Source organism: Lathyrus oleraceus, chromosome 3 (genome assembly GCF_024323335.1).
Source record: "Lathyrus oleraceus cultivar Zhongwan6 chromosome 3, CAAS_Psat_ZW6_1.0, whole genome shotgun sequence".
In the NCBI taxonomy this organism is placed as follows: domain Eukaryota; kingdom Viridiplantae; phylum Streptophyta; class Magnoliopsida; order Fabales; family Fabaceae; genus Lathyrus; species Lathyrus oleraceus.
The window spans coordinates 81,117,921-81,190,009 of NC_066581.1; the positions used below are offsets into that span (position 1 = coordinate 81,117,921).

The window sequence follows — 72,089 nt, forward strand, 5'->3', positions numbered from 1 at the left end:
GATGGTGCTAGCCTGAGAGATATCTGGGTTTCTTATTTCTTGAGTTGTTATTACTTCGGATCTTTATCCGTGTGGTAGATCTCTCGATCCCTTTTACATCTTTTCCCGTATTTTACCTCTTTCTTAGCTGGAAGACCTCAATAGGAGGCAATGTTTTTGTGTGTTTACTTTTGTGCCTAAAGACCTCCAAGAAGAGGCACCAGTGCTAAAGACCTCCATGAAGAGGCAATTGACGGATAAAAGGGATTAGTAGTCAATCCCCCGTTATTCAGTGTGTCGTTCTTTAAGATCACACTACGTGTCGATGCTTCAGAACAAAAGCCCAAGATCTTTTGTTCGGTCAGTCAGTGGAGAGGGTTCCACCTTTCTGAATCCCCACTTTTTGTCGTGAGCTCACCCTGTCCAAGGTTAAGAGCTATGAGGTCTTATCCTCATTACCCGCTCGATCTGCTCACCTAACGTTCAATGTCAGTGGTTAAGAGCCCATTTGATTACCTTTCCATGGCTTGTTTGTCGAGGTTGATATGACCCCTCTTGACTAAAGCCCTACCCACGTATGTTTGAACCCCCTTGTTGGCGTGTTTATTTTATGCATGTTTGTTTTGTATGGTGTGATCGTCTCCCCATAGGATTGTTAGGCTTCGTATAGTCTCTCGTTTACATGTCAATTAAGGTAGCACGGTTCCTTCGTCTAGGACTTCCTTTTTGAATGAGCATTCCCAAAATAAACAAACTCATTGATTTTTCTTCTCCTAAGAACACGTTAACTCCTTCTACTACAGGTGAGTAAGTCTCCAAAGGTCGAGCATCCGGTAGATTGTGTAGTAACGTCATTCATCACAAAAAACAAACACATAGGTTAGCCGAGCTACGGTGCTCTGATTCTCAATCCTTCTTGAGATACGTATGCAGCAGGGTAGGGCATGTGCGAGCAATAACTCTTTCTTTTCCCTACTTTGATTTTCTATCTTTCGCATCGCATATAGGACTTTTTATACACACACTTTAGACATAAATAGCAATCGTGGATCCTGTGGAGTACCACAGACGTGAAGGGGTGCGATAACCTTCCCTTCACGTAACCGGCCCCCTTACTCAGTTTTCTTTGGTTCGAGACTTTGTTTTATCCGTTCCCTCTTGGTTATGCAGTACTACCTTTCCCTCCTCTTGGGATAAAAGTACATAGCTGGCCACTCTATTCTTTTTTCCGCCACTCTCTTCGCGTTTGTACTTGGATTCGGGAAATCCGGGGAGTGACACCATGGCACATGGCAGTCAATCTCTTCTCTTCAATTAAGTTCAACTGGTCATAACGACTCTGAACCCATTCAGCCTCGGTCAACTTGGCTTCCATCAAGACTCTCATTGATGGGATTTCCACCTCTACTGGGAGCACAACCTTCATGCCATAAACAAGAGAGAAAGGGGTTGCCCCTGCTGAAGTGAGGACGGATGTACGATATCCAAGCAAAGAAAATGGCAACATCTCATGCCAATCTTTGTATGTAACAACCATCTTCTAGATAATCTTCTTGATATCCTTGTTAGCAGCTTCAACAGCCCCATTCATCTTGGGTCTGTAAGGAGAAGAATTATGATGTACAATCTTGAACTCACTACAAAGCTCTTTCATCATCTTGTTTCTCAAGTTAGATCCATTATCAGTAATGATCTTGTCTGGCACACCATAACGGCATATGAGTTGATTCTTGATAAACTTCACAACCACCTGCTTGGTTACGTTTGCATATGGCGCCGCTTCAACCCACTTGGTGAAGTAATCAATTGCTACGAGAATAAATTTGTGACCGTTGGACGCTTTCGGCTCTATCATGCCAATCATGTCAATTCCCCACATGGAGAAAGGCCATGGTGATGAAATCACATTCAGAAGTGTCGAGGGAATATGAATCTTATCCGCATAAATCTGACACTTGTGGCATTTCTTCACATATTTGCAGCAGTCATACTCCATTGTCAGCCAATAGTAGCCTGCTCTCAACATCTTCTTTGCCATGGCATGTCCATTGGAATGAGTACCAAATGAACCCTCATGGACTTCAGTCATCAACAGGTCTGCTTCGTGTCTATCCATGCATCTAAGCAAAACCATGTCAAAATTTCTCTTATAAAGCACATTGCCATTGAGGTAGAAACTGCCAGACAATCTCCTCAACGTCTTTCTATCTTTAACAGATGCCCCAGGCGGGTAAATCTGACTCTAAAGAAAACATTTGATGTCATAATACCATGGCTTATTGTCTTTCACTTCTTCTACTGCAAATACATGAGCTGGTCTATCCAAGCGCATCACAGTGATATTGGGAACCTCATTCCAGAGTCTCACCATAATCATCGAAGCAAGCGTAGCAAGTGCATCTGCCATCCGATTCTCATCTCGAGGAATATGATGGAAGTCAACCTCAGTAAAGAAAGTTGAAAACCTCCTCGCATAATCTCTATATGGGATGAGGCCAGTCTGATTCGTCTCCCATTCACCCTTAATCTGATTAACAACAAGGGCCGAATCGCCATAAACATCAAGATGTTTGATCCTAAGATCAATACATTCTTCCAATCCCATAATACAGGCCTCATACTCCGACATATTATTTGTGTATTTGAAAGTTAGCCTTGCTGTAAAAGGAAAATGTGTGCTATGAGAAGTAATAATCAATGCCCCAATACCATTCCCATATTGATTTATAGCGCCATCAAATACCATGCTCCATCGGGAACCAGGCTCTGGCCCTTCATCGAGCGTAGGCTTATCGCAATCTTTCATTTTCAAATACAGAATCTCCTCATCAGGGAAGTCGTACTGAACTGATTGATAATCCTCAATTGGTTGATGTGCCAAGTGGTCAGCCAAGATACTACCTTTAATAGCTTTCTGAGCTCGATACTCAATATCATACTCAGACAATAACATCTGCCAATGGGCAATCCTCCCAGTTAAAGCAGGCTTCTCAAGGATATACTTGATTGGATCCATTTTGGATATCAACCAAGTCGTATGATTCAACATATACTAGTGCAAGCGCTTAACAGCCCAAGCCAAAGCACATCATGTTTTCACAAGCATCGAGTATCGAGACTCAGAATCAGTGAACTTCTTACTTAGATAGTAGATAGCATATTCTTTCTTCCCTGTTTCATCTTGCTGACCAAGGACACAACCCATTGAGTCTTCAAGAACTGTTAGATACATAATCAAGGGTCTCCCTTCCACAGGCGGAGACAGAATCGGAGGCTCAGACAGATACTCTTTAATAATGTCAAAAGCTTTTTGGTAATCCTCGGTCCAATCATGACTCTGATCTTTACAGAGGAGCTTGAATATTGGCGTACATGTGGCGGTCATGTGGGATATAAATATGGAAATATAATTCAAGCGGCCAAGAAAACCTCGGACTTACTTCTCAGTTTTGGGCGTAGGCATCTCTTGTATTGCTTTGACCTTAGCGGGATCAACTTCAATACCTCTCTCGCTGACAATAAAGCCCAATAACTTGCCAGAACGGACTCCAAATGTACATTTGTTAGGATTCAGATGAAGCTTATACTTCCTCAAACGCTGAAAAAGCTTCAACAAGTGCTCAACATGTTCAACTTCCGTTCTTGACTTTGCAATCATATCGTCAACATACACCTCGATCTCCTTGTGCATCATATCATGAAACAAGGTAGTCATAGCGCGTTGATACGTGGCTCTGACATTCTTCAAACCGAAGGGCATCACTCGATAACAGAATGTTCGCCAAGGTGTGATGAATGTTGTCTTCTCCATATCCTCGGGTGCCATCTTAATCTGATTATATCCGGAAAATCCGTCCATAAACGAGAAGACATTGAATTTAGCTGTACTATCTATCAACATATCAATATGTGGTAGAGGGAAATCATCTTTTGGACTAGATTTATTCAAGTCTCTATAGTCCACACACATTGGACTTTTCCATCTCTCTTAGGCACGGGCACAATATTGGCCACCCATTGAGGATATGTAGAAGTCACCAGAAACCCCGCATCAATTTGCTTCTGAACTTCTTCTTTGATCTTCACTGCCATATCAGGATGAGTTCTTCTGAGCTTCTACTTCACAGGCACGCACTCAGGCTTTAAAGGCAGGAAATGTTGCACGATATCTGTATCTAGACCAGGCATGTCTTCATATGACCAGGCAAAGACGTCGACGTATTCTCGTAGCAACTCAAAGAGTGCCCCAATCTTTACCTCACGAACACAATCTTCAGACCCCAAGTTGATTGTTTCCAAATTCTCAAGATGTGGCTGAATGATCTTCTCTTCATGCTCAAGTAGACGGGTAATCTCGTCAGGAATCTCTTCAACATCATCTTCCTCTGCCTCAAATACAGGGAACTCAAAGTTGGGAGATGGTGTTGGATCATTATGTTCAATGGGTTTGATCAACCTGCATAATGATTTTGGATGTAAAAGAGATTTTAGAATTCAAACAAGGCAAATCATTATGCAGATGAAAAGATGGATCTTATTCTATTTTTAGGGTTTTATGTGATCACCAATTTCATGCAAAAAAGTAAAAAGTGAAAATAATTGGAAAAACAAACATTTAACATGAATTTATTGAATGAAATATCATTGTATTTATGTGCCAACAATATCATCACTTCTCCTTTTGGCATGGGAGAAGGGTTTTTAAACAAGAATGAACATTACGTTGACTTATGGACAACTGTTGGAACATCAACAGTGACCAAGTTATTGCAGACCCCTCCAGGGATGACAAAGTTGCCAGAATCTTCCTCTGCATCCTCTTCCACAACAGCAGCAGCTTCCTCATCTTGGACGGTGTGGATGAACACACCACCCTGAAACAGCCCATGCTTGTTGAAAGTGCCCGAAGAATACCCTATGCCAGGCCGGGACTTATTGTCTTCCATCTTGATCATTTGTCCTAAACCAGTAGTTGTGCCATGCTCAATGGCCAACTTCGCATCATTGTAGGATGAAAATGAAGAAGTTCCTTTCGTAGAAGGCTCAGCAATAGATAAGGCTTGGAACGACGTCCCAACCTCATCCTCAGCATCGATATAAGAAAAAGAAGACAGATGGCTAACCAAGAGAGCCTTCTCTCCCCCTACCACCACCAGCTTTTTGTTCTTGACAAATTTCAATTTCTGGTGTAGGGTGGATGCCACGGCGCCTGCCTCGTGAATCCATGGTCTGCCCAACAGACAACTATATGATGGGTGGATATCCATGACCTGAAAAGTGATATGGAAATCACTTAGTCCAATCTTGACTGGGAGTTCAACCTCACCAATCACAGTCTTGTGGGATCCATCAAAAGCTTTTACGACCACTCCACTCTTCCTCATGGGAGGCCTCTGGTATGACAATCTAGCCAGAGTGGACTTTGGCAACATATTCTGTGATGATCCAGTGTCTACCAGCACATTAGACATGGCATCATCTTTACAGTTCATTGAAATGTGAAGAGCCAAATTATGGTTTCTTCCTTCCTCAGGGAGATCAGCATCACAGAAACTCAAATTGTTACAAGCGGTAATGTTTGCAACAATACTGTCGAATTGTTCTATTGTGACATAATGATCTACATACGCCACATCCAACACCTTCTGCAGAGCTTCTCGGTGTGGTTTTGAGTTCATCAACAAAGATAGCACAGAGATCTTTGATGGCGTTTGTAGAAGTTGATCTACAACGTTGTATTCACTCCTTTTGATGAGCCTCAGCACCTCATCACAGTTCTCTTTTATCATGCCATTCTGGCCAGTAGGGACAGGAAGTTTAATAGCGGCGGCAGGTCTATTAGCAACAAGTGCTGGATTAGAAGAAACAGCGGAATTTCCAACTGGACGAACAACACAATCAGCAACATCAACCCTTCTAGTGTCAGTCTGGGGTTTCGGCGGAGCCGAGAAAACGCGACCACTACGGGTCAGGCCGCTGACATCAGCGATGTTAACAACAGAGGTAGAGGGCAGGGGCACCTCCTTCCCATCTTCCAATGCCACAACATTGTAACGATAGGGGACAACTTTATTAGAAGAATATGGCACAGGGCCAGTTGGTTTGATTATGAGAGAGGGAGAAGCCTTCTGCTTGCTGCCATCATATCAGATGACAACAGGCTCTGGGATCCTTAATACTGGTGATATCACATTAACTTCATCATCCCCATCGCGATTCTGAAAGTATTTCAATTACACCTTCATCCAGCATTTCTTGGATGTCTTTTCGGACTTGGCGACACCCCCTCTGATTGACAGTGCAGACACGGCATCTGTCATGGTCATGCTCGTAATGACTGTATTCACACAACAGTATGTGCATCTCGACCAAGTATTGTCGGATATGGCTGACATATCGGACCTTATATTTACCAGGGCAGCCCTGGACCATGTTGACAGTAGACTTCCCATGCTCGGGCAATGGGTTCTTCTTGACGTTAGGACATACGTCCTCGAAAAACAATATACCGCTTCTAACAAGGTCTTAAACCTTGGTCTTCAGCGGGTAGCAGTTCTCCACATCATGTTCGGGGGCACCGGAATGATAAACACAATGAAGCTCTGGCTTATACCACCATTGAGGGTTGGTAGGTATAGTCGGTGGGTCACGTGGAGTGATCAGTTTTCTCTCTATCAAAGAGGGATAGAGCTCTGCATTGGTCATGGGAATAGTATCAAAACTGACCCTCTTCCTATCATAGCTTGTACTGGTCTGATTATTGTTTCGAGGTTGGTAGGCCTGCTGTTGAGGATGGTGCTGTTGTTGTTGATATTGTTAATGTTGCTGTTGTTGGTTATTATTATGTTGATAGTGCTGGTTTTCTCTGAAAACAGGTGCTATATAAGCCACCTGATGCTGGTTACCGGCGGAACGCACGGTCTTCCTCTTCACAGAGGGTCTTTTGGATTTCACATGGGAGGTCACAGCATGTGCCTCTCCATCTTTCTTCTTTCCAAACGCCCCGTATCGTTTGGCAGAAGAGCCTTCTTCTTTAGTCACACGTCCTTCCCTAACTCCTTCCTCCAAACGCATCCCCATATTCACCTTCTCGGTGAAGTCAGAAGGAGCGCTGGCAATCATCCGCTCATAATAAAATGAGCTCAAGGTCTTCAGGAAGATCTTGGTCATCTCTTTTTCTTCCAGCGGAGGCACAATCTGTGCGGGTAGTTCTCGCCGCCTCTGGCGTACTCTTCAAAAGTTTCCTTGTCCTTCTGGGACATGGCTCTTAATTGATCCCTATCGGGAGCCATATCCACGTTATATTTGTACTACTTGATGAAAGCTTCGCCAAGGTCATTGAAGGATCGGATGTTCACGCTGTCCAAACCCATGTACCATCTCAGGGAGACACCGGACAGGCTGTCCTGGAAATAATGAATGAGGAGCTGATCATTGTCGGTCTGAGTCGACATCTTCCTCGCATACATAACCAAGTGGCTGAGAGGGCAAGTATTTCCCTTGTATTTTTCAAAGTCAGGTACTTTGAACTTTACAAGGATCTTGACATTGGGAACGAGGCAAAGTTCAACAGCAGACTTGCCAAAGAGGTCCTTCCCTATGAGAGTTTTGAGTTCCTTGCGAAGCTCAAGGAACTGATCGTTCATAGCATCCATCTTTTCATACACATCTGGGCCCTCAGATGGCTCAGAGTGATAGATGGTGTCGTCTACTCTTGGCATAGTATGCACGACCGGAGGTGGAACAAAAAGGATCGGGCTAGATATCGGCAGAGAAGCAAACATTGGGGCAAGACCCTCAGGAACAAAGCTTGCGGGCATCCCCCAGGGAAACCCGACTGGCATAGCAGTTGGCGTAAAATGGGCACTGGCAGCAGACACTGTTGAAGAGGCAATCTCAGAGATGACTGTCCTCTGGGGAGGAGTTGAAGGCGTTGGAGTAGACTGGCATTGGGCGGCCAAGAAGGACTCCATGAGGGCAGTCAATCTTGCCACTTCCTCCTTCAATTCTCTGTTTTCTTGCTCTAAGTGATCCATCAGTCTTGAAGAGTTGGCTCTGGTGTAGTACCGGTGAGTCAGCTTGTCTTCAAAGTAAATGAAGAACACAAAGTTAGACCATTGAACAAGAAGCCTGGAGCAAAACCTGCTTATGCACATCATGCATGCAATGCTTGTGCATATGATTTATTTTTTAGTCAGAGGAACTTTAGAGTCCTATTCGCAAATATTGAAAATATTAATCATTTAGACATATATGGAAATATCATATCAATAATATATGGCAAAATTTTACACCAAAGAAGTACAATCTTGGTAACCAAATACGAGAGAGAAGGAAAATGAACATCCTATGGAACCCTATAAACAATCGTCTAAAGCTTTGGAGACCGGAAGATAAGTTGCACGAAGCCTCTTCACCTCTCTCTCATAGGCTGCCTCCATATTTGCCTTCTCTTTGGCGAGTTGATCGTACTTCCTCTTCCAAAACTTGGAAGACTGAGGAAGAAGAGAAGTCACCACATCATCAGGCTCATCGATAACCTGATGCTCAAGAAACTCTATCAATGCATCCTTCTCTCTAAGCTGCTGAAGTAGCTCCTCTCGTTCACGGATCCAAGCATGTGAACAGTCTTCATCTCTCGACTCCTCTACTCCTTGGTTAGGGAGAGTTGAAGGCCCAACCATAACCAAAGGTGTAGGTCTCGGATACTCATAAGGCATAAGGTACTCAGAATCTCTCCTCCTAACCCACGAGGTATAGGGTTCCAAAGCAATACAGTTCTTCGGACCAAGCTCTTTCCTTCCCTTCTTATGAATCTTGCGCCAAGCGCGGACCATCCTGCCCTTCAAGCCTTGGGGATCTTTACCCTCTTGAAAGAACACACCTTCTAACAGAATGTTATTAGGTTTATCCTTTAAGGGGAACCCAAGCTGACGACGTGCTAAAATAGGGTTGTAGTTAATCCCACCACATGTACCAAGAAGAGGCACATTGGAGAATTCACCATAAGAGTCAATAATCTGCACACCATCATATACACGGTTGTACCAAAAGATATCATCATTAGTGAGAGACATAAGCCTCGTGGACCACCGTAGACATCCTTTGTTCTCCTTGAAGGTGACCGTCTGTGGCAAGTGTGAAATAAACCACTTGTACAACAGAGGCAAACAGCACACAATGGTACCACCACCCTTTGCATTCCTCATATGCAAAGAAAAATAAGTGTCACCTAACAGAGTCGGAACGGGATTAAGAGTAGAGAAAATCCTAATAGCGTTCACATCCACAATCTTGTCGATGTTGGGGAATAACACTAGCCCATAGATGAGAAGTACAAATATGGCCTCAAAGGCGTCCTCACCCATGGCCTTCCTATATAAAGTAGCTTGAGAAATGAGGAACTCAGAAGGGAGACCTTGAATTCCATCTTTGGTAGTCATATGAGGGCCAACCAGAGATTCATCTATATGCAACAGATCAGCAATCTCTTGAGAGGTATGGATCCTCTCCAAGCCACTGAGCGACAATTGGTCTAGAATAGGTATACCCACAAGATAGGCATACTCCTCAAGCGTGGGCAAAAGTTGGAAATCCAGAAATGTGAAGCAACGGTACAAAGGATCATAGAACTGCACCAATACACTCATCAGACCTTCATCCACCTGAGTAGCAAGAATAGACAGAAGCTTCCCATGACGAGCCTTGAACTCCAAGGGATCTAATACATAGGATGTCAAACTCCTTAACTCTTTCAAGTCGGGTTGTCTGAAACTGTACTTGTTTGTATTCCTTCTTTGTCTATCCATGTCTGAAAATTTGCAAATAGACCTCTTAAGTTCCTTGAAAATTTTCTCATTGTTGATGATATGGATGCAAATGGATGCATGAATGCATGGATGCAACAATCACACTCAAGGATCAAGCAAAGCACACCACACAAAGGTCATGGGATGGACCAAGTCATCCTTAATATCAATCATCCATTTTGGTGGATTATGGTTTGCACCTTATCAACACCCAAGTTCCATTGATATTAAGGATATACAAGAACGAATCGACCATGAATCAAAGGTTTGTTGCAAGTCACGAGCATGGAGTCTTGGTTAAGAACCACCCAAAGGGAGTGTACTAGGGTTTAAACCTGCCAATCATGTTCTACAAGAGGTTCCCATAGTCATCATCCCATCTTTCGGATATTATCGGATAAACGACTACTCGTATTCCAAAAATATTCTCAAGAGAGACTCTTATGAGTGTAGTATCACGTAACAATCGTATCAAATCTTACACTTGAACGACCTTTGCACTACATCCTAAGAAATAGGCCAAGATGGGATTGGTAAACTAAGGTCCTTGGCTTCTAAGGTATATATTGGAAAGAGTAATGCCTAACCACGACTACTCGTGTGACATTATTGATCCCAACATGACCTCCACCAAGTGAATGGGCTTGCAAGTCAACTTGCTAAGGAATAACTGCACACAAGTTGACAAGACTATGCCATTCTCCTATCCTAAGTGCACTCGAGTTCGGGTATAAAACTCATCTCACAAAGATCACCAAGCATACAAGCAATTAATATATCAAGCAATTCATACATTACATACAATACAATAATCCCAAATTGCACAAAAAATATGTCATCAAAATAATATACAATACAATACAACAAATGTGAAAAGTAGGCAAAATCCACTAGGCAAATATTCCCCAGCAGAGTCGCCACTTTTCTGTAGCGGAGTATTCGTTACCTTTAGATTTATTGACTAAATCAAAAGTAAATCATACAAATCGAGTCCCCACCGCACTTCTATTTAACCAAAGGAAAGGTTAGAAAGCGAATGAAAACCGAGAAGTTTTATCAAATCAAAAACTAATAAAAATGTCAGAGATCGGGGTAAGGGGGTTGGTTATGCAATGGGAAGGTTTTAAGCACCCAAAACATCCTAGGTACTCCTAGGGAGCCCTTTTCACAACTCATTGTAAGGTAGGTTGGTATTTGTGAAAATTATTTGTGCAAACATGATTGGGGGGTGAGAGAAGAATGTACAAATTATTTACAATTTTGTGTTTGAATGGATAAACCCACTGCCTACGTACCATCTTAAAAAAGATTAGGATCAAGACCTCGTAGTTCGGGATAAAAATCTCAAAACAAGATGGTGAATTGATTGGTCCAAAAGCCTTCAGGTCTTTTGTTATCCAAGGGAGAAAACTCAACCTAAAACCATAAATCCACCATGTGAGGATAGCTTCAACATGCTAGTGAGGGGTTAACTCTATAATAAGCATGGAAGACTCATTTTCCATCACTAAGGATATAGGTGAGCATTATATCAACCTCAAGGATAACTCAAACCTAATAGCTATGGTTTATACAAAAAGCTTTGGCAAGAAGTGGCCATTGAAACCACAAAAACATTTGAATGAGTTATATTTACCAATGAAAAGTATTTACAAAATATGGTCAAAGTTGACTTAAGATTCAATTCAAAATAAGTGTTATGAAAAGAAAGTTTGAAAATCAAAAGCATAATGTTTAGGTTTCTAATTTTTGAAAACAAATGTTAATGTTTGCACAAAAGTTTTGGCTTGGGTTAGAGTGGAGGGAAGAAGAATAATGGCTAAGTCCTAAACACACAAAGATGAAGGAAAAGAAATAAGACCACAATTGGAGTTCCTTTCTTGAGATCATAGTGATGATCCAAGTAGCTCCCATCCTTTGGAATAAGCAAGCAAATAAGCAAATACTCAAGCAATCAATCAATCAAGGAAGCTCTTAGGAATCTTCCAATGGCTCTTGTATCTCTCACTTTAGATGCACATGACAATGGCTCTTCAATTTGGCTCAAATAGGAATCCCTAGCACAAGAACACACACATCAAAAAGTTCTATAATGCAAACAAAGAATGGACAAGAGTGAGTTTAGAGATTAGGTCCTTCCAATTCATCTTCCATATTAAGTCCTTTTTACTCCATTTTTTGCATAGGGAATGTCCTAAAGTCTAAGTCCTTTTGTCCATTTGCATTTGGTTCACAACAATCAAAACAAAACACAAGCACAATAGTATATACACAATTATGTGCTCAAGTGAGCAAAAGGCAAATTGCATTAACATAAACATGTGCTCAAATGAGCAAAGGGAAAAAGCAAATGAATAATATGTACAAGAATATTAAATTGCATTAATGTAAAGTGCAAGAATTAAAAGTTAGTGGTCAATAGTTAGAGTTAGTGTGCCATAAGGCAATTTAGCGCTATGTTAAGCAATCGTAAGTGGACTAATATAGTAGTCACACCTATCTGAGGCCGGTCAATAAAAATATAGGCAACAAACAAGTTAGAGATCTTGATCAGTAAATCAAGCTCCTACAACTTGCCATGCCAAAAGAAAGACGAGAAATGATCTTGTATTGATTTAGGTTTTCATGCTTGATTAGGAAGCAACATATCCTTAATTCAAAGCCATTCACTTGATCTTTGGATCAAGATGAATTAGATTTGAATCAAGGAAGGTTAAACCTCCCATACATCAAGGCTAACCACCAATCTTTAACTCATTGATCAAAAAGAAAAAAAAAGATGAAGAAGAAGATGGATAAGAATGTACATTAATGGAATTCAAATGAAGTAAGCAAATTGCATTGACCAAAGACAAATGGAATCAAGGGCAAACACTAGTAAACAGAAGCAAAATGAAACTTAGAAGTCAAGAAACAAATAAAATATTTTTGGTATTTTTCAAAATTAGAATAATACTTGAATTAAAATAAACAATTAAAGGTCAAACTTCAAATCCATCTCAAATCAACTTTGAAAAGTCCAAATGGATCATCCTAAGTTCAACAAGGTCAAATAAAGTTTGACAAAAAAGTTTCAGCATTTTTAGAAACCAGAAACTATTTTTAATCAATTAAAATGCATAAAAAATAACCTAATTGAATTAAAATCTCCAATAAATCTCAATTCAATTAATAAATTGATGAGAATATTTTTCATAAATCCATCATCATTCAAAGAGGTTAAGAAAATATTTTTATATTTTTTGAATATTGAAAACTATTTAAAATGAATTAAAAATAACCAAAAAAGAGAAAATTCATAAAAAAATATCAAATGATAAAATAAAAAATATTAAAAATCATTTTTAGAAACTAGAAATTAAAAGAGAAATAATGCAATTGGTCTCATATTTTTTGGAATTAAAATGAAAGAGTTATGATTTTTTGAAATAAAATGAAATAAAAGAAATAAAAGAAATTAAAATCAGAAAAAGAAAAATAAGAAAATATGTGGTGCGTTGGATCCAGGCTCATTAATTAAGCTGGCACATCCAAAGGCCAAGGCATACACGCGCACCAAACACCTTGGTCAATGAGAAACACAAGGCCATTAAAAAAGTCATAACAATGAAGAGTGGAGATTAGATATGGAGAATGCATCGCACGACTCAGATTTGATATGGCAAACAGACGGCGGTGTACACCACTCTCTTCTCCGGCGAGCTCATCAGCGCTGGTGAGAGTTGCAGACATGGCAATCTCAACCAAATGAAGCGATTTATACATCAATGGAAAGTTGGGGTGATGTACATCACCCTTGTATCATTTATTCTCACTCTAGATCTCCATGGGAAGAGAAATCAGAGGTGGAAAATGATGGTGTTCAACTTGAACTCAATGGATTCTCAAAATTAAAAGCATAGTGTAATTGCCTCTGATGAGAGGACTTCAGCCAAACCAATAAATAAAAGAAACAAGCTACAATCAGTGTGTTTTGAAGAAGAAAAGTTTGTGTATCAACCTTGGAAATATGGATCTATGGAGAACAATTCCTCTTAGCTATTGATTGCAGTGTGATCTAGAGATGAAGATGAAGCAAGGCCAAGGAATTTTGAGTCTGATAATCAACCAATGTAGTTGAAAATCAGATCTGAAATTTTGAAATGAAAGAGTGAATTCCTTTAGGTATGGCTATGGAGTGAGTTGTGCAGCATAACAGGCGCCTTCAGGTTGTCGAATTATAAAGCCTAGCACTCTTATTTATAGCAAATGGCAAGGAAATGCATGAAATTTTCATGTGCATGAATGAAGAGGGCCTCCATGCATGGGCATGTACAGGCGCATGGAGGGTCCAAATCCTATTGGTTTGGCAAGCTTAACATCAGCAAAGAAGTTTTGGACATGCAGATGAGATGTAATTGGATTATGCAATGAGTTTGAATCAAGTTTCCATAATTGTACCAAATTCTTCTCCTCTTCGAAAATGCCTCTTCCAAAAATAAAACATGGCCTTATGGGTAATGGTTGGAAAGCTCTTGACATGAGGATCAATTGTTATGTTGGATAAAAATTCATTTGGGAATGGGAAATTAGTGAAAATTGGTCATAAAGTTCAATGTGCAAAACATGTGTATGTGAAAATTTCCAAAATGGGCCAACTTCAAGCCCTTCTATTTCAATGATGCAAAATCCGATCCTTAAACATAAAAGTTGTATATCGTTTCAAGACAATAAATTTGGACTCCAATTTTGTATCATTTGGATTTTTGATGAGAAAGTTATGGGCATTTGAAGTTGGACTTTTTCACATTTCAATGCCTTTGGTCCAAAGTGACCTATAATGTTTTGCATTATCACATGTAGTTCTTTTAGGATTATGAAATTTTTTTCAACATAACAAATGAAGTATACAACTTAAACTTTCCAATTAATTTTATCCAACCTAGAAATCATAAATAATGAATGAGTTATGTCCTTGGGAAGTTGGCCCAATATTAGGGTTTTAGTCAAAATGACCTATAATGTTTTGAAATGGATGATGACATTTCAAGCTTCAAATAAATTTTTGATGAACATGAAAGTTGTTCATATGGTTCTTAAGAACATTTTTTGTCTTTGGGTCATCTCCATTTGACAAACACATTATAAGTTAGGTCTCAGTGTACTTCAAAATAGTCAGATGAATTGACTGATCAACTTCTCAAGTCCACACATCAAATCTTGATGAAATGATGATTGATGACATTAAAATGAGCTCAAATATGCATGAAATTATGAATTAAATAACTTCCCTTGATTGTATTTGATCATGGGTTGAGGTTGCTTCATGAGCAAGGCACAGTTGATGCACAGATGAATTAGGGTTTCCTTGGGAAAGAATCCTTAAGCCCTTTGGTTTGATTTGATCAAATTGACAAATTGAGATACTTGGGAGGCATATATGATGATTTACAGCTTTGTTAACCATTGTCATGCTTGCTTTCACCTTCACCTGGTCATTCTTTGAGCATAAGGGCCTCCTAGGAGCCTTAGATCACATGATTGCTCAAGCTGCAAAACAAAACAAGTTAGTGACATATTTTTGTGCTTTTGGTTAGTAAACAAATTAAGAAAAGCAATAATATACAATTCAAGCATGCTTGGTGGTCTCAAACCAACTCAACAAGTTCCCACCCAAAGGTAAGGAGCCAAGATGCTATGATCCTTGAGGCAAATGCAAAATGCAATGATATGAGGCCGTGAGGGATCTTAGGGTTAAAATTAGGGTCTTACACATACCTTAGGTCTTTGGGTAGTGTTTTAAGTTCTACATAAGGTTTCTTTGGGCATGTCATTGGATTGGGTGTTAGTGCTAGACATTCCCTCAGACTGTCATCTACATATGGCTCACGCCAATTATCGTCTTCGAATATAGGAGGCGCTAGAACCTTTAGTACTTCAGTATACTTAGATGGTTCCCTCTCCATTTCTTTCACACATTCGTCGATGACGTCTAAGAGACAATGTGAATCTTCTAAAGCTGGCGCCTGTAAGAATTGAGCTAAAATAAATTCGAATTTTTCTTCACCAACTTCAAATGTTAGCCTTCCTTTCTTCACATCTATGATGGCTCCAGCTGTGGCTAAAAAGGGTATTCCTGAAATAATAGGGATGTGAGAATCCTCATTTATATCCATTATTACAAATTCGATGGGAATATAGAATTGACCTATACAAACGGGAACGTTCTCTAGCATACCTACGGGAAACTTAATAGAACGGTCTGCTAGTTATAGAGAAATGTTTGTTGGTCATAGTTCTCCTAAATTTAGTTTCTTGCATATGGATAAAGGCATTAAACTAACACTGGCTCCTAAGTCGCATAGAGCCTTGTCTATGATAAACTTTCTGATTACACAAGGTATGGAAAAACTTCTTGGGTCTTTCAACTTAAGAGGCATATTGTTTTGAATAATAGTGCTACACTCAGCAGTAAGCAAAAATGTTTCATTATTCTCAAGCTTTTTCTTATTAGATAAGATCTCTTTAAGGAATTTAGCATATGAAGGCATTTACGTGATGGATTCTGTGAATGGTATAGTGATATTAAGCTGCTTCAGAAGTTCTATGAGTTTCTTAAATTGTCCTTCATTTTTAGACTTAGCAAGTCTTCGAGGATAAGGTACAAGTGGTTTGTATGGCGGAGGAGGTACATAATGTGTATCTTTCTCTGCGGCCTCTTCTCTTTTGTCTTCCTTTCCATTTTCGGTTGGTTCGTTTACCTTTTCAGTTCCTTTACCAAAGTTTTGATACATGGCTGGATTTTGGAGTCTTGGGTCGACTGGTCCATCTAATTATGTCCCACTTCACAATGTGATAACATTAGCATAACCTTTTGGGTTTGGTTGTGGTTGACCAGGAAATACTCCAGATGGGGCTACTATTGTTGCTTGTTGTTGGGCTACTTAGGAATTTTGGGTTTCTAACATTTTGTTATGGGTAGCCATAGCATCAAGCTTACTTGACATTTGCTTCATCAGTTCACTAGTATGAGCATTTTGATTTATGAAATCTTTGTTTTGTTGAGCTTGAGAATTCATAAAGTTCTCCATCATGATTTCTAGATTTGACTTTCTAGGTGCTTGTGGAGCAACAGGGGCTCCTTTTTTATAACCAAGTAGAATAGTAGGTGTTGGGTTTGGAGGAAACAAAGCATTGTTATTTTTATAAGAAAAGTTCGGATGATTTCTCCAGCCAGGATTGTAAGTGTTAGCATATGGGTTTCCTTGAGCATAGTTTACTTGGTCGGTAGGAATACCAGCCAATAATTGACAATCATCATTAGTGTGCCCAGGGGTTCCACATAATTCATAGTTTGGTGTTACTACATCTACGGTAGTTGCTGGTGTTATGGTTAAGCTTTCGATCTTTTGAGTAAGTGCATCCACTTTAGCATTGACGCGGTCTATGCCATTAACTTCGTACATTTCGCCTTTCGGAGTTGGTTTTTCGATAGCAGCGCGTTCACCTCCCCATTGGAAATGATTTTGAGTCATGTTCTCGAGGAGTTCATAGGCTTCATCATATGGTTTATCCATTAAAGCACCGCCAGCTGCTGCACTTAAATTTATCTTAGTGTTGTACAACAGACCATTGTAGAAAGTATGGATAATCAGCCATTGCTCAAGTCCATGGTATGGAAAAGTCTCATCATGTTCTTGTATCTTTACCAAGCATCAAAAAGAGATTCATTATCTTTTTGCTTAAATCCATTGATTTGATCTCTTAGCATAGCCGTATTGCTTGGTGGAAAATATCGGGCTAAGAAAATTTTCTTCAACTCGTCCAATATGGTTATATAGTTCGAAGGTAGAGACTGGAGCCAAGCTCTAGCTCTATCTCTTAAGGAAAAAGGGGAAAAACATAGTCTTATTGCTTCGGGGCTGACACCATTCGCTTTTATTGTGTCTGCGTACTGCACAAACACTGATAAGTGAAGGTTCAGATTGTCTGTAGGACTAACACATAACTGGTTCTGTTGTACGGCTGACAACAACAAAGGTTTTAATTCGAAATACTTAAGAGGACAGTTTTGTGGTCCTTCAGCCAAAAATGTTATCTGCATGAGAATGGCGAACGCCATTAGGGAAATGCTGAATGCCATTTCCTAGATCATTAAATGACGTGGCAAGCTAGGATAATGGTGAACGCCATAAGGACACGGCGAATGCCATATCAACAGAATGGGCAAAAACTTGCTCTTTTGCTGCTCTTTTGCTCCTTTTTCGATTTGCTTTCAAATCCGCACTGAATCTAGCTGACAACTGCAAAACAAATAAAAATGAACTAAAAGGTGATAAAACATATTGATATAAAGAGGAATAACATGCGACATAAGCCTAAAAACATGATACGATTTCCCGTTATCACTGGGTACCATGACTGATGTTTCAGCTAAGCTGCTAAGGATGTTTGTAACATAAATCATATTATCCTTACGTACCCAATTTTTGGGTCCTCTCTTGTTAGTTTTCCCAGACTTTCTTACAACTTTGGATTTTTTAGCAGAAGGATAATTATGGGGAATTTATGCATGATACTTAGGTTTCAGAACTGAGTTCTTATCCTTTGTATGTTTCCGTGTCCGTGCAGAAATATCAAGCTCAGTGCCAGCAGACACAAAATACACATAGAGAGGTTTTGGGTTTACCTTCTGACTTTCGTCAAGTTTTATAGTTTATGTACAACCTAAACATTTCTTGCCATTTCTGCTAACTCCATAGATCAAGGAAACCATTTTGCTTCTATTTATGCTTTTAGCTAGAAAGTATTGGAATGCTCTGTCATATCTAGTGATGCAATCAGTACCAGAAGCTTTTAAGATTATTTCCTCCTCTAACTTTGAAAATTTGATTTTCAAAGCAGAGTTGTTACTTTCTAAAGAAAATATTTTTTCATTTAGAGAGGAAATATGTTTCTCAAGCTCACTCCGAGTTTCAGAGGCAACTACTTGGACTTGTTTAAGGTTCTTGTATTTACTCTGAAGACTCTGGTACTTTTCTAGCATTTTAGAGAGACATGATTCAATATCAGAACGAGATAGGTTAGAAAATACCTCTTTAAAATGGGAGTCGTAATCTAATTCTGATAATACCTTGTATTCTGATTCTTTAGAACCTGTGGGATCATTTGTAGTTGCCATCAGTGCAACGTTGGCTTTTTCTTTGTCAGAATCTTCGTCTTCAGATTCTGAGTCATTCCATGTGGCCATCAACCCCTTTTTGCCTTTGGAAAAATTATTTTTAGGCCTTCTGTCCCTTTTCAGCTTAGAACAATCATTTTTGTAGTGGCTGGCTCCTTGCACTTGGAGCAGATAACTTCTTTTCCAGAACCTTGCTTCTTCTGTCCAGAAGAAGAATCAAAATGACCAGCAGTCCTTCTGGCTCCTATAAACTTTCCTTGACCATTTTCATGTGCTTCTAGAGTCTGTTGACTCTCTTTGAAATTAGAGACAACTCATCATCATCTTCTGAGTCTTCATTAGATCCTTCTGATTCTTCCTCAGTTTGATAGGCTCTTGTCTTCTTAGGCTTCGACTTTAGGGCAATGGATTTACCTCTCTTATGAGGTTCATCTTCTTCGAGCTCAATCTCGTGGCTTCTTACAGAAATAACAAGTTCTTCAAGACTGATATTGTTGAGATCATTTTCCAACTTCAAGGCAGTTACCATAGGTCTCCATTTTTTGGGAAGACTTCTAATAATCTTATTGACATGGTCAGTTGTAAAGTATCCTTTGTCCAGAACTTTCAGTTCTGCAACAAGCATCTAAAACCTTGAGAACATAGTCTCAACAGTTTCATCATCTTCCGTTTTGAATGCCTCGTACTTCTGGATTAAGGCAAAGGCCTTTGTCTCCTTTACTTGAGCATTTCCCTCATGAGTCATCCTCAGAGAGTCAAAAATGGATTTGGCAGAATCTTTGTTTGTTATCTTCTTATACTTCGTATAAGAGATAACATTAAGCAATATGGTTTTGGCCTTATGATGATTTTTGAAGTCTTTCTTCTGTTGATCAGTCATAGCACTTCTTGCTATAATATTTCCTTCAACGTTCACCGGGTGAATGTAGCCATCGACTACAAGATCCCGGAGATCAACATCGTAACCAAGAAAGAAACTTTATATTATATCTTTCCAATAGTCAAATTTATCACCATCAAAGATTGGTGGTTTTGCACTGTAGTGATCTCTTTCATTATTGTTAATAACGTAACCAGCGGCCATTGTTTCTCACACAAACTGGATTTGTACTGAACACGATGAGGTGTTGATAAACCTTTTATCATAATCAAAATTGGAGCTCTGATACCAATTAAAGGTGTGAAAAACACAAGAAATGGGGGTTTGAATTGGGTCTTACAAGCAAAAGCTTTTTCCAAAACAAGAACACACCATTAACAAGTTAATAACAACGAGATAGAAATACAAGTATTTTTATCCTAGTCTGCTTGAAACTCAAAGCTACTCCAGTCCACCCGCCAAGGTGATTTTACCTTATACACAAGGACTTAATCCACTATAATCAACAGATTACAATAATCACAAAGAATAACCTTCTTTATCTTCTCAAGGATCTAACTATACCCTAGTCTCCTTAAGGACTCGCAAAGAACAACCTTTTTTGTCTTCTCAAGGAATCAAACGAAAAATTTGAATAATATGTTGTGTGTTACAAGATGCTTCTATACAAGCAGATTTTACACAAATGAATAAACAAACACTTAAAGAAAAGTTGTGTATAAAATAAAATGATAGCTTTTCACAAAGAAATACACTTGCCAAAATATTGTGTCACCGGAGTTTTCTTCAAGTCTCCAAGTCTCACTTATATAGCATAAGAAGAACACCGTTGGAGGGTAGAAAGGGAAAAGCTCATAGAGCAACTGTCCACTGTTGGATGGGAGATGAGTGATATTGCATATTATCCTTCGCCCACAAAAGTAGTGACAGCTGTGATGTATAGTACTATCCTTGCCCATAAAATCAGGTAGTGGAAAGGATGTTTGATTTGTACTATGTACTGTTTGATCATGTTCCCATTTGATCTTATCTTCAAGTCCATTGGATTTTGATGAAAGTCGATGAAGCATGAAATGAAGAAACAAAAAGTTGGATTCAGAATCTTTAGAGTCTTCAGAATCTTCAGTAAGAACCTTGATAACTTCAATCGTCTAGCTTGAGATCTTTAGAATCTCCAGCTACATAACACAACTTCAGAAGCTTGCCTTTCTTCAGAAGTTTTGTGATCAGAGTCAGATCCAGAAGCATGAACTGAGAGATCATTGCAGCAGCAACATAGTGTCTCCTCAGAAGTGAATCAACACAGAAGTAGAAAGATCATTGCAACAACAATATTGAACATCTATCAAAACTTCTAATAGTTGGCGCAGACGCATATTTGGAACATATTATTCAGAAACTGATGACGTTGCGCGTCATATATTCAGAATCATAACTGGCTGTTAAAGCTAACAATAACAGACCATTATGGTACCAAATTGTTCTCACACAAATACAATATTGTTATCATCAAAATTCAAGGTATAGATGCAGAACTAGATCTTATTCTAACAGATTTAATATTAGAAAGTTTTTAAAGATTTTCTTTATAATTCTTTGGTATCTACGATTCTTGATCTAATATGTCATCTTTTCCCTTGTGATCTCTGTATAATCTTCATAGATCATTTCAAAGGAGTCTCACATTTCCTCAGCAGTGTTATAGTTAAAAAATATTTGCAATCTCTAATACTTAACATGATAATCATCGGGAACTTGACTTTAAAATAATGTTTAACTTTTTCTTTTCCCTCTATGGTCCATAAATCTCTTGGTTTATTCACTAGTTCATTATTTATGAAATGAGTGGGAGTAAAAGGACCATATACAATAGAATCCCAAACATCAATATCAATAGTTTCTAAAAATATTTTCATTCTTGTTTTCCATATGATATAAATTTCACCATGAAACAACGAAGGTTTGTTCAAAGGAAGACTTTTATTAAGAGAAGTGTTTGAAGTCATCATTCTACCTCCATAGATGATTAGTCTTATAACAAGAGTTAGGATTTGATTCCACTTGTTGACCAAGTGACTTCAAACACAAGAGGGATATGAATTGTGTTATTTAGTTTTTGAAATTTTTTCACAAAATGATTAATTTCAAGATATGAGAAGAATAAGAGATTAATCAATGGAAAATAAAATAATTCAAAATAAAATATAGAGATAGAATTATCACATAAGGAATTTATACTAGTTCTTTCTTAAATCACGCAGCCTAATCCATCCCTAAAGATTTTCTTCTTGAGATTTCTGCTAAAACACTTTGAGCTTTTGCATCAGGATCAACCCAACAACCTTCCTTGCACCAATTTTTTTGCCAAATTTAGGTTTAAACCTCAAATTCAAATATAAGGATACGAGAGAACTACACTCTTGACTAAAATTTCAAAACAACAATAGAATTATGAAGCTCTCAATATAAGTATTTCACTCTCTCAATACTAAAGAAATGCATAGTGAATAAAAAATTTATAAGAAGAGAATAAGTGATAAAGGAGATTAGTAAAACAAAAAAAATCGTGCTTTAGAAGTGAGCACGAGACTTCATTATATAGAAAAAAAAGTGGCATAAAAGGAAACAATCAATAGGTTCTGGCTATTTTCTAATGGATTAGCTTGAGACATTAATCAAGTATACCAAGAAAAAAAATACTTAAGCCAGGAGCCCGTTATAAATGATTAATAGGTTTTTAATTGATTATAATATGAGCTCACTCCTTACTTGATTAGATGAAATCTCGAATCGATTAGACAACGAGCTTCGATTTCCCGATTGGTCGGAATGCAACTTTAGTCGGTTATGTAAAGGTCAAAAGCATTTTTCAAGAGAACCACATAGAACCACATTATACAGAGTCTTACACATACATAAAGCTTTACAACATAGCTAGGAAATGAGATCAGTCAAGCAAAAAAAGAAATACCCACTAGAAGTTGATATCGTGAACCTCATCAAACACCTGGAGATAATCACAATTAATATCTTGATCACAAGGCTAGGCTCTGAAAGCAGGTACAATGCATTACTTCTTGATTTAGTAAATACATACACCAATTATGAGAGAATAGTACTAGACTGATCCTCACAACAAGGAGAAATGAGTGGCATGGAGAAAGAAGGTTATGCCCTAAACTTCGGGAAAGATGAAGGGATGGAGATGAGAAGAGATATGAAAGAACATGAGTATCCCCCTTGATAGCCTACACATGCCCATGAGATCCTAATGCAAAGAAAATCGACGTGAAAAAGATGCCACACTAATGAATAAAGTGGTAGCTAAGTTGTTTTTTTAAACATATTTCTAGCATTTATGTAAAAACTTACAATGTAATCTTTTCACTTTCAAGAAAATAAATTAGTTCTTCACCAAACTTCTTTTCTTTATCATCATAAAAAAGGAAGGTCCTCTATTAACTTGTGCAAAGTCTAAATCATAGATGACAAATGGGTGATGTCATAAACACCATGAGTGTACGACCTAAGAGTTCGAACCCCATTTACGAGAAGTCACTCGATGAAAGACTCCAAAGTAAATACATGCTCCCTTTCTTAGTAGCTGACCACTCCAGAGCGCAAGAGGTAAATTCCTATCACGTCGGCCTCGAACCAAGTCTTCGTGTCAAGCAACACCTTCCAAATAAATGTCAAGGTCACACCCCTCCCTTTTATCCCTAGAGTCAACATCTTTACTTTCTCAACTAGCAAATAGGGGTACTCGAATTATCGAACTTCGTCACCTATATCCATCAGAAGATTAGTCGACCCAATAAGTTTGTGAAAGAGCATGTCTCTCTCAATAACAAGTGCACTAAGATGCTATTTAAGCCTTTCTTTTTCATTTATAATGCACCCAACCATAACCTTTCCCTTCCTTGTGGCCCCAAAATCCAATAGAGCGGTAACGTTGTGTATTTGGTATGCCATTTTTGCCATCTCTTCTTGACAAATTACTTTTGATTTACTTGCAAAGCACATGTGCTCTTATCCATAGACATATGTACAAAGCTCTTTAACCGTTCTAGGATTAGGACATGCAAAAAACTAAAAAGACATAGTTAGTAAGGTCGCCAATGGAATCTCCTTATGACCAGACCTTCTTGGAACATACCTTTCATCTCGGGGTCTCTTAAATATGAGTTCACCAGGAGAAAAGTCCCATCGGCATCCCTTCTTTGTGAACTTTTGCCAACTCCTCTAAAAGATGACCTAAGGATGGTATTGCTTACTGGCCGACTCGAAGAAATTTATATTTGAACTTGATAACTTTTGGGGAGGGGGAAAACTTATACCTTAAGATACTCGGGCTAGGTAAGAACTAAGGGATTAAATTTATAAGAATGCTTTCAAAAGGGACCTCCTCTTTGGTCGGCATGATCGTAACATTTAATGGTGATGGTATATGCATACACACCTTTCTCATCTTGAAAATTTATTTGAGGAAGTCAATCTTATATGCAAGAAGAATCAAATGAAATTAATTAGAGCGTTCAATACTTAATGCTTACAAAAAAAGAGATAAACTTCTTGATACTACAAAAGATGTTACATATCTCCTCCTAGGTGGTCGCCTTCACTAGTAGGTGTGTCTCAATATATTGCCTCTTCTGCTTCTAAGACACAACAATAGAAGTTCCACACCCTCGACGAAGCCAAGACCTTCCCAGAAAGTTGTAAGTTTTTTCTTCAAATATGTATCCTCCTAAGACAAATATTGGGAAGATAAATTTATGTCTATGGCTCTGCCAAGAAATGGTTTTGACACTACAACTTAGGGAATTGGTCATACACCTTGAGGAACACCGAGTTAGGTCTCATAAATACTCTCATGAACAATCTTAGTGAGAGGTGTGACCAATAATATAGACCCTTGAATTTTTTCATGCTATCAACGTATACCTTAAAAATATTCTTACCTTGTCAGAGGGAGAGAGAACCTTGGTCCCATTTTGAATCGACTGAGGTACGTTGGATGTTGAAAAGACAAAAGAAAAGTGTTAAAGTTGACAACCCCATCCTATATTAACATTGGTATTGAAAGACTTTGACGTAAGCCCAACTCGCATGGTCCATTTGCAAAGAGGAAACTTCCATTTGGTTGAGAATCCCCTCCTTAAAATTGTTAAAGGAAATCCATAACCATATCTAAGAGAATATACATTTATGGCGAGGAAGAAAACACCTCTCATATTTACGACATGACCTCTTAAAACCCTTTAGGGGAACAACCTCCCTAGTCAGAGGAGGGACCTAACTTAGTGAAATCATTGTCCAAATCTCCTTTACCACTGAAGACCCAAATCATGTCCAATGTTTCTTGGTCCACCCATGATGGCTAATCTTATCCTCCAAATTCCCCTTTGTTCTGCCGGTTACCTAAATCCTTTATCACTTCACTGTCAACATATAAAAAGAGAAAAACAATAATTATAAGCACATGGTTGATATTCTATCCATTACATAACTTCATTATCAATTGGGTCACAACCAAAAGCGTGTTGGTGTGCCCTATTATTAGTTTAGGACTTCCGGTCTTGCTTGAAGTCTCCCACATGTTTTGGGTTGGTTAAAGGAAAATCTAGGAAAGAAAACCCCTTCGTGACTTATTTAAGATCAATTCCATCATAGGTACCCTCCCCTTGAACAACGCCATTAGCATTTGGGATTTTTATGACAACCACGCCAAGTATGCCAGCGAATGAAAAACAAGGTTGTAAAAGGAGAAATCAAGATTATTACCTTCAAGAACCCACACCTTCTAATACGCAATGAGATCGAATCACCTTAACTTCATGAATGTAGTCAAAATAGTGAAAGAAAGATTGGGAAAAAGGTGATTGAGAAGAAGGAGAACGTATGCACAATGGATTGAGCATAACTGTTGGAATAAGCAAAAAATAAGTGTTTAGCAAATGAGGAAGATGGGGGAAGATTAACTTTGCTCTTTGACGTTTATACATAGGTTACAACCGACCCCATGATCAGTGTCCAAATACCGAGTTAAGCAACAAAAAAATGCAACCAACAATCTAGATATGGCCTCGATATTAGTGTTAAACATGTGACTTCATGCACAAGAGAGGGGTGAATTGTGGAGGTTTAAAAAAATTTGGTTTAAAACAAATTCATTTGAAAATTAGAGTTTGAAATTTTTTTGTAAAACAAATGAATAAATAGGCAGTGGAAAACCAAAGGAAAGAAAAGTATTGGAAAGTAAAAGAGATAAGGGAAAAGAAGAACACTAGAGAATTATACAGGTTCGGCCTTAAGGTGCCCTACTCTTTTCCCCAAGAAGTATTCACTCAACTTGAGAGCATATAGAAAGATGTGCCCACGAACCTCCTTATACAATGAAATGAAGTTTTCAGGATAACTTTTAACCAAACACCAAACAAGGCTTAAAGGAGTTAGTCTCCAAACCAAATAGAGACTTTAACGGGATGTTCTCGAACTAAGATAACGTTTTGAGTTTACTATCCTCTAAACCGAATAGGGGTTTTACATAGGCTAACCACAAACAGAATTAAGATGTTTACTGACTTATCTCGAACCACTGAGATTTTACACCAGGCTAAGCTCAGGAACAAAAAGAGATTTAACTGAGCTATTCTCGAACCGATAGAGATTTTAACTGGTCTGAGTTGAAGAATTATTGTGGAAATTTTCACTATCTGATCATTATGAACCAGAAGACAGTGAGACTTCCTAAGACAATCCCCCAAAGATACAAAAGCTTGTAATTGGTTCGACTCACAATCAAAATAACAATTTTCTATGGAAGAATTATTTACTCAAGAGAAAATACACTCTTGGTAAATTTATAATTTAGCTATCACCCAGAACAGTTATCCTCACTGAGACTCAAGAACACTCTCGAAGCACTATGGTTAATATATGTGAGAAAAATGAGAGATTTAGAGAGATAATGAATGGAATAAAAAGTAAGGTTTATTCTCATTTTCTTGATATGAAAAAGTGATAGGGAAGCTCACCATTTATAGGTCAAGACATGATATAAATTTGGAAATAATTCATTTGCCAAATCAATGCTCTAATCGATTAGGCTAACCGATTAGACAATCTACATAATTTATTTTAAGGTCTCAAATGGAATATATATATATATATATATATATATATATATATATATATATATATATATATATATATATATATATATAACCAATTATTAAAATAATATCTCAATCGATTTTAGACTCAACTAAGAATTATCTAATTGATTAGGCAAAAGATCTATTCAATTATTTAGTTAGAAAATATCTTTCAATCAATCAGACACATACATAATCGACTAGTTGGGTAGGAAAAATATTTTTTTGGTGATTTAATTAAAATATAAGAGCCTTCTTAAAAGTTTTTAGTGTGTGTGTGATTTAGATATAATATTTTTAAAAATACTCTTGTGTCTTTACAAGACACTGGTCACCCAGACAGACACGACTAGACGAGTTATCACACTTTCTCTCTTTCACAACTCTATAACTTCAAGTATTGACATCATTATCTTTAATCTTTAAGAATGTCTTCAAGAGCGTAGATTGATTTGGGAAGATAGTTTGGTTAACCATATTGTGCATCTTTGATTGCTTGAGCTATCTTCAAGAGTTACTTGACTTCAAGTGTTGTCATCATTAAAACTAAGCAACTACTAGTTGACTTGCAGCTTTGCTATCCATAAGCTTCACAATCTTATATCACTTTTACTATATCTGCAAGCACATAGATCCACACTTCGTACATCATTTGATTACTCTAAATACATCAATTGTATCTCCCAAAGTCTAGGGTCATGTGACGAAGTTAAATTGCAAAATATTTCAGATACAAGACAATCATTTAATATGTGTGTTCCTGAGGTTATCTACTCTCTCTCAACATGTCTCTGACCTCGTCTCTAAGATGAGGATCTGCTCGTGCACCCTCGAGATGGAGAAGAAGGTTGGTCTCAAAGCTTCCATAACAATCCTAGCTTCATACATGGTGGCAAGGACTTACTATTCTGAACCGGGCAAGCAACCTAATAAGACTGGCCAACACCAAAGACTCAATCTCTAATACCCTTGCAAGAGAATGATGGACAAGTAGACCTTTGCCAGAGGACCGTGCATCAGATTCAAGCTACTTGCACATCATTGTCCGATGAATCCAATCCGAAACTCTCTCGCATTCTCATCGTACCAACCGAGAGCGATTTTAACCGCCTATCATATATAAGTTCATCCACACGTCATAATAGGTACAATTTTTATTAATTCTTGCAAGTTACACATATCTAATCTCACTAACTTATATGTTATAATACTAATATTGTAGATGCACTCTTACTCCGTCGTACCAAACACCTATACCACCTAATGAGAAAAACTTAAATTTATATATACACGTCATCAATTTTCTATACCACACGAAAACATTACTATTGGATTGGATCAACTAGAAAGGATCCTCCGACATGAATTAAGATTCAAATTCTAATTGAAAAAGAAATACTTATATTCATCAAAGGGGATATGCTAATTATTAATTATCAGCAGCAAAGAAACCTTAACATGCAAGTTGCATTATTTCACTTTTTAGCTTTTGAGTTGCTTATTAAGGAGTTAGCCAAAAAGATATCGAGTTGCTTTGTAGTAGGAGAAACTTGCTAACCTTTTAGGTGTACAGTGAGCCGACATATTCACCACATATATAATGTGTTCAAAATATAACTTTTAAACCAAGATATTTTCAAATATTCATAGAACTTTTTTAATTTAAATTGGTTATGATGTTCACATTTAGTTTTCTTATCACTTTCATTGATAAATGAAATTTTAATTAATTTATTGTATATTGATAGTTTGTTTGTCTATTTGTATTCTACAAAGAAAACTCATATTTTTATGTAAAGACAAACTTGTGAAATGAATAATACAAAAAAATGAATAATACAAAAAAAATATTTTCTCTCTCTAATCTTTTACTTTTTCTCTATAATTTATATCTCCTTGTGAGCACAAAACTTTAATTGTGAGTGTGATATTGTTTCTTACTTGATGTTATTATTTGTTTCATAATATATAACAATTCTACATATTTAGTTTCTATGAATAAAGAGATTTTAATGAAAATATTTATGCATTTCAAAAAATTGCATAAATAGTATTAAAGCATCTGAAATAATTGTATGGATAATATTAAAACATCCTTATAAAATTGATAAAATAATGTTTTTTATATCATTGTTTATAAAGATCATTTATGATTTGATTTTTAAATAATTAAAAAAAAGAAGGCTTGTTAAAAAAACTCTGTAAATAAATGTTCATGTAGTTATATTTTTAGGCTTATTTAATAGTTTCTTTCCTTTATAATAATAAATAATATAATATATTTTATTTACAATACTATTGATTCTTTGCCTTATTATTATGTGAAATGTTTTTCTTTTACTATCAACAAGTCTTCAACGACACCTTTTTTTTCTTTTACCATTTATTTGAAATTGATTTTTATTTTATGGGGATTATATTTTTATTGTTTAGCTAATGAGTATCTTATGGTAATAGATTCACATGTCCTACAGAAGAACAGTTAAAAAGATTTTGAAATGGTTATTAAAAGTTGTATGTTTACGTGCGTTTTGAATTCTTTGTATAAATAATAGGGTTAAAGGTACTTGTTGCAATTTCACCTTCACCATACAAATTAGATGATGTGATGTCTGCTCGTGAACTTCTATAACTAATCTATAATTATAAATAATTCATATATTATAATCAGTTATTAAAATTAATTAATTATTTTTATAAAATAGTTTTAAATTAATTATTAACAGGTTATATACATAAAAAAATTTATAATTATTTTTGATTTAATTTATTTTTAAATTATTTTTGTAAAAATCTATTTTTATATTTTAAAAGAAAAAAAAATTTACTTTAAGAAAAAAATTTCAAAAATTAAAACAATCATACTTTTTTTTGGAAAAAAATATTTTCAGAAAAAAGGTTTTTTTTTAAATCAGTTTTTTTATTTTTTTGAAAAAGAAAATTAAGCTTTTAAGTTTTTTATATTTCCTGAAAAAAACTTTTCCAAAAAATATTTTTTTTTAAATTAAAAAATATTATTTTTTCATAAGGAAAAAAAATATTTTATTTTATTTTGGATATGGATGTCAAAATATGGATTTGGTTAAAACCATATTACTAACATATCCAAAATATGGATTTGGTTAAAACCATATTAATAACATATCTAAAATATGGATTTGATTAAAATCATACTAATAATTAACCAGTTTTTAAAATCGTATTTGGATATGGATTAATTTAAATAATCGGTTGATATGAGCACCTCTAATCTTTAACTTTCACCTCTATGCTAGGAACACTTCTCCTTTTGTTAAATTTACATTACACATACTTTGTTTTACTTCTCCTTAGGCCAAACCCATAAGTTTTTAAGGCTCAACTCCAAATCTCGAACCTCGCATTTAAATTCTCCTTTGGTTCTCCAAGTAGGGTTATATTATCTGCAAAAAAGACATACATCTCGATGATGGCTCTTAGATGTGATATGTGAGTACATCCAAAGTTAAAGTTAAAAGGTAAGGGCTTATAGAACCTTAATGTGATCATATTGTTATGGATAAATCGTCTACCTCTCCACCTTGTGTTTGCACACTAGCCCCTCCTTATACATATATTGGCTAACTTGAATATAGTTGATCCTATCACATTTCTTCTCTAAGGCTTTCCAAAAAAATCTTCCAAGATACTCTATCATATGCCTTCTTTAAGTCAGTAAAAATTAAGTGCAACTATTTTGTATCCATCTGATACTACTTCATCAGTGAAAAATAACAAATGATTAAAATCGAGTGAGAGATTATGTTGGACAATGATCCATTTCATAAATTCAACTATAAAAAAATCCATTTTTAGGCCAAATTTATGGATAATTATGTGGTTTCGTGACAAGCGAGGGAAAAACTAAACCTTGTGGTGTTTATCAATAATGTGAGAATATTTAATAACTAACTCTAGAGCTTATATCTAAGTCTCACAATAAAACCACTACACTTCTAGTAAAACATATTTTGTTTACTTCTATGGCCCTAATACATTATAAATAAAGTGATTAACTAAGCAATGTATGTTTACTCGATATTTTACCGTATTAGTTCTTGAAATAAATTTATTTAAAGCTACTGCAATATAAAAAACTCATATCTAAATTTAAGATGATCAAACTCAAAATCAAATATATTACAGAAAATCACATGAATTAAATATATCACAACATTCGCATTCATTAACATTCAAAAGACTATTATTCCATGAAATGTCATATTATCCAACAAATGAGATTAACTCATTGTTAGTAAAGTAAATACAACAAACTTAAATCTTAAGTTATGCATTCCTAAACAATGAGAATTGAAATGATAAACCTAAAATAACACTTGAAAGATGTGATCTTGATCGTCACACCTCTCATTATTATATTCCTTCAGAACTGGCGTAAGATAGGAGATGAATATTGGAACTTTGGTTTTTCTTTTCTTCTTCTTTGCAGGATTTCCAACTTTTGAACATCCTCTTTTTCGAATGAATGTTCCATTTATAGTAGGATTTCTCAACCGTAAAAAACTCTCTTTTTGGTCATTGAGCCCTTGCAAATTATACATAAACTTGGCCCAAGAAAAAAATCATATTCTCTTTTGATAGTACATGTACTAGGAGAGTACAGTTCACAAATGAGACAACATGATCCTTTGAAGATTTTATCCATCACTATCCTTTAACATGACAACTCATCAATTCCTCAACTCTCTAGAATATTCTCTACTTCAGCATTATCATCAACTGTCACAACATTAACCAAATGTTTATGACACATAATATGCTGGAAATGAACGTTATACATTTGTCGTGACATGTCTAATATGAATGGCTAAACATGCACACTTAGAAACATGAAAATATTCAAAAATAACCCAATATTTATATGCAAATCTAGAAGATTAAACTTAATCTAAGCAAAATGAGGGGGGAGATTCTAAGGTACGAGGATGTGTTATGAAAAGGGAAGGTATTAGCACCCTAATCATATGTAGTACTCTACATGAACTTTTTAAATGTATGTGTTTGGTTTAAAATTGTCTGCTATTTGATTGGGGAGATATGAAAAAGAACATCTTTTTATTGTTTGATGATTTGGAAAGACATTGAGTCTTATGCCTACGTACCCGTGAAGTATCAAAACCTCATAGTTCAGGTTAAAAAGTAAGAAGGGATTTGTTGGGGTTGATTTTATGAGAAAGAGACAAATTGTCATCTTAAGGATAAAAAATACTTTTAAACCACCACAAACATGTGGAAGATAGATCTTTGCATCAAATTAAAGAAGGTCTCTCACTTGGATATAGAATCAACAAGTATGCCACATACCTCTTCCGAATGGAAAAGAATCAATATCAATCTCAACAATGTTATGGGGTATGAGATTTAAATCTCAACTAGGGATGACTCATGTCTAATCCTTTTATGAAAAGGTTTTAAACATGGAAAAGCCAAAGTGGCAAAAGGGTTTGAATTAAGTTTGTGTTTTTTAGGTCTTATGAAAAGATCTTTGAATATGCTTAAGTGTTTTGAAGCATTTGATTAAGAAATAAAAGGGAAAACAATGACCTAAGTCAAAGTTTATTATGAAAGTGGTTATAAGAAGGAGAGAGAGAGAGAGAGAGAGAGAGAGAGAGAGAGAGAGAGAGAGAGAGAGAATCCTAAGGTTTACATTGAGGGGAACCTAAGATTGTATCTAGAAGTTTTGGATTAAGGGGAAGCAAAGTTGTATAGAATGTAGATGAACACACACATGCAAAATGACAAGAATGTTATTATTCCTTTCCCTTGGATATAAAAAATAACAAGGTTAAACATGAATTAACATTAAGACACAAAATATGGCTAAATACAATGGCAACCACAAGGTGAGTGAGGTATGGATTACAATATTAATCATGGTTTTTAGGCATTGAGATAAACATAAACAAGACATGACGAAGTTTCACATTACATCACAAGACACAACACATTGATGGTGAAGACAAAATCATACTTGACATGGTAAAAGAATTCATAGGTACATGGTAAACATAAAATGAATCAATTTAGGTCAAACATGCATCACATTATAAGTCTTCACAAAATAAACATTAAACTTGAATTAAAGTTCATGATAAGATCAAGCTTAAGTGGAAACCTAATCACCTCCTAACCATTCACTCAAACATGTTTTCAAGGTGAATCAATTGATACATTGTATGAAGATAATCAAGTTCAAACTGTAAGAACAAAGTTGGTTCTACAATGTATCTCTAAGATTTTGATGATAACTAAGGATGAAACAAAAATGATACCCTAACAAAAAAATTCTTAAGTGTGTCGGACTCTGATCAAACAACCAGATAGATAAATCATCAGATACAGAATCCAGCGATTAGATGCTACTCAGAGGATACATGACCAGAAAATTTTGACTCTGATCAAACCCAGGCACCAGTAAAACAAAAGAAGTCAGAAACTCTGATAAAGAAGAATAAATCCAGACTCTGAAGACACACGATCTGAAGAACCCTCTGAAGACGAACATTGCTAAACAAGACTCTGGATACAGGATTCGCTGACTCAGAAAGCGTAACCGTGAAGAAATCTGCATTTTGAAAGAAACTACTTTTAGAAGGAAGTTATGACGCACCCAAAGTTGTTTTGGAAAGAAACAAGGAGAGTAATAACATTAATCATTCTTCAATGTCGAAGATTCTGTCATCACCCAACAGTCCTCTCAAACTCCTATATACAGGATGGAATGCCGCTCAAGAAAAATACACCTGAGACATACAAGAATACAAAACTCTCCATCATCTTCTTTTCACTCTCTCACGAGTTGCTGCTCTTACGTGAAAAACTTTGGTTATTATCTTTGTAATATTTGCTTATTGTTAGAAGCACTGTGTATTACCAATCATTTTATTACTAAGATTTCCTCAAGTGACTTTGTGAAGTTTGAATACTTGAGAGGGCTAAGGGATTAATTCTTTTAGACGGTTGTTTGTATAATCTTTCAAGATTAGTGGATTAAGACCTTTTTAAAGGCGAAATCACCTTGGCCGGGTGGACTGGAGTAGCTTTGAATTTCAAGTGAACCAGTATAAAATTCTATGTCAAACGTTTTATTCTGCGTGTTTCTAAGTTATTGAAAAAGTTTTATTTTCCAAACAATTCAAACCCCCCTTTCTTGTTTTTCTCTCCTTCAATTGGTATCAGAGGTATGGCTCTGTTATTGATTTTCTAATCAAACACTTAATAGTGTAGAGAGATCCAGCGTGAGAAAAACACAATGGCCAACACCAATGAAAGAGATAGGTACAATGCTAAACCTCCAATTTTTGATGGAGAAAAATTTGATTATTGGAAAGATAGAATTGAAAGTTTCCTTCTGGGCTATGATGTTAATCTATGGGACATAGTCATAATCGGCTACACACCTCCTGTGTCTGACGCTGGCGTTGCCATTGCTAGAAGCAAAATGACAGATGATCAGAAGCGCGACTTTAAAAACCATCACAAAGCTAGAACGATACTGCTGAATGCCATTTCCTACAATGAATATGAAAATATCACCAACAGGGAAACAACTAAAGAAATACTTGACTCCCTGAGGATGACTCGTGAAGGAAATTCTCAAGTCAAAGAGACAAAGGCTCTGGCTCTAATTCAGAAGTATGAAGCATTCAAGATGGAGGATGATGAAGCTGTAGAGGTAATGTTTTCTAGATTTCAAACTTTAATTATAGGACTCAAAGTTCTGGACAAGGGCTACACAACTATAGATCATGTCAAAAAGGTAGTCAGAAGCTTGCCAAAGAAGTGGAGACCAATGGTCACAGCATTAAAGCTATCAAAAGATCTGAACAATATCATCCTCGAGGAACTCGTCAGTTCTCTCAGAAGTCATGAGATAGAACTTAAGGAAGATGAGCCTCAGAAGAAGATCAAGTCGGTAGCATTGAAGTCCAGATCTGAAAGACGCAAGCCAGAAAGGAACAAAGCCTTCCAAGCTGAAGAGGAAGACAATGACGACTCTGAAAAAGAAGACTCTGACGATGAAGAAGAGTTATCCCTTTTGACCAAAAGAGTAAAACAACTCTAGAGAAAAAGGAATAACAACTTCAGAAGACCAATACCCAAGGGAGATCGCTCAGAATCAACCTCCAAAGGTAAGTCGAACAAAGAAATAACATGCTATGAATGCAAGGAAACAGGTCATTACAGAAACGAATGTCCAAAGCTGAAGAAAGAGAGCTCCAGAAGAGAAGGTTTCAAGAAAAACTCATTCAGAACCAAAAAGGGACTGATGGCCACCTGGGATGACAGTGGATCTGATTCCTCCGAATCAGACTCTGAAGAACAGGCAAACGTTGCACTCATGGCTACCACCTCCAGAAATACATCAGATGGAGAATCTGATTCTAAAGAGGTATTTTCTTATCTTTCTCGCTCTGACCTTGAATCATGCCTTTCTGAAACTCTAAACTCATATCAGAAACTTAAACAAAAATTTAAGGCTTTAAAAGGAGTTCTTGAAAGAACCATTGAAGAATGTGATAAGCTTGAGATAACTGCTTCAGAACTAAAAAATCAAAATCAAACTTTGATAAAAGAGAGAGACTCCACAAATAAACAATGTTTAAAACTTGAAGAAGCACTATCTCAAGCCCCCACAAACTTCTAACACAATAATATATGAGTATGAAAAATCTTTTCAAAAGTTTTTGAAAAATGGGATAGAAAGGAGCAGAATGGCATCCATGGTTTATGGAGTAAGTCAGAATAATAAAAGAGGAATAGGGTATGCCCCCAGTGAAGATAAGTCTTCTACAGATGACAAACTTAAATCTCCTTTTTCTTATCACTACACACATACACAAGCACATCAGTTTTGATAATGCTAGAAAACCCAAAGTTCTAAGAAACTCTGGGAAAACTAATCACAAAGGACACAAAAGATTCTGGGTACCAAAGGATAAGATTGTTTATGTTGCAGATATCTTATGCAGCAGAGTTAAGACACCAATCATGGTACCTGGACTCTGGATGCTCGCGACATATGACAGGAAGAAAGTATATGTTCCAAAGCCTGGAACTTAAAGATGTTGGCTTCGTAGGTTTTAGAGGAAATCTGAAAAGAAGAATCAGAGGCTCTGAAACTATTGGTTCTGACGAAAATACTATAGCACCAGAAGTATCTAATAAATAAAGTCCAGATGCAATTGAAGCCTCAACTATCCATAAATGATCAAGAATTCGCCCCAACATATCTGAAGATTTGATTCTGGGAAACAAGATTGAACCTTTCCGAACTAGGTCAACATTCAAAGTATCTGAAGAAACTCCTCTAGGACTAGTATCTCTGATTGAGCCTACTTTCTATGATGAGGCACTTCAAGACAACGACTGGGTTCTAGCTATGAAAGAAGAGATAGATCAATTCTCAAAGAATGACGTCTACGGTCTTGTTCCAATGCCTAAAGGAACTCACACTATTGGAATCAGATGGGTGTTCAGAAACAAACTGAACGAAAAGGGAGAAGTAGTCAGAAACAAAGCACGACTGGTGGCACAGGGGTACAGTCAACAAGAAGGCATTGACTACAACGAAACCTTTTCCCCAGTCTCTAGGTTAGAATCTATTCACTTACTTGTATCATTTGCTATGAATCATTCAATCAAACTATATCAAATGGATGTCAAGAGTGCATTTCTTAATGGTTATATATCAGAAGAAGTTTATGTCAATCAACCTACAGGTTTTGAAAACTCTAAATGTCCAGAACACGTTTTTAAACTTAAGAAATCATTGTATGGTTTAAAACAAGCTCCTAGAGCTTGGTATGAAAGACTAAGTAACTTTCTTCTGGAACATAATTTTATTAGAGGAAAGGTTGACTCTACACTTGTAGATGTTTGATTGGCTGCATTGTATGGTAAAATGTAACACCCCGATAATAATATGTATTTATTTAAATTAAATTAATAATATGTTTATTAATTTAATTAGAATATTTGAATTATTATTATTATTATTTTGGAATAATAATTATTGGGATAATTATTTAGTGGAATAATATTATTGGAGTATATAAGTTGGAATAATAAAAAGTCCCAATTTTTGGAAAAAGGTTTTCACGTGAAAGGGGAAAAGAGGCAGAAAGGGCAAAAAGAGAACCAGAGAACGAAGGTTGAAGGAAGGAGAAGCTTGGAGCTCAGAGGCTGCCGGATTAACTCAGGTAAGGGGGGTTTATCATCGATTAACGGGTATTATGGGATGATATGTACTGGGTAGTAATAGACCATTGTTTATCTCTGATTGAATGATATATGTTGAATTTGTGAACCTTTGGGATGAACGAAAATTGGAATATAATTGCAGAAATTCGTAGGAATTAGAGGTAGAAAGGTTAGCAATTTGTGAAATCGAAAGTGTATGATTCGTGTTAGATGATATGAATGAATTGTGTGTGAAATTTGGACTGTAGAAGGTTGAATTGGATAGGTCTCGTAGCAGAGAAGGCCATTGCAGATCTGAGAATTCTGGTCTCTGGTCATACGCGTATGGCAATAGGCAATACGCGTATGAGATGTTGGTACGCGTATGGGGGGAAGCCTTACGCGTATGGGTGGAAAAGATGGCATTCTGAACGTGAATTGGTCTCTGTTGGTACGCGTAATGGGAAGTTGTTACGCGTAGCGTACGCGTATGGGATAGGTGGTACGCGTATGAGTTGGGCGAGGAAATGTGCAATACGCGTAAGAGGGTAGGCATTACGCGTATGGAGTTGGCCAGGTTTGGGCAATACGCGTATGGCATGGGCAGTACGCGTATGGGCAGAGTTGGGATTTTCCTGAACTGTTGTTGTGCAGTTTTTGGTTGTTTAGGCCGAGTGATGTACTTAGCTGAGATATGATGTTGTAGGGATCGTTTCCCGTTGTTTTGAGTGGTATAGGTATTAGTAGAGCGGGCTAGTACTGTGTTTGATTATGTGGCATGATATGATATGCTTTTGTGATTAATTATGTTGATAATGTGTGATGGTATACATGATGATGTGAATGTATACGTTTGTGAATAGACTGTATTATGGCTTAGAGTGTGAGCATGTGTCTATTCTTGATTGTTGTTGATGTTGCATTGCTAGGTGATTAGCATGCATGTTGTGGCCCATTTGGGGTGGTAGCTAATTCCCATGGTGAGGAATTAGTGAGTATATCATTTGATTGTTGTTGTTGATGTTTGCATGCTAGGTGATTAGCGTGCATTTCATGGCCCATTTGGGGTGGTAGCTAATTCCCATGGTGAGGAATTAGTGAGTGAGTCACTATGTCTCAAATGAGTGGGACTAGTGAGCTTGGTAGCCGTGCCTGGATTTGGACGGTGAGGTTGAACTATATGTTCACAAATAGTCGGTACCGCATGCATAGAGTCTCATTGCATAATGAATGTATGGTATATGATATGAATGGATGTATTCCAGTATCATATGTGTGTTGTGTGTTGTGTTGTTAATGATTGAATATGATGGAGATTTGTACTGTTGAGTATGATGTTTGAATGGATATTACTGTTGCTGAATGCGTAGTCTAATTAGGGTGAATTAATGTGTTAATTACTTGGCATTACATGTTGTTCTATAATGCTTATTATATTGATTGAGGAACTCACCCTTACGCCTATTTTTCAGGTAACGAGAAATGAGTTGAGTAGAAGCTCATGCTTGGAGTCTAGAGTAGTTCTTATGGGTCATGCTCTGATAGATGTAACATCGGGAGGGAATGTTTTAATCAATTTGATATTGGTTGTTGGATGATTTACATGTATAGTGTTACATGTTTTACATTGATGTTGAATTTGATTCCGCTGCGAATTATGCAAAAGACCTTATTTTGATTTAAATAAATGAGCATGACAGGATATTTGATGAATGTAGTGAAATGATTGTGTGACACCCTTCGGGGCATAATTACTCTGATGAATATATGTGTATTTTAATTATAATAATTTGGGGTATTTAGAAGGGTGTTACATAAAACACTAGCTGGATTCTAATGTCTTGACTGATGTCATGACATGCTGTGGAGATGACTGTTTGACTGCATTGTATGTTAGAATATCTAACTGTACTCTGATGTCTTGACTGATGTCATGACATACTTGAGTTGTATGCTGCAGGTTTAGCTAATACAGGATCTACTGAATGTCAAACTAGATGTTATGACATTCATCCCTGTCAGCAGATACTGAGGAATAGAACAACTGGTGTTCTTTAATAACTCAGTATTTATTTCCAGTCTGTTTATCAAGGGGATAACAGACCTGGCACAAAGCCTACTGTCTGAATGTCAAACTGGATGTTATGATATTCATCATTGACAGCATATACTGAATAATAGGCAGGTTGGTTGTCTGCTACAGTTCAGTATGTTTCTCAGTCTTCTTATCAAGAGGATAACAGACCTGACGTAAGGCTCATTGTGTAAATGTCAAATTGGATGCTTTGACATTTATTAATGTACGTTGTTACTGAAGTATGGACAGATTGGTCCTGTACATTACAGCAAATTTGTACAGTCCGTTTTCAGGAAGATAACAGACTTAGCATATGGTCTATGCTTTGGATGTCAAACTAAATGTTGTGACATTCACTCCTGGCAACATATGCTAAATTGTAGGTTGTTTAGTTTCTCTGTTTCAGCATTTTTCTCAGGCTATTCTTCAGGAAGTCAACAGCTGAGCTAAAATCCAGGAAACCAACAACTAAGCTACAATTAATGAACCTAACAAATAGCCTATTTGTTAGTAACCTAGTTGTGGAATTTAGGTTAACTCGCTTGACCTTAAATTCAGGAAATACAAGTACAAGGCCCAAGTGCTGCAATATAAAAGGATGGCAATCCTTCTTTCAGAACTCGGGGATTTTAGGCGTGAAGATTTTATTTGTCCATCATACTTCACTACTGTATTTTTGTGTGTCTTGTATTAGGTGTATCTTGTAAGCCAAGCTATTATCACAGAGATGATTGCATTGGTATAGGGTGTTCATTGAGTTGTAAGTGTTGTGTCACTCTAAGCTTTTAAGCGTGAGTGTTGTGTATCTTGATTAAAGTTGTTAAGCACAATCAAGAGTTGTTTGAAGTGTGACTTCAAAATTGTCTTTAATCTTAATTAAAGGTTGTAATCACTGAGGTGATTGAGGGGGAGTGAGTAGGAACTCTGATCTTAGTGTAAGATTGAAATTACATTGGGTAGGTATTAAGTGATAGGGTTAAACAGTTGGTTTAAGGTCTGAATTAATACTACTAATAGTGGATTTCCTCCCTGGCTTGGTAGCCCCCAGACGTAGGTCATGTTGGACCGAACTGGGTAAACAATTCCTTGTGTTATTTACTGCACTTACTTTTTAAGTTCTGCATAATTCTTGTCTGCGCAGAATTGGATGTCATAACAACCCGTGTGACATTGAAAGTCTGTTAACTAGAATTTCAATTGGCATCAGAGCAGGCACCCTTCCTGTTAATTTCTGGGTGAGATCTAGGGAAGTTACTTTCTAGTACCATGGATAAGGATGTAGGACACTCAAATAGACCACCCATGCTGGATGGTTCTAACTATGATGACTAGAAGCCTCGTATGATATCCTTCTTAAGGTCTCTAGATAGCAAAGTCTGGAGAGCTGTCAACAAAGGATGGGAACATCCAACGAAGACAGGTAACGATGGAATCAGTATGCAGATTCCTGAAGAAGAGTGGGACAAGGAGCAAGAGGCATTAACCCTTGGAAATTCTAAGGCCTTGAATGCATTGTTCAATGGAATAAGTAAGAACATCTTCAGACTGGTGCACCACTGTGAGCTGGCCAAGGAAGTTTGGGATACCCTCAAGATAACTCATGAAGGTACCTCCAAGGTGAAGATGTCTAAACTTCAGATGCTGACCACCAAGTTTGAAAATATGAGGATGAAAGAGGATGAGACTATTCATGACTTCCACATGAATATTCTTGAAATTGCCAACACCTCTGGTGGCCTAGGTGAGAAAATGGCTGAAGAGAAACTTGTAAGAAAAATTCTCAGGTCATTACCTAAGAGATTTGCCATGAAGGTCACTGCTATAGAAGAGGCTAAGGAGATCTGCAATATGAAGGTGGATGAGCTCATTGGTGAAGGAGAATTGCCATCCAAGGCGCAGCGGAATTTAAAATTTTCTCCATTTAGTGATCCTTACGAATGGGCATGATCAGTGATAGAATCGTTACCTCTTGTGGCGATTCAAACCTTTGGTGCAGATCTCTGATAATGATCAAAACCTTTGATACAGATCCACGGGGCGATCACGAACGTTGAACGATGACAACGTCTCTACTCAGTCCACACGAACGGATTCCTTCAATCGCAGTGCTAGCTGTTATGAATGAAGGCTTTGAGTGAGAGAAAGAGGGAAACAAAATTCCAAGTCTCTACTTGAATTTCTGTCTGAGTGAATTAGAGTGACAATGCTTCTACCCAAGGGGTTCTATTTATAGAACCACTTGTGTGGGCTTCAAGCCAAAAAAGCCCACTTAAGTGCATTTTGGACCATATCTCATAATAAGCCAAAATCACTTAAGTATTTGGTACCTTACCATATTTCGTCTCCCACTTAAGTGCACCGTACCTTACGGTGTTCCTTAATTATTCTATCTCTCATCAATCCGTCCTTTGTGTGTGACCCTATAGGTTTTCGCGGCGTTGGCAATTATATTAAATCACGCATTTAACATAATAAACAGTGAGCGGTATCTAGCAACACATCACTGCTACCCAAGTCACGAAAATGTCATGTGATCTGACAAAACCTCCTGTGATAATAATTATGTGTATAATTACCCCTTTGCCCTTATGTCTATATTGAACACAAGGTATAGACCGTGTCACCCTTGTCCAGTTCAATATTGGGCCCATAGACATTTATCCTGTTACGCAGGATTGGCAAATTCCATCTAGGACACTCATGTCCCTCAGCATGCTTCGTGGAGTACCCATCAACTGTCTTTATGGTCATCCAGTTACGGATAACGTTGGATCAGTAATAAAGCACTCAACTCTACATCTAGGATCCATAGTGGTTTCAGGTCGAAGAGTGGTATACACTATTATCACCATGAGAATAACTTATGACACTTTGCATAACTTTCTATATAGTATTCTCATAGCGGGTCAATCCGGTATAAATATTACTCCTAATATTCATACCTATGTTTAAGACTTGATAACTCTTTATCCATGATCCATGAGATGTGATCATCAGTCTACAAACATAATAGTCTTAATGCTTTAATGTTATCCCACTTCACATTAAAGCTCGACTACGGATACTTTAAGAATAGTGTCCTTATGTTTAATGTGTTCTCATGATTAAGTCACAATTAATACATTAAACGGACTATCTATTCTAGGGACTTTATTAATCAACCATAATAAAGAAAATGCCTCTTATTATTAATAAATAATTCGATACAAGTACCAAAAGTATTGGCCTCTAGGGCTTACACCAACAATTGGTTCTCTCCAAACCTTTGAAGTGGGCTTATGTGAGAATGTTGAAAAGAAGAACAAAAGCGTAGCTTTTGTATCAAATACTGAAGAGGAGTCAGAAGCAGGATATACTGGAGGTGATGAAAGCATATCAGAAGCCATAGCCATGCTTGGGAGACAGCTCAACAAGTTCGTGAAGAAGATTGATCAAAAAGGTAGACCAAATGTCAAGAACATCTCGTCTGACATCAGGAAAAGATCAACTTCTGAAGAAAAGTTCAACCAAGGCAAGGGAATCCAGTGTCATGGATGTGAAGGTTATGGACACATTAGAGCTGAATGTCCTACTTACCTCAAGATGCAAAAGAAGGGGCTATCTGTCACATGGTCTGAAGGAGAATCTGAGAGTGAATCTGAAGGAGAATCTGTTAAACATGTCACTGCGCTAACTAGTGTTTGTGCCACTGATGATGACTCAAGTGCAGATGAACTGACCTTTGATGAACTTGCTGCATCATATAAGGAGCTATGTGTCACTAGTGCAGAAATGCGTGTACAAGGAGAAAAGCAGAAGAATCTCATCAAGGAGCTGGAGGATGAGAAACAGAAGCATCTGACAGTCATAGATGGTCTAAATGGTGAGATAACCTTACTGACCTCCAAGCTGGATCAAATGACGAAAGCCATCAGAATGCTAAATAAAGGAACAGACTCCTTGGAAGAGATCCTAAAGGTGGGACAGAAGTCTGGAACCATGTCTGGTTTAGGCTTTGTGAAAAAATCCTCAGCTGAACTCAAACGCTCAAAGGCTAAAGTTCAGAAATTCAAGCAGAGGTCACACCCAATGTCTCAACATCAGGGAACCAGGATGAGTAACCATCAGAAGAAGAAATTTCAGCGATGGAGATGTCACCACTGTGGTAGGTTTGGCCATATAAAAGCCTTCTGCTACAGGCTGCATGGTTATCCTAACCAAGCCCCTCATGTCAGACCTAAGCATAAGGCATATAGGCATAATGCCCCCATCAAGAAACGACAATGGTATGCTAGGTTAGCTCACACAGCTCTAAGGGCATCTACCAGAGAAGACTGGTACTTTGACAGTGGCTACTCAAGACATATGACTGGTATGGAGAATTTATTGGTGGATATACAACCTCACACTACCAGTTATGTGACCTTTGGTGATGGTGCTAAAGGAAAAATAAAAGGTGTGGGTAAGCTGGAATGCTCTGGAGTTCCAGAACTAAATAATGTGCTGTTAGTAACAGGACTAACTGCTAATCTCATCAGCATAAGCCAGTTGTGTGATCAAGGGTTCTATGTTCAGTTTACTAAGGAGCTATGTGTTGTGACAAATGGAGACAATCAGGAAGTTATGAGAGGATCCAGATCCAAAGATAACTATTATCTGTGGGAACCTAAAGTCTCAAACTTTTCTAAAATTTGCTCCTCAGCTAAGGAAGAATAGGAGGTGAAGTTGTGGCATAGACGCCTTGGTCATCTCCACTTAAGGGGAATGAAGAAGATCATATCCAAGGAAGCAGTCAGAGGAATCCCAAAGCTGCTTATTGATGAAGGAAAAGTCTGTGGAAAATGCCAGGTCGGCAAGCAAACCAAGATGTCACACCCTAAGCTGCGACATCCTACAACCTCCAAAACTCTGAAACTTCTGCACATGGACTTAATGGGACCTATGCAGGTTGAGAGTCTGGGCGGAAAGAGGTATGCCTATGTGGTTGTTGATGACCATTCCAGATACACTTGGATAAGCTTCATCAGAGAAAAGTCAGGTGCATTTGATGTCTTCAAAGAACTGTGCATCAGACTTCAAAGGGAAAAGGACAGTTGTGTTGTCCGAATTAGGAGTGACCATGGGACGGAGTTTAAGAATTCCAAGTTTGATGAGTTTTGCTCGTCTGAAGGGATAAGTCATGAGTTTTCCTCTCCTATAACTCCTCAGCAAAATGGGATAGTTGAAAGAAAAAACAGAACTATTCAAGAATCTGCTAGGGCAATGATTCATGCAAAGAAGCTTCCTATGCACTTTTGGGCAGAAGCGATGAATACAGCTTGCTATGTTCACAATAGAGTTACCTTGAGAAAAGGAACCTCCTCCACTCTGTATGAAATATGGAAAGGCAGAAAGCCCACTGTGAAGTACTTTCATATCTTTGGAAGTAAATGTTACATTCTCACAGATCGTGAACAGAGAAGGAAAATGGATCCCAAAAGTGATGAGGGTATATTCCTAGGATACTCAACTAACAGCAGAGCTTACAGAGTGTTCAACTATAGAACCAATGTCCTGATGGAATCCATAAATGTCATTGTGGATGATAAAGAGGAAGGAATCGATGTCATAGAGGATGTTGGAACATTCCTTAATACTTCAACAGACATAGCAGTCAAGTCTGAAGAAGTACAGGAGACTCCTCCTGAATGTGAGGTAGATGCACCCACCAAAATGCCATCTATCAGAATTCAGAAAGACCACCCTAAGGATCTTATCATAGGGGATCCCAATAGTGGTGTGACTACCAGGTCAATGGAAATTAGCTCAAATTCCTGTTTTGTATCCAAGGTTGAACCAAAAAATGTGAAAGAAGCCCTGACTGATGAATATTGGATCAATGCCATGCAAGATGAACTGGAGCAGTTTAAAAGGAATGAAGTATGGGAGCTAGTTCCACGACCTGGAGGGACTAACATCATTGGTACCAAGTGGATTTACAAGAACAAGTCTGATGAGAAAGGAGTAATCACTAGGAATAAAGCAAGACTAGTGGCTCAAGGATATACTCAAGTTGAAGGGGTTGATTTTGATGAGACGTTTGCACCTGTTGCTAGACTTGAGTCAATCAGATTGCTGTTAGGTGTGGCCTGCATTCTGAAGTTCAAATTGTTCCAAATGGATGTGAATAGTGCATTTTTGAATGGCTACTTAAATGAAGAAGTCTATGTGGAACAACCTAAAGGGTTCTGTGATCCTAACCAACCTAAACATGTGTACAAGTTGAGGAAAGCCTTGTATGGGTTAAAGCAAGCCCCTAGAGCTTGGTATGAAAGGTTGACTGAATTTCTGACCTCTAATGGGTACAGAAAGGGTGGAATAGATAAGACCTTGTTTGTGAAGGATACAGATGGCAAAATCATGATTGCCCAAATTTATGTGGATGACATTGTCTTTGGTGGAATGTCAGAGCAAATGGTGAAACATTTTGTTCACCAGATGCAATCTGAGTTTGAAATGAGTCTGGTTGGGGAACTGACTTATTTTCTTGGAATGCAAGTTAACCAAATGGAGAATTCTATGTTTCTCTCCCAAAGCAAATATGCCAAAAACATAGTTAAGAAGTTTGGTATGGATAATGCTAGGCACAAAAGAACTCCTGCACCTACGCATTTAAAGTTAACCAAAGATGATGGAGGTCCCAGTGTTGATCAATGCTTGTATAGAAGCATGATAGGTAGTCTACTATATCTAACTGCAAGTAGACCTGATATTTCCTATGCAGTTGGAGTGTGTGCTAGATACCAAGCAGAGCCCAAAGTGAGCCACTTGAGTCAAGTCAAGAGGATTCTCAAGTATGTCAATGGGACTTGTGACTATGGTATGCTATACTCTCATGGCTCTTAGCCTGTCCTATCTGGGTATTGTGATGCTGATTGGGCTGGGAGTGCTGATGATAGAAAAAGCACATCAGGAGGATGTTTCTTCTTGGGAAACAATCTCATATCATGGTTCAGCAATAAGCAGAACTGTGTATCTCTGTCCACTGCAGAGGCTGAATACATAGCGGCTGGAAGAAGTTGTTCCCAACTGGTGTGGATGAAACAGATGCTTACTGAGTACAATGTCTCTCAAAATGTCATGACATTGTTCTGTGATAATCTCAGTGCCATCAATATTTCCAAGAATCCCATCCAACACAGCAGGACCAAACATATTGACATTAGACATCACTTTATCAGAGATCTGGTGGAAGACAAAGTGATTACCTTAGAACATGTAGCCACTGAACTACAACTGGCTGACATATTTACAAAGGCTCTGGATGCTACTCTGTTTGAAAATTTAAGAGGCAAACTGGGAATATGCCTTTCTAAGGACTTATAGCAACCAATGATGTTTGGGATGTATTGTTTAATATCTCAACCTATTAAACAATTGAAAGTGTGATATGACTGGACAACAGTTCACAGCTATGTTACTTGCTGCAAGTGTAGTAACAAGATGTTAAGGGGATATCCTAACATAGGTCGGCCTATGTGCCTGCTGGACTTCAAGAAAGTGTTCATGCAGGAGTGGCTCAAGATGTCAGACTCAAAGTCATGGCATCTGATATGGGTGTACCTGTTGTAAAGCAAGAGTGTGTGACTACTTGATCAAAGCTGTGAAGCAAGATCAAGTGGGTGATGTCTTGATCAAAGCTGTAAAGCAAGATCAAGAGGGGGTATTCTTTATTGATACTGTGAAGTAAAATCAAGACTGTAATTCTGTCATTTGTGTAATTCTGTTTATGTTATGTTGGTCTATAATTTAAAGTGTTGTTTTGGCAACATTTTTGACAAAAAGGGGGAGTAACACCTGTGATGCCCCAGGACAACAGATTGTTTTGCTAAACAGATATTGAAGATCCTCTAATCCAGAGGTTGTGCTGCAGCTGATGTTCCACTTCAATGAGTGTGAGTGTGCTTATGTGTGCTGCAATTAGAAGTTTTTATTTAACTTCTGTATGTGTGCTGATATGTGAAGTTTTTATTTAACTTCCATCTGTGTGAGTGTGCTGCTACTCTGAGTGTATTAGCTATAGGGTAATTTCTTGCTATATGTGTATTTTCCGCTGCTGTGGACTCTGTTGTGAGGCCAAAGTGTTTTAGCCAAAAATTTGCCAAAGGGGGAGTTTGTAGATGTTTGATTGGCTGCATTGTATGGTAAAACACTAGCTGGATTCTAATGTCTTGACTGATGTCATGACATGCTGTGGAGATGACTGTTTGACTGCATTGTATGTTAGAATATCTAACTGTACTCTGATGTCTTGACTGATGTCATGACATACTTGAGTTGTATGTTGTAGGTTTAGCTAATACAGGATCTACTGAATGTCAAACTAGATGTTATGACATTCATCCCTGTCAGCAGATACTGAGGAATAGAATAGCTGGTGTTCTTTAATAACTCAGTATTTATTTCCAGTATGTTTATCAAGGGGATAATAGACCTGGCACAAAGCCTACTGTCTGAATGTCAAACTAGATGTTATGACATTCATCATTGACAGCATATACTGAATAATAGGCAGGTTGGTTGTCTGCTACAGTTCAGTATGTTTCTCAGTCTGCTTATCAAGAGGATAACATACCTGACGTAAGGCTCATTGTGTAAATGTCAAATTGGATGCTTTGACATTTATTAATGTACGTTGTTACTGAAGTATGGACAGATTGGTCCTGTACAGTACAGCAAATTTGTACAGTCTATTTTCAGGAAGATAACAGACTTAGCATATGGTCTATGCTTTGGATGTCAAACTAAATGTTGTGACATTCACTCCTGGCAACATATGCTAAATTGTAGGTTGTTTAGTTTTTCTGTTTCAGCATTTTTCTCATGCTATTCTTCAGGAAGTCAACAGCTGAGCTAAAATCCAGGAAACCAACAACTAAGCTACAATTAATGAACCTAACAAATAGCCTATTTGTTAGTAACCTAGTTGTGGAATTTAGGTTAACTCGCTTGACCTTAAATTCAGGAAATACAAGTACAAGGCCCAAGTGCTGCAATATAAAAGGATGGCAATCCTTCTTTCAGAACTCGGGGATTTTAGGCGTGAAGATTTTATTTGTCCATCATACTTCACTGCTGTATTTTTGTGTGTCTTGTATTAGGCGTATCTTGTAAGCCAAGCTATTATCACAGAGATGATTGCATTGGTATAGGGTGTTCATTGAGTTGTAAGTGTTGTGTCACTCTAAGCTTTTAAGCGTGAGTGCTGTGTATCTGGATTAAAGTTGTTAAGCACAATCAAGAGTTGTTTGAAGTGTGACTTCAAAATTGTCTTTAATCTTAATTAAAGGTTGTAATCACTGAGGTGATTGAGGGGGAGTGAGTAGGAACTCTGATCTTAGTGTAAGATTGAAATTACATTGGGTAGGTATTAAGTGATAGGGTTAAACAGTTGGTTTAAGGTCTGAATTAATACTACTAATAGTGGATTTCCTCCCTGGCTTTATAGCCCCCAGACGTAGGTCATGTTGGACCGAACTGGGTAAACAATTCCTTGTGTTATTTACTGCACTTACTTTTTAAGTTCTGCATAATTCTTGTCTGCGCAGAATTGGATGTCATAACAACCCGTGTGACATTGAAAGTCTGTTAACTAGAATTTCAACACTCTTCTGTAAAAACATTAAAAGTGATCTCATGATATGCCATATATATGTTGATGACATTATTTTTGGTTCAGCTAACCCCTTTGTATGTCAAGAATTCTCTGAGCTAATGCAGGCAGAATTTGAAATGAGCTTGATGCAAGAACTAAAGTTCTTTCTAGGAATTCAAATCAATCAAGCTTCAGAAGCTACCTACGTTTATCAAAGTAAGTACATAAAAGACATTCTGAAGAAATTCGAAATGGCTGAATGTAAACCTGCTAAGACACCAATCCATCCAACCTGCATTCTGGAGAAAGAAGAAATTAGCCAGAAGGTTTGTCAGAAGCTCTATCGTGGTATGATAGGTTCCCTTCTCTATCTGACGGCTACACGCCCTGATATTTTGTTTAGTGTATGTTTATGTGCTAGATTCCAATCAGATCCCAGGGAATCTTATTTAACAGCTGTTAAAAGAATCCTCAAGTATCTGAGAGGAACCCCTAACCTTGGCCTGATGTATGAGAAAACATCAGAGTATAGGCTCTCTGGTTATTGTGATGCAGATTATGCAGGGGGCAAAATGGAACGTAAAAGTACATCTGAGAACTGTCAGTTCTTGGGAAATAATCTTATATCTTGGGCCAGCAAAAGGCAATCAACCATAGCTCTGTCCACTGTACAAGCAGAATATATATCAACGTCACTCTGCACTACTCAAATGCTCTAGATGAAAAATCAACTTGAAGACCTTCTGATCTTTGAGAGTAACGTTCCTATTTTCTGTGATAATATTGCTACAATTTGTTTAAGTAAGAATCCTATTTTGCATTCCAGAGCCAAGCACATAGATATAAAACATCACTTCCTTAGAGACTATGTTCAGAAAAGGGTAATTTTATTAAAATTTATTGATACAGACCATCAATGGGCTGACATATTTACTAAACCCCTCGCTGAAGATAGATTCTCTTTTATTTTGAAAATTTTAAACATTCAAATTTGTCCAGAATAAATGTGCTTCTCTGAAATAGCAAAATAAGACTCTGAACTAAAAACATCTGGTATCTGGATCTGACTCTGGTGCTTCTACCAGTTAGGAGTCATCTGAATCAGAAATCCTCAGGACCCAACCCTTTGGTATTCCTGAATATCATATAAAGTAACATGTGGAGCCTCATGCGTCTGGCCTTGAAACTTCTAGACAGTTGTCTAGCAGAAATCAAGAGACAGACTCTTGAAATCTCTTCGAGCAATGTGCTGACTTGGGGATTAGACCTCCATCATAGGTTGTAATCATTCTCCTCCAAACGTTCAAGCTTGGTTAACGTGATGCATTTAATTATTTAACATCTAAACTACTTCTAATGATGTCGTTTTGCATGCATCTATATGGGTATAAATCTTTTCACACTTTACAATCTCACACTTTACACTCACGTCTACACTAAACCCTCTCTCTCTCTCTCTCTCTCGGTCCTTCATCATCTTCAAGATTTCTGCAGTTTCTTCATCAAGTTCTTCATTCAACCTTCATCATCAACATTGTTCTTCATGGATGCTCAACAACAATCTGTCTACAACTTCTCTCAACAAATGAACTCAACGGAGCAGACACCCATTTCTACTCAACAAACAATAGCAACCATCGGCGTCGTCTTAACCCCCATCTACAGGGAACCCCATATCCTTGATCGTGAACCCCACATCCACCTAGCAACATCGTTTGACAAGCTTGAAGTATTGTGTGAGTCGCTAGTGGAATTTGAAAACATGAAGAAGAATGGCGTAGACCTAACTGAAGAGTTAAGGATGCAAGGGTGGGAAACCTACTTTCAAAGACTCTATGGCCCTGTGTACACATACCTGGTGAAGGAGTTATGGCGTTTTGCAGACTCAGATGATCACTATATCATCTCTCACGTTCTGGGAGTCAAGATAGTCATCATTGAGAAATCTATTGCCTCTCTTCTGAATATGGAAAAGACAGGAGGAAGACGCATCTACAACATCAACCCTATGGCAAAATACTTGTCCCAGGAAATCAACCCTACTATCTTTCAACAGAATGCTGATGGCAAACACTCCAAGAACAAGGAACTCCATCAGAACCTTCGTGTTTGGAAGAAGATCATCCTAGGAACCATTCATCATCGCCCTACATCGAACTCCTCTGACTATATCAACACATATCAGAAGTGTATTCTGTACTGCATCCACAAGGGGCTGAAACTGTGTCTGCCAGCACTGCTCTTCAAGTATCTTAGAGACTCTATCAAAGATACCAGAAACAACATGAAGACCAGGAACTACATCCCTCTGGGAAGACTTATCTCAGATGTTCTAATCGAGAGTGGCTTAGTGGATCACCTGATCCATCTCAGACTAATGGAAGATGTCACTATTGACATTGGAAGACCTCTGAATGCTCGAAATTTGAAGAGCATGGGGATAATTGATCAAGTCAGAGTTAAACCAACACTAGACACCTCCTGGGAAGCACTCAAGGATCAGAGGAAGATTCCCAACAGACTCTATATGTTCTCCAAGATTGACCCTCTAGAAGTGGTAGCCTACTATCTACAAGATCTTGCTAATCAAGGGGTGGACATCTCTGAGTTCTCAGTGGACTGGCCACCTGAGCATCCACCATACTTCATGAAGAGGATGCGAGAGCCCTCGAGAAGTCCAAGAAGGCAAAGAAAGCAAAGCTGGGAGAATCTTCTGGGTCAAGACCTCCAGTCCCTCTGGCTGGCTCTCCAAGTAAGTTTATACCTCTCTCCCGCTCTATTGAACTTAAACCTGTTGCTTCTTCTCTTCCCCAAACCTCTCCAATATACACCTCATCTAAAACACCCCCCTCAACCACCATAACCTCTAACCCACCCTCTCTAAAATTCAACCTTGCTACCACCACACTACCCGTTTCTGAAGCAGAAATGCTGAATGAAACTACCTCACCATCATCATCATCCTCACCTCAATCCCCACCATACTATGTACTCTCCTCTAACAATGAACCACCTGACCCCCAATCTCCCACATCGGCTCAGCTACAAGCTCGTGTTATGGCCTCTCAACAGCCATCACACACTAAACTTGAACCATAAATCACTTCCCCACCCCATGAACAAAATCCAACTACATCTAAACAACCTCAAACACCACCACATGCACAACAACCAAATCCACCTTCTGAACCTCAACCAATCCACTCACCATCTGAACCAAATCCACAACCAGAACAAATAACATTGTCCCCCTCTGCCATTCCCACACCACCAACTTCCGTTGCCTTCATCACTCCCACTCTAAATCTTGGTGACACCAATCCACCTTCTCCATCCTCCCCAACCTCTGCCACTGAACCAAAAATTGCCTTCCCTACCCTTGAAGAAGAAATAAAAGTTTTTGCAGAGTCTTCAGTAGAGAAGATCAAGTCTCTGACTATCAACTCCGGCATCGGTGATGATCCCTCTGAAGTGAGGATCCACTAGAACAGAGTGATCGACTGGATGACCTCTGAAGCCTTCAAACTGAAAGGCCTCTCTGAACAAGTCCACAACGACTTCATCAGAGATGCTGGTATAAGGCTCCAAGCTCGCTTGGCCAGAGAGGCTGAGGAACAGGATAGGAAGGAAGCAGAAGAGAAAGCTCACCTGGAAGAAGAACAGAGAATCAGAGAAGCTGAATAAAAGGCTGTTGTTGAAGTTGCGGCTGCTGCTGAGGCTGAGGCAAAAGCTAAAGCCGAAGCTGAAGAAGCAACACGTATTGCTGCAGAGGAAGCTGCCAAGGCCAGGGCTGATGCTTTGACTCAGGGGGAGCAATCCAACTCTGGGTTTGCCCCTCTGGTCTTAAAGACTCTAGAGTAATTGCAAAAGGAACAATAAGTGGTTCGAGCTAGGCTAGATCAACAGGATTCTGTCAACATCAACATTCAAAACATGTTGACTCAGTTGCTCCAACGAATGCCTCTTCCCCCAAACCCTTAGGCACCTAGGCTATTTGTTTGTCGCTTTTCCTTCTAATGTTTTTTACTGCTTTCTGATCTATGCCTTCTGTGCTGCCTATTTGTACCTGTTTTTCTCTACGGTATAAATATACATTTTTGCTATGTCTTTTTGATTCTGACAAAAAGGGGGAGAACTAAAACAGCTCTGATGGAAACATAACTAAAACCTATCAAGGCACTGCAAACATTAATAAATATTATTATACTAATGACTAAAGATATGCAGGAAAATAGCTAAAGAACTAAACCAAGGAAGGTCCGGTAAGAACTTCTGTTAAACTTAATGATCTAACTCAGGGGGAGTCCTCTTCCTTATCTTCTCTGGGATTATTTTTTGTATTGTTTCACCTCTGCTCTGTCTTGTTTTGTCATCATCAAAAAGGGGGAGATTGTAAGAACAAAGTTAGTTCTACAATGTATCTCTAAGATTTTGATGATAACAAAGGCTGAAACAAAAATGGTACCCTAACGAAATTTTTTCTAAGTGTGCAGGACTCTAATCAAACAACCAGATAGATAAATCATCAGATACAAAATCCAGCAATTAGATGCTACACAGAGGATACATGACCAGAAAGTTCTGACTCTGATCAAACGCAGGCACCAGCAAAACAAAAGAAGTCAGAAACTCTGATAAAGAAGAATGAATCCAGACTCTAAAGATGCATGATCTGAAGAAGTCAAAATTAAAGAGAAACTTTGATTCAATCAGATAGAAGTACCCTCTAAAGGCGAACATTGCTAAACAAGACTCTGGATACAGGATTCGCTGACTCAGAAAGCGTAACCGTGATAAAATCTGCATTTGGAAAGAAACTACTTCTAGAAGGAAGTTATGACGCACCCAAAATTGTTTTGGAAAGAAATAAAGAGAGTAATGACATTAATCATTCTTTAATGTCCAAGATTCTGTCATCACCCAACGGTCCTCTCAAACTCCTATATAAAGGATGGAATGTCGCTCAAGAAAAATACACCTGAGACACACAAGAATACAAAACTCTCCATCATCTTCTTTTCACTCTCTCACGAGCTGCTGCTCTTACATGAAAAAATTTGGTTATTATCTTTGTAATATTTGCTTATTGTTAGAAGAACTGTGTATTACCAATCATTTTATTACTAAGATTTCCTCAAGTGACTCTGTGAAGTCTGAATACTTGAGAGGGCTAAGGGATTAATTCTCTTCGACGGTTGTTTGTGGAATCTTTCAAGATTAGTGGATTAAGACCTTTTTGAAGGCGAAATTACCTTGGTCGGGTGGACTGGAGTAGCTTTGAATTTCAAGCGGACCAGTATAAAATTATGTGTCAAACATTTTATTCTGCGTGTGTCTAAGTTATTGAAAAAGTTTTATTTTCCAAACAATTCAAACCCCCCTTTCTTGTTTTTCTCTCCTTCACAAACATGTTAAGGATAAAAATCAACATTTAAAAGAGTGTGCTTTAATCATACAAACTTTCAACATCAAGAAAAAATAAGACAGAAGCCAAAAGAATCAATTAGGAGCCTTAAAAAACACTTAAAAGCACATGTTTTCCATCCAATAAAAAGTGCTGAAATAAATAACATTTTTGGGATGTTTTTGGTGTCATCATAAAATAGACATTGTCATGAACACATGGCAAAAATAATGGGTCAAAAATGTTACAGGATCATGAAGTTATGGATATTTGAAGTTATGAAATTACATCAATTAAAATATATATTAAAGCCACTTTTAAAATTTAAAAATGGTTTCAAACTTCATCTTCCACATTCATCCCGTAGTCCATCATTTCCACTATTTTCACTTCATGTCAAAACTCTAACTCTCTCAATTCTTAATGAAATCAAAAGTTGTAAAGACCAAAATTGCTTAGAATTTCGCAAGAAATCTAATGGTATTCACCAATTTCATTTATTTTTCATAAATATCCATAAATCAAACAAAATGCATATGAATCCTAAAAATTGAATTTAAAATTAAATTCCAAACATCACCGATTAAGACCAATGATCATAGGGGTTTTGCTCCTCACATCTTGGCAAGTGAAATGGTAACAAGAATGATGCAAAATTGTGTCTTAAATCATAAATTGCAGAAATGAATACATACCTCAAAAATGAAAACTGTGTTTTGAAATAGGGGTGTTCCAGATGTGATTTTATGATCTGAACAGCTTCCTTACACCTCAAGGAAGGTGTTTGAATGCCTGGCTTGAGCTGAGAGTGATTGGTTCTTCCTTTCCAAATCAAGTTGCAAGATATAAAAATGTGATTTGGAAAATGATGGTAGGGCTGTTACAGAAGTTGTTCAAGTGTTTGGACAACTTCTAATGGATGTTTAGAAGTTGTTTGAAGTGTTGGTTTGGAGAAAACACAAGCACAATGGAATTTGGAAGTTTGAGGTATGGAGAATTTGCTACAATGGAGTTTTTATGCCAATTTTGGTGTATTGAGTTATGAGGCTTGTCTCTCTATTTATAGAGGTTCCATATGGTTCATGTAACTTGCATAAATCAATCTTGGTTCAATTGGAATGCTAGTCTGGTGACTTGGTTTCATTTTGCACAAAAGTGCATAATGGATCATGATGAAAAGGTGGAGTGAAAGAAGGAGTTTAGAGGTACTTTTCTTGAGGTTTAGGATGTTGCTTTCTGGTTTAGAGGTTAAGTGTGATCATAATAAACAAGTTGGAAGCTCAATGCAAGAGTGGTTGGAAAAGTTAGCCTTTATCAAAATGGATATGAAGCTTTTTTGCAAAACCTTTCAAATATGGCATCAAGACTTGGTCAATGGCTCAATCCCTTGTGTAATGCACCAAGGGTTTGTGTAATATTATGATTAAGGTGAGATTTAGAAGCAAGATAGCCTGCAAAGTAAGATTATATAGCTTTGGCTCAAGGTTGCATGATGAACTTGTCATGAAAATGACCCAAATTTCAGATTTGGAGAGCCAACTTCATCTCTTTGAAACTCCAAGGTCAAGTATGATAATTTCATGCTCTTAGACTTTTTGGAAAGCTAAGACCATCCTCTACAACTTTCGTGTTGGGAGTTTTCCTTGAATCAATATGGATCATGGTGAAACGTGATGATCAAGTAAGCCACTTTTTGAAGGCAGATTTGGTTGAAAAAAATTCGAAGTGTTTCAATTCCATGGTACCAACTTCATGGCTTCATAACTTGAAATCCTTGCATATTTTGGGAATAAATCATCAAGGACAAAGTTGAAGTATTAAGTAAGACCTTTAATCTTATCATTGGAATAAAGAAAATGGTGGCCTGGATCACAAGTTATGGCCTTGGAAAGATGGGTACTTGAACATGTATTTTTTCATAACTTAGAAATATTTATGAAACCAAATCTTGCCCTTTTTGCAAGTAACCTCCAATTTCTTGTTTTTTCTTGATTAAATGCATCCATCAACCATATTTTCATGATCCTTGAGTTGATAAGTCCATGGTTGACAAAAAATATCAAAAGTCAAACTTTGACTTTGCCTTAGTTGACTTTGTATCAGATGAATCCAATTCTTGCAATCTTTAATGAATGGTATCTCTTCAGCACATTGGATGATGTCAATGGATCACTTATGATGTATTTGAAGTATTTGAACCATACTTCAAGATTTGGGATCATGCCTTGACTAAAAAGTCAAACATTTGACTTTGGGTCAAAACCCTAGTTAAGGGTATCAGATGGACTCTGGCCTTGATGAATTTGAGATGGAATGATCTTGAAATTGATTCTTGTTGATGGAAGTCACTTGATCACTTGGGAAGGATGAGGATTTTGAAATATTGAAACTCATGTGAAGTCTTGATTGATCAATTTTTGGAAGCTCTTGGTGCAAACCCCTAGCTTAAGACAAACAAAGTAGAAAATCTTTTTGTATTTTCAATAGGTTAGTAATGCAAAGATGCTAGATGTCATGCAAATGATACAAATGATGGTGGCATATTAGGATTGAAAATTAGGGTATGACAGATGCCCCTATTTAAGTTTCTTCAATCCGAAGATATGAATATTGGAATTTTCATCTCAACGTGATTGGAGAGACTTAAATACAAACATACACAATTTTTGGCCCTGAGAGGCCACCAAGTGCTTATGATATGATGTGCATGCAGGACTCGAGAATTCTATGAGGAATAATGTCACAGGGGAGTAATATTAGTTGAGAAAACACACGGGGATAAAGGAACACCACTGTGGGGACAGACAAAAGGAAATTCCACTGAGGAAAAGATTATAACTTCAGCTGAGGAAGAAGATTTGCAAATTCCAATGGATCGGGGCTTCCTAGGGAATATATCATTCCAAAGGATCGTGACTTCAACTGAGGAAGGGGTGATGGCTCCAAGGGGATGAGATTATCAACCCTACTGAGGAATAAGACTACCGATTACCAATCACGGGGAAGTTTAAACAATAGGGTAGCTCAAAGAGGGAGATATATTACTTACTACCAAACATGTGGTAGCCTAAGCAAAGGTAATCGTCTTGTTAGAAATATCTTGGATCATAATAGGTTTCTTAAAGGTAGAGATGACATCTTGTTCAAATAACGAGTCCAAATAAAAGTACGTTTCACTAAGGAAATATCTCTGCAACAGGTTTCTCAAAGGTAGAGATGACCGCCTGTTCAAATAACGAGTTCTGGATTTTGCAATAGGTTTCTCAAAGGTATAGATGACTGCTTGTTCAAATAACGAGTCCAAAGAAGCTTAGATGATCAAAACATGATTCAGCTTTTTCTTTACTTAAGTATTCCATTTAGAAAAGGCAAAATAAACCTATCCACGATTCGGGTCATAAGCCAGTGAACGGGCCTTGGTTTCTTCTTTAAACAAGTCTTTCTCTCGGAAAGGATCAATGAACAATCTCCTAAAAAGGTGACCACTTGTTGGGGAAAGAGAATTAACTTCACCAGGGATCTTCGAAGGATACGGGTCAATTAATCTTATAAAAAACTGTAATTCTCAAATAAAGAGAAAATCACAGTAAGGATCTTCAACAAACTTCCACTGTGATTTACTGGGGAAAGTACCATTGTCTGTGATTAACACCTCACTTGTGATATAAGTCCTTGTAACAAAACACCTCACCGGGGATATAAAGTCCTGTGATAAAATATAGGTGCTTGTAATAGTCTTCAACAAACTTCTCTGACAAAATTTTCTTGGGAGATGGCCATTTGTTGGAAAGAACGTTTGATATGTTGATAAATTCATTGAGGATAAACAAACTTCTCAAAAAGAGACTGTCATCTGTTATCCAAAATGGGCGTCCAGAAATAGAATAAGCTTATCGAGAAAAGACAATTACTTATTGGGGATCAGAGATCATGAAACAGGCTTCTCAAATAAAGAGACAGCTACGTGTTGGAAGTCTTCATCAAACTTCTCTGGAGAGAAAACCATCTAATGGAAGAAAACTTATATGTTGATAATTCCTTCGAGATAGACAAACTTCTCAAAAGAGATAACCACTCGTGTCCATACTGGGGAAAAGGATATGTCTTCACTGGAAATATTGAAGATGCTTCTCCTGGGGAGACAGTGGAAAATAAATGCACTCTCGATCTAGGTTTAACAACCTAGAGAGATTCACCATTAATATCCAAATATTTGGCTCACGCCAGGAGTAACTAGAGAGAAAACAATCAATTAAGATCTACCAATGGGGAATGAAGCTCAATTGGGATTTTATCCTATCCAAAGATGGAAAAGGACAACTAAACTAACCATCTTCCACGAGGAATGAACTCAGTGGGGAATTAGAAAGGATATAAACTCTCTGCTTAAGGTTGATGACTCCTATGGGAAAGGAAACATAACACCCAAGGATGAACATAGTCAAAGAAATTGAGGTAAATGTCATCAAGGAATGCAAAATGGATGTGAATTTGGTTATTCATGATATATATATATATATATATATATATATATATATATATATATATATATATATATATATATATATATATATATATATATATATATATATATATATATATATATATATATATGTATGTATATGCATGTATGCACGTTATGTTTATGCTGACAAAAACATACAAAACAGACACGCTGAGGACATAATATGTTTCATAGCTCAACGTGAGCTTGACTAGTATCATTAAGGTGGAAAACATCACTAGAGATGAGTTAAAGGCCATCAAAGGAGAAAAGTATCATCATGAGGTCCAATTCTCTCTAGGGAGAGGAAGATGCTTCGTCTGGGGATGAAATGTGAACCTTTGACGGAGTAAAGATCTTGATGCAGGGTTCCAATTTCTCTGGAGAAAAAGACTTCACTTAGGAAATAAAAAAACATGTACACTCTACCAAGGACAGGTGTAGATTGGTTAGGAAAACCTTCAAAATGATTCTTCCGGGGATATCATCAAAATTTGCAGCTTCCACCAGGGATAATGAAGATCGCTGAAAAAGCTTGACTGTTTATTTTAAGGCTTGATAGAAAATCCAGGCTTAGGACTTTGTTAGGGAACATTGAGTTCCAACATCCAACACTTCACAACTTACTCGCTTCTTGGGGATTTAACTGTGGACGTTCTTTTTTGCATTCACAAATAAAAAGAAAACAAAATTTTATTTTGAAAAACCCAAAATTTCAAATATTCGTTTCAAGAATTGTTATCAAAGTAAAAAATGATATTTTTGCGGAGCAGAAATAAAATAAGGATTGCCAATAAATGGATAAGTCTCGAATTTTATTGATAGAATGGTGATCCACAAATGGCGTGATCCCATGGATATTTACAAAGTTAGAAAAATGGTAATATGGGAAAAGGCTACATTAAAATACAATGAAATTATTATCCCTAACAAATTTGAATTCCAGATGTTTTTGGGCTTCTGATAAGAGCCAGTTGGGAGCTTTGACAGACAGGCGTTGCTTCAAGTGATCCAATCTGATCTGATGCAGTTACTTGCCATAATCCTTTTTTCCTAGATTTCCTTTTCAGGTTTTCAATCTACCAGGATAATCATTTTTTGTTTATGTCTCTAATTTTTTCCTGGACCGCCCTTTCGGGTTTTCAGTCCACCGAGACGCTCATTTTTGCCTAAGTCGCATTTTCGGGTTTTCGACTTAGCGAGCTTTTCTTTTATTTTTCTAGGCAAAGTATTTCTTAATTGCGTCAGTATTCACAAGACGTGGGAGCTTCTCACTATCCATATTTGTAAGAATCAAGCCCCCCCCCCCCCCCCGGAAAAGGCTTTCTTGACAACATATGGGTCATCATAATTAGGAGCCCACTTGCCCCTGGAATCAAATAAGAAAGATTGAATCTTTTTAAGCACAAGGTCCAACCTTCTTGTAGAATGCTTTCTTCATTCTCTACTGATATAACTGACCATGGCATAAAGCCATCATCCTCTTCTCTTCAATCAAATTCAGTTGGTCATACCTGCTTTGACACCATTCAACTTCGGATAACTTAGCTTCCATCAAGAAACGCATTCACGGGATCTATACTTCTATTGGGAGAATTGCTTCCATGCCATAGACAAGAGAAAAAGGGGTTGCCCCTGTTGAAGTGCGGACGGGAGGATGATATCCATGCAGAGCAAAAGGGAGCATCTCAAGTCAGTCCTTATAAGTCACTGATCGCTCGACTGTGTGAGTCGAGAATGGGATACAAACTGCAAGTGCACAGTTCTATCGCGTAGTTTTAAAAGATATCGATCCCACAGGGACTTATGAATCGATATACCGTTATCTAAGGTTACTACGTAAATCTAAGGTGAAAATGTTTGATTGTTTGGGGAAAAACTAAGAGCTAAACTAAGATCTAGATTAAATATTAATAAAACGGATATCGGTATGTAGTTCGTCAAAACTAGGGAATCAAGTCTTTGTCGGTTTCTTGGTTTTTTAAAATAAATCGTTTCAGTTAACATTATTGGTTAAAGGTTTTATCTCAAACTCTCGCTCTGTTGAATAAACCATGATTTTATATTAATGTAGTTGTCACTTATAATTAAGTCAAAAACCATATTTTGAAAACAATAAAGTTGCAGAAACTCTTTTTAAGAAAACACTGACCGTTTTAAACACCCTTATCTCAAACTCTCGCTCTGTTGACTTAGGTTATATAATCAAATCCAAATGCTTAACTCTCGTCCTCACATTCAATCTTTAAAAATACTTTTTGGAAAAGGTCAGAATTTAATTAACTCTAAAACTTGCTCTCGCCCTGATCTAGAATTAATGCCTAACTTACACTGTCCAGTTAAAACCTCAAACTCTCGCTCTATTGATTTTAACTTCTTTATGTCCTTTACTTTTGTAAAAAATCTTGTTATTAAACTTGTAAGTTGAGACCGTAAAAAGATTGATTTTAATTTTAAGTTTAGATAGACCGACTCAGTCTTGATCCCTTATTCTGCTTACTTTACATACCGATACCTAGGCGAATTAGCCAGACATGCTAAATAAACAAGAATACATATCATGCATAAACAGACTCATTCCAGGCATATAATATAGATAAATAATAAAACAAAATATTAAATAATGATTAAAGAACCTGAATGCGTAATACAATAGTCTTGAACACTCCACCACAAGCCGGTAGGATTTGTTCTTGGATTCTTCAATTAAACAGTAAATTAAACCAAGGAAATAAAACTAGAATCTAACGTAAGGTTAGATCCGATAAAAAGTTGCACAATAGTTTCCGGTGTAGAAACTATTATGCGAAAAATATCTAAATGCTAAAAAGGGAAAGGTAAATTGCAAGGGAAAAAGAATGTAGAACTTGCAAAAGAAATAAATAAAATAAACAATGTTAAGTTGCTGGAAAAGAAAATTAAGCAAAAGCGTGAAAAGAAAAATTGGCAGAGCTTCGGCAATATGAGCGTGGAAAAACCGAGGAACCCTTTTAGGTTTTAGGGATAGCTATTTATATTGGTGCTGGTAACTGCTTTCCGTTTCTCCAGTTCTTCAACGTGGCTAAATGCACGGCGTGGATATAGGAGACCAACTCCTCAACGTCTCTTCTTCAAGTCTTCTGAGGGCGTTACTTGCGCCAAAAAGGTAGTGGAACGGTGTGACGCTCGTCACACCATGTGTGACGTCCGTCACAAGGCTGTTTTGCGTGACGCTCGTCACGCACCCTGTGACGTCCGTCACAGGCACAGCATTGGTGACTTGTGCGCTTTGGGCCGGGCTTTTGCATTTGGTTCCTTTTCTCTCCTTTTTGCACCTTCTTTTCTTCCGTTTTCACTTGTTCTTCAAAATGGACTACCTGAGACAAATAGGAAGAAAATACCACGTAATATCTCATAAAATGCAGTAAACCAAAATAAATAGTCATAGAATTTAATGGAATTAAGTCCTAAAATATGATATAATTTCGTGTTATCAAACTCCCCCATACTTAGATCTTTGCTTGTCCTCAAGCAAAATTCAGTATAGAAATCGTTTTCAAAAAATTTAGCCAGGCGAAGTTTCAAAACACACATCAATTCGTAATAGGTTGCAAATGGATTTTGTTTAGAAGCAATTTGAGTTAAATCTTGACATCAACAACTACCGTTACAACTCAGATAACCCTACCTTATGCAAATCAGTTCAAGTACTGCCATTATAGCTATCCTAGTTGCTTTACTTTTATTTCACCCGCTTTCATTCTAGCGAAATCACATTAAGCCCTTTATCTTTTCGCGCACATAGTGGAGTAACCGGTTAGTGATTATGATCCGCTTTTAGCTAGAAGTTCTGGTACATAAGTCGGATAACTTCGTTATTCAGTCCATTGCAAATTGTGGGGGATCGAACCGTAGTCCGCCCTACCGAGTTCAGTACCAGATACCTACTGAACCAACTCATAATGGATTTTTCATATTGTGTTTTTGCATGATCTGCAACCTTTAGATTAAATGATCTGGTAAGGATCACCTAATTTAATCAGTGCATTTCCTGATATATTCATATATTTTATGTTACTTTGGGGATCATTCACTTATATTCATCGGCTCTCCACGTAGTTTGCTATTAAGATGGTGCTGACTTCTCGTATAAACTACTCGGGGTTACTATAAAACTAAAAGTTCAAGGGATTGGTATAATAGGTACTTATCCTGATCTAACATGTTGAGGTTCTTAGAGCGTTGTTATGGTAATAATTTTTTTGTCTTGATTTCACTCAAGATTTATACAGTAAGCAACCTTTATACTTATTGGGTGTGTTAAAAAAAATTTTTTTTTTTTTTGTTATGGCTCAAGAAAATTGAGGGAATAGATAATAGAAATTTTCACACTCGGGACTTAACTTAAAATTTTTTTTATTTTTTTTTTTTAAACAAGAAAGGGAAATAACAATGAAAGGGAAAATAACATACTTGAAAAATGGAAATAGGAAGAACAAGTTTTTTTTCTTCCCCCCATACTTAAATTAAACATTGTCCCCAATGTTTTAAGGAAATGAAATACAATATGGAAAGGAAAAAGAAACTGCAACTAAGGTTGTCTTCCGCCTCTGGTTCTTGGACCTGGTGATCTCTGACGTAAGTCTAAGTTGTCGAACCTGCTGAACAACTCAGTAAACCGCTGGTCGGTTATGGCATTCCTAGCGTCCTGTTGCTGTTGCATTTGACGCATCATCTGCAGCATCTCGACATTCTGTGCCTGCATTCCATCGATAGCATCCATAATGTCGTCGTTGGTTGCAGGCCTTCTTCGTCGACGACGTTGGGAGGATGGGCCAGTTGTATTGCCGGAAGGGTTGAGCGGGACTGACTGTTGTGTAGGCGGATGATCACCTTGTTCCATTTCTTCAAACTCATCTGTTTGTGGGTTTGTTTGTAAAGGCTCGGTGGTTTCAGGAGCGTTTAGATCATAGAGGTGGCGGTCGGGGTTTGTGACATCAGTGAGGGCAGTATTTGGTAGAACAACGCTTGGGACTGCCTGGTTGTTCACCATAAGATAATATCCTCCGCCTACTCTGTTCTTAATCAAGCGGCTGGATCGACAGTAGCTGGTATCCATAGATAGGGGAGGTAGGGATTCTAAAGTTTGGAGTTTATCCCCTAGGTTTAGGCCAAGTGCGATGGTGGTGATTAATCCACCAATTATAAAAGGTTGCCGGCCTCTAGCACATAAGGTGCGGATATGATGAAATAGAAAGGAGGCGGCGTTTACCTGAGTATCTGGTTCGAAGACGCACTGGAGGAAAAATAGTTCCTTTGAGTTGACCTTGCTGTTGTTTGGCCTTCCAAAAACTGTGTTTTGCAAGATGCGGATAAAGTACCGGATAGTGGGGTTATGTATATGGGAGAGAAGGAGTTCTTCCCAGTTGTATGTATCTATACCGGAAATTTTCTTAAAAAGGCCAAAAACGCCAACTGTGTTCCAGTTTGAGGTTGGAGGGATTCTGGCATGCAGCAGACCTTCTGTGGGAAATTGTAGCATGGTACTCAGTTGGTTTTGGGTTAGAGAGTACTCGGTGTTAAACATACGGAAGGTTGCCGTACCGGTTAGAAATTTGTCTTCACCGGCGGGGGTGGTGTAGTCGTATGAACTTAAGAATTCTAAGGTTAGGGATGGGTAGGTGGGTTGATTATGAGTGCAAAGGAAGGTTAAGTTGGCTTGACGGAGCATCCATTCGATACCTTGGAGTAAGCCTAATTGTTGTAAACAAGGTAAATCGGGGTACCTGGTGGAAACGACGCCTCGCTGTTGGAAACGCTCGAATTGCTCCCTCTGATAATTGTCATCTACGGATCGGAAGATGATATTTCCGAAATTCTGATTTCCCGCCATCGTGATGAATTTTTGAAGGGATGATTTGGAAAGAAAAAGAAGTGTATTTGATAGGAGAGAATTGTTTTGTGGTGAATGAAGGAAGGTTTGGTGGGTATTTATAGGAGAAGAATTTGGAAGGTGGAAAGAAAAAGTGGTTGAAAAGTAATTAAGTGTGGTTAAATGAAAAATGAATGGGGAAGGTAAAAAGTTAAAGGTGTAACGTTCGTTTCCAACGGCTCCTTAACGTTCACTAGTCTGAGGAGTGTTACGCTCGTCACAGGGATGTGACGCTCGTAACAGGCACTAAGCATGCCGTCCGTTATGGGTAGTGTGACGCTCGTCACGCATTCCCTTTTGGAAAGGCTTAGTGGCGCTTCACAGGATTATTTTGGTAGTGTATTTTAATGTTTTGTTTTGCTTATGATCAGTTTAGTCTGCAATTTAATTTATTGTGCACGCTTAATTGCTTTGCATAATAATAATTCATAGGTAACAACAGTAGAGCATAATAGCTATTGCATAATAAAATTAACTAAACAGCTTCAATAAAAATGATCATAATGTAATATAGGAAAGGAAAACAATGAAATGAAAGAGAAATAAACATGAATTCAAATAACATTAATAAATAATCTAACTTAAAACTAAATAGCTTAGGAAAATAACTAAACTCTATCCCTTTGTACGATCTCTGGCCGGTGGAGCAAAAGAGTTAACATGATGTAGCAACTCGTGAAACTGATTCGTCATACTGCTCATGTATCCTAGAACTTCGTCTCTCATGTTAGTAAATTCTCCTCTGAGGGCGTCTTGTTCTGACATCAAAGCTTCAATGGCGGTGTTATAATCAGTTCCGGGCATATGATGTCGGAGGTCAGGTATGGCTGATTCTTCGGTCGGAACAGGCTGAGGAGGAGGGTCAATATCATAATAGCCGGATGGTGTCTGAGGGTCAGATTCAGCATGAGAGATCTGGTCAACATAATTCTCATAGTCATCACAAATCTCATAATCCTGGATGGATTCAGTGGATCCAGCAAGAGTTGGGGTTTCATTCAGGTTATAGAGCCAGTTCCTTTGGTTATGAACACTAGTCCTAGGATCGGGCATGGTGAATAGGCAGAGAACCTGGTTATCAATAATAAGCTCAAACTCATCAGACCCTAGGTTTGCTATAAACATAGTGTTGAAGAGGAAAGGTATACTCATAGTAGTAATGCCACAAAAAGGGCTAAGGTCAAGCATAGGCTGACGTAATCCAATAGCATTACCTATCATAGTTATCAAACCGCTTATTCTAATGGGTGCTCGCTCATCCTGGATAAGGTGGTCCAAATTAGCTAACATAAAAGTGGCACCGTTTACTGGACGGTTCTGGGAAGCACAAAATATGATGAAAAGTTCATCACGTGAAACTGAAGTACTGTTTGGTTTCTTCCCAAATAAAGTGTGGGTCAGGATTTTATGGAAATAGCGAAAAGCCGGGTTATGTATGTTTCCAGAGAGAAACTCATGTTCTTCGGGCTCATCATTTCCAGTCAGCTTACCCCAAAAGTGTTCAAGCTCTCTATATTCAAAAAGTTCTTCCTGGCTTACAGTGAATGTATCAAAGGAGGTAGGGAAACCCAAAAGGTTGGTGAAGTCTCTAATATTAAATTGGTACTCCATATTGAACATTCTGAACTGGATAAAACCTCTGCTAATTCCTTTTCCATGGCTGGGTAGATAGATTAGTGAGCTAAGGAATTCTAGTGTGAGTCTCCGGTAGGTGGTGAAATGTCTCAGGATAGGGGATGTCTCCCATCCTATCTGATTCAGCAAATACAGGACACTCTGTCTCAGTCCAAGGGCAGTCATAGCCCAATCATCAGCATATAAACTAGGTAGCATCTCTCTAGCGGCTAGTTCTTCAAACTTTTGTTTCTGAGCCATTCCTCTGAACTTGATACCCATACGATCAAAATGTCCCATCTGGTTAGTGTTAGCTAGAGAAAAGAAAACATGAGTTTAAGTCAGGATTTGGCCAAATGCCGAAAGAAGGAAAAAAATATTATTATTATTTATTTATCTATTTATCTATTTATTTATTTTTGAATAAATCAAGAATGAATACTAAACAGAAATTAAAAGAATAATTAAGAAAGAAATAGGGAAATGATAATAATAGAATAATAAAATAACAAATTAGTTTGTGGGTTGTCTCCCACTAAGCGCTTTGTTTAAATGTCGCAAGCTCGACAAAGAAACTGTTAAATATAATCTATAGGTCCTGGGGGCGTTTCGTCTAAGTGTAGGATTTGCGAATCCTCGTTGGTTTCCGCATAGTGATAGTGTTTCAGACGTTGCCCGTTTACGGTGAACGGTTCTGTAGATTGTCCTTTTATTTCTACCGCTCCACTGGGAAAGATTTTAGTGATATGAAAAGGCCCTGACCATCTGGATCGTAGTTTTCCCGGGAATAACTTTAGTCTAGAGTTAAATAAAAGTACTGCGTCGCCTTGCTTGAAGATTTTCCTTGATATACGCTTGTCATGCCATTGTTTTGTTCTTTCTTTATAGATTCTGGCATTTTCATAGGCGTCTCTTCTGAGTTCCTCTAATTCGTTTATGTCAAGGATTCTCTTTTCACCAGCGGCTTTATAATTCAAATTTAGATTTCTAATAGCCCAATAGGCTTTATGTTCTAATTCTACCGGGAGGTGACAGGATTTTCCATAAATGAGCTTAAATGGGGTCGTCCCTATGGGGGTTTTATAAGCAGTTCGGTATGCCCACAAAGCTTCTGGTAATTTTAATGACCAATCTTTCCTTGAAGTGGCGACCGTTTTTTCTAGTATTTGCTTGATTTCTCTGTTAGATACTTCCACTTGTCCACTGGTTTGAGGGTGGTAAGGTGTCGCTATCTTATGTCTCACTCCATACTTAAGTAGTAGTTTTTCGAGTACCTTGGATATAAAGTGTGATCCACCATCACTGACTACTATTCTTGGGATGCCAAATCTCGGAAATATTATATTTTTAAAGAGTCTAGTTACTACTCGGGTGTCATTTGTTGGAGAAGCTATAGCTTCGATCCACTTTGATACGTAGTCAACTGCCACGAGTATGTATTTGTTACCGAAAGAGGATGGGAAAGGTCCCATGAAGTCTATCCCCCACACGTCAAAAATCTCTACTTCCAAAATACCTTTTTGTGGCATCTCGTCGCGTCTAGATATGTTTCCCGTGCGCTGACATCTGTCACACTCCTTAATAGCCGCATGTACGTCCTTCCATATAGTTGGCCAATAAAAGCCAGCTTGTAGGATTTTAGAGCAGGTCTTGGATGTACTTGTGTGTCCACCATAAGGAGCGGAGTGACAGTGTTGGATTATATTTTCTACCTCTTCTTCGGGTATACATCGACGGAAAATACCATCGGGGCCTCTTTTGAAAAGTAAGGGATCATCCCAGTAATAGTGTTTTATGTCGTGGAAGAATCGTTTCTTCTGCTGGTAAGATAAAGTAGGTGAAACTATTCCGGCAGCTAAATAATTGACTAGATCAGCGTACCATGGTGTGACAGATATAGCTAAGGTGGTTTCTACTTGTATGTCGGAGTTGTTCTCTTCCAAAGTAGCTATAAGTTTGTCGTACGAGAAATCATCATTAATTGATGTTCTTTCCGGTTCAAGGTTCTCAAGTCTAGAGAGGTGGTCTGCTACTACGTTTTCAGTTCCTTTCTTGTCCTTGATTTCTAAGTCGAATTCTTGTAGCAACAAGATCCATCTTAGGAGTCTAGGTTTAGCATCTTTTTTTGTTAAAAGGTACCTGATAGCAGCGTGATCGGTGTAAACTATTATTTTGGCTCCTACCAAGTAAGAACGAAATTTATCTAGCGCAAATACCACCGCTAGGAGTTCTTTCTCGGTAGTGGCGTAATTCATTTGCGCTTCATCCAGGGTTCTGCTTGCGTAATATATAACGTGAAGCTTTTTATCCTTCCGTTGTCCTAAAACAGCACCTACAGCATAATCACTGGCATCGCACATTATTTCGAATGGTTCATTCCAGTCTGGTGTCTGCATAATGGGTGCGGAGATCAATGCTTGTTTAAGAGTTTGAAATGCTTTTAAACAGTTGTCGTCGAATATGAATTCAGCATCTTTCATCAATAGTCCGGTTAGAGGTTTAGTTATCTTAGAGAAGTCTTTGATGAATCGTCGGTAAAAACCGGCGTGTCCTAAAAAGCTTCGTACTTCTCTCACGGTTCTTGGGGGTTGAAGATTTTCGATTACCTCTATTTTGGCTTTGTCTACTTCAATTCCTCTGTTCGAGATGATGTGTCCTAAAACAATTCCTTATTGTACCATAAAGTGGCACTTTTCCCAATTAAGTACTAAGTTTACTTTTACACATCGCTCAAGAACTCTTTCCAGGTTTTCAAGGCATTCTTCGAAACTTTGTCCATATACAGAAAAGTCATCCATAAATACTTCCATGATGTTTTCGAGAAAGTCGGCGAAAATCGCCATCATGCATCTTTGAAAAGTTGCAGGGGCATTACACAGACCAAACGGCATTCGTCTATAAGCGAAGGTACCAAAAGGGCATGTGAACGTTGTCTTTTCTTGGTCATCAGGGTGAATTGGTATTTGAAAGAAGCCTGAATAACCGTCTAGATAATAGAAATGTGAATGTTTAGCTAATCGTTCTAACATTTGGTCAATGAATGGTAAAGGGAAATGATCTTTTCGGGTTGCTTTGTTTAGTTTCCTATAATCAATGCACATTCTCCATCCCGATTCGATTCGTTTAGTTATAGTTTCTCCTTTTTCGTTTTCAATAACGGTTATGCCTCCTTTCTTTGGTACAACGTGTACAGGACTGACCCATTTGCTATCAGATATAGGATATATAATACCTGCTTCCAATAACTTGGTTATTTCTTTCTTTACTACCTCACTTAGGATCGGATTTAGTCTTCTCTGGTGTTCCCTAGAGGTTTTACAGTCTTCTTCTAACATGATGTGGTGCATACAAATAGAAGGGCTTATCCCTTTAAGATCGGTGATGTGGTATCCTAGTGCGGTTGGATATTTCCTTAAGATATGTAAGAGTTTTTCTGTTTCGAGTCTTCCTAGATCTGCATTAACTATCACGGGTCGTTCAAGTTCTAAGTCTAGGAATTCATATCTCAGATTTTTGGGAAGTGTTTTCAAATCAGGGGTTGGTTTGTTAAGACATTGCGTAGGGTCCGGTGTTATTGCTAAGCATTGTTTAGATTTGTCCTCTAAAAGATAGTCTGATGATTTGTCTTCTCCTAACTCTGCTTCTTTTATGCATTCATCGATGATATCCATGAAGTAACATGTATCTTCTATTGCAGGTGCTTTCAAGAATTGGGAAAGAATGAATTCAATTTTCTCTTCACCTACTTCGAAGGTGAGTCGTCCTCGTTTTACGTCTATGATTGCACCGGCAGTTGCTAAGAATGGTCTTCTTAGTATAATAGGTGTAGTATCATCTTCTCTAATGTCCATAATTGTGAAGTCAGTGGGAATGTAAAACTGACCTATGCGTACGGGAACGTTTTCAAGGATTCCTACAGGATATTTGATGGAACGATCTACTAGTTGTACGGACATTTTGGTCGGTCTTAATTCTCCCATTTCCAGTTTCTTACATATGGATAAAGGCATAACGCTAATTCCGGCTCCTAAATCGCATAAGGCTTTGTCGATGACAAATTTTCCTATGTGACAGGGTATAGAGAAACTACCCGAATCCTTGAGTTTAGGAGGCATGTTTTGGATTATAGCGCTACATTCGGCAGGGAGTGTAACGGTTTCGCTATCCTCAAGTTTCCTCTTATTAGAAAGAATTTCTTTTAAGAATTTAGCATATGAGGGCATCTGCGTAATAGCTTCGGTAAACGGAATTGTAACGTTTAATTGTTTAAGGAGATCAACAAATTTTCTAAATTGGCCCGCATCTTTGGTTTTAACAAGCCTTTGAGGGTAAGGTATAGGTGGTTTGTAAGGTGGTGGAGGTACATAAGGTTCCTTCTTTTCTAGGGTTTCCTTATTACTCTCTTCCTTTTCCTTAGGTTCGCTTTCCTCAGTTGATTTCTTAGGGTTTTGGTTTTCTATCCTTGGGTCAGACGGTCCTTCCACCTCCGTTCCACTTCTTAATATAATTGCATGAGCTTGGCTTCTCGGATTAGGTTGGGGCTGTCCAGGGAATGTACCAGTTGGGGCAGCAGTAGGTGCTTGTTGTTGAGCTACTTGTGATATTTGTGTTTCTAGCATTTTGTTATGGGTAGCCAAGGCATCTACTTTGCTTGCTAGTTGTTTAAGTTGTTCGCCAGTATGTATGTTCTGGTTTAAGAAATCTTTATTGGTTTGTTGTTGGGAAGCTATAAAGTTTTCCATCATGATTTCCAAGTTGGATTTTCTAGGGGTATTATTGTTAGGATTCGGTTTCTGATATCCCGGAGGTATAGATGGGGCTTGATTTGGAGACTGTCCAGGTGCGTATAAAGCATTATTACTCTTATATGAAAAGTTTGGATGGTTCTTCCAATTTGGGTTATAGGTATTCGAGTAGGGGCTTCCTTGAGCATAGTTTACTTGCTCTGCTTGGATTCCAGTCAAGAGTTGACATTCCGCAGGAGTGTGGCCTTGGATTCCACAGACCTCGCAATTCTGAGTTATAGCAACCACGGCGGCTGGAGGTGATACGTTTAAACTTTCAATTTTCTGGACCAAAGCATCCACTTTTGCATTAACGTGATCAAGGTTACTTATCTCGTACATGCCAGTTTTTGGTTGAGGTTTTTCCACCGTTGTTCGTTCGGTTCCCCACTGATAGTGGTTTTGGGCCATGCTCTCGATAAGCTGGTAAGCATCAGCATAAGGTTTGTTCATTAGTGCACCACCTGCAGCGGCGTCTATTGTTAACCTTGTGTTGTATAAGAGACCATTATAAAATGTGTGAATTACTAACCAGTCTTCCAAACCATGGTGTGGGCAAAGTCTCATCATGTCTTTGTATCTTTCCCATGCTTCGAAAAGAGACTCGTTGTCTTTCTGTTTAAATCCGTTTATCTGGGCTCTTAACATAGCTGTTTTGCTTGGCGGAAAATATCGGGCAAGAAAAACTTTCTTCAACTCGTTCCATGTGGTGACTGAGTTGGAAGGAAGAGATTGAAGCCATCTTCTAGCGCTATCTCTTAATGAGAAAGGAAAAAGACGAAGTCGAATTGCCTCTGAAGTGACACCATTAGCTTTAACAGTATCAGCGTATTGAACAAATACGGATAAATGAAGGTTTGGATCTTCGGTAAGATTTCCAGAGAATTGGTTCTGTTGCACAGCCTGCAACAGCGAAGGTTTGAGTTCGAAGTTGTTTGCTTCGATTGCAGGCGGAGCAATACTTGAATGCGGTTCA

General features: G+C 37.8%; 1 protein-coding gene, 1 non-coding gene and 1 pseudogene across 2 annotated transcripts in view; 2 read left to right on the top strand and 1 right to left on the bottom strand.

Moving 5' to 3' along the window:
• The first annotated feature begins 17,432 nt into the window (after positions 1-17,432).
• Positions 17,433-17,538, top strand: LOC127134218 (small nucleolar RNA R71). Its single transcript, XR_007807972.1, has one exon. It is a non-coding gene; the product is annotated as a small nucleolar RNA R71 (small nucleolar RNA).
• Positions 17,539-52,540: 35,002 nt separating this feature from the next.
• Positions 52,541-72,089, bottom strand: part of LOC127129790 (uncharacterized) — a 23,060-nt gene continuing 3,511 nt past the window's right edge. The window contains exon 2 of the mRNA XM_051058915.1: positions 52,541-52,544. Coding sequence (XP_050914872.1) covers positions 52,541-52,544 — 4 coding nt within the window. The remainder of the gene's footprint in view (positions 52,545-72,089) is intronic.
• On the top strand, positions 71,655-71,754 carry LOC127133759 (uncharacterized; annotated as a pseudogene).